At 36.5% G+C, this 72,089-nt stretch overlaps 2 protein-coding genes and 1 long non-coding RNA gene across 5 annotated transcripts; 2 read left to right on the forward strand and 1 right to left on the reverse strand.

Annotated features, from left to right (window-relative positions):
• Nucleotides 1-23,352: 23,352 nt before the first annotated feature.
• LOC114166503 lies at nt 23,353-26,281 on the reverse strand. Of its 2 annotated transcripts, XR_003599943.1 has the most exons (6): nt 25,208-26,281; nt 24,749-25,058; nt 24,062-24,112; nt 23,876-23,988; nt 23,719-23,800; nt 23,353-23,544 (listed from the first exon to the last, which is right to left on the reverse strand). It is a non-coding gene; the product is annotated as an uncharacterized LOC114166503 (long non-coding RNA). The 2 variants fall into 2 exon arrangements; XR_003599942.1 differs by having other exon boundaries at nt 24,749-26,273.
• Nucleotides 26,282-38,706: 12,425 nt separating this feature from the next.
• LOC114165363 lies at nt 38,707-40,935 on the forward strand. The gene has a single exon (XM_028050008.1). The coding sequence runs from the start codon at nt 38,707-38,709 to the stop codon at nt 40,933-40,935; it is 2,229 nt and encodes a 742-aa protein (XP_027905809.1).
• A 7,781-nt stretch (nt 40,936-48,716) lies between these two features.
• LOC114167655 (protein NRT1/ PTR FAMILY 5.14-like) lies at nt 48,717-56,379 on the forward strand. 2 transcript variants are annotated; one of them, XM_028052767.1, is made up of 4 exons: nt 48,717-48,860; nt 48,944-49,164; nt 49,244-50,519; nt 56,125-56,379. In XM_028052767.1, exons 1-4 carry the CDS (start codon nt 48,752-48,754, stop codon nt 56,262-56,264), a joined length of 1,746 nt encoding a protein of 581 aa, XP_027908568.1. In that variant the 5' UTR covers nt 48,717-48,751; the 3' UTR covers nt 56,265-56,379. The 2 variants fall into 2 exon arrangements, with proteins under 2 accessions (XP_027908568.1, XP_027908569.1); XM_028052768.1 differs by having other exon boundaries at nt 56,140-56,379.
• The last annotated feature ends 15,710 nt before the right edge of the window (nt 56,380-72,089 follow it).

The following is a 72,089-nucleotide window of genomic DNA, read 5'->3' on the forward strand; positions in this document are numbered from 1 at the left end:
TTTGAGTTTCTAATAAGACAACATTTTCTATTGGTTTACAGGTAGCAAGCAAACACAAGCTTGTTGTAAAATTAAATTAATTACATATAATAATAAAAACATATTGGAATAAAAGATATACATACTTAGTTTTATTAGATGTTTTTGTATTTTATGCTACTTTCTATTTTTAGCTTTTACTATAAATTATGTTATAATTTAAAATACTATTCAAATAAAACAAGTACATGATTGAGTGACAAATCAAGAGTACTGAAAAAAGGTGATACTCTATATTTTAAAAAAAAAAATAACAGTAAGGGTGTGTTCCTTTCATAGGATGGATATGGGGGAAAGTGTGAAGATGAATTTGTGTAGATTTGGGTGGATGAATTTTTGTGTTTTTTTGAGTGGATTTAGAGGTTAAAGTGAGTAGATTTGGAGATAAATTTTATGAAAGTTAGTGAAAGATTTGATTGATGTGATAAATAAAATAAATTGTAAAAATAGATAGAATTAGAAAGTTACCAAAATACCCTTGACGAAAAAAGAGAATAATTTTGTAATTTGATGTTATAAAAATAATTATAATTAATTAATACGATTAAAAAAATAATAAAATTATATAAAATTTTAAAATAAAAAAAATTAAATTTTTATGAATGTAAAATAATTATACAATTAAATTTTAAAAAAATTATAGAATTAAATTTTAAACTAAAGTTAAAAAAAAGTTAAAAAAATTAAAAAAAAAAAGTCAAGAAAAAGGTAAAAAAAAAAAAAAAAAAAGACACCAACGACACCGGTGTCATAACCGGTGTCGCGCTCCTTTGAAAACAAGGCACCGGTTACGTAACCGGTGCCATCACCCCATGCACAAAGCACCACACCGGTGCCACCCCCACAAAACACCTCACCACCAAACCGCACCGCCACAGAAAACCTCAATCACCACCCTCACCTGTGCCATCCACTCACCACCCAGGCCGCCCAAACACTGCCAACACCGGTGCCCACACCAGTGCATTCAGAAACTCCAACCTGAGGGCACCGGTGCCTCCCTCACCACTGTCTTCCATTATCACCACTCACTCCAACACCACTCACTCCACCTCCAACACCACTCACTCCACCACCCCGCATGCCAAAAGCAACTGAAAAATGAAGGGTAAAATGGGTAAAGCACCATCTTTATTCGCTAATCTTCTCTTCAAAGCGTGGATGAAAAAATTCACATATCCCTTAAATCGTCGCTCTCAAATCAACTTCAATTCGTTGAACGGAACACGAAAATTTTTACGATCCGCGCTCCCTAATTCATTTTAACAGTGATATCCCTAGAAACGAACAGGGCCTAAATGCTACTTTTTATTTTTCTTTTACCATAAATTGTGTCATAATTTAAAATATTATTAAAATTAAACAAGTAAACGATTGAGTGACAAGTCGAGAATACTAAAAAAAGTTGATACTCTATCTTTTTAAATAATAATAACAGTAAATACTACTTTTATTTTATCTTTTATTATAAATTGTATTATAATTTAAAATATTATTAAAATAAAACAAGTAAATGATTGAGTGACAAATCAAGAGTACTAAAAAAAAGTTGATAGTCTATCTTCTTAAACAATAATAACAGTAAATGCATAAATATATAATACTTTCATTGCATTGTAAAGAGAGAGAAAAACTTCTTCGGTGTATTTTGGTTGATGCCAAACCTGTGTATCAAAATCAATTGATTGAATACCTTTCTCATTGTTAATTATTTGATAATATCAATTTATTAGTTTATTAAATCACTCTTAACGTATCTTCTTCACTTTCTGATATACATACCTAGCAAAGCAACTTCTTTTAGAAAATAACGTGTTTGCAATCTTTAATTTTACTTTTCCATTTTCTTTGTTATTACTTTGCTTTTTTATCTTTCTATTTTTCTGTGTCTTTTCAATTGGGAATCAATAATTTGTTTTTTTATCTTCAATTCGATAAAGTATCAAAGTTTTCTAGATTTTTTGTGAAAATTTTCAAGTAGTATTGGCTTAGGCTATGGAGGGGGTCCTTAATTTAATCTCTGTTTCGTGCACTTGACTTGAAAAGTTGAATTGTGTATATGTAAAAACAAATAAAAATAATCAAGTAAAGACAAATCCCAAAATCATCCCAAAATCCACTATATTGAAAAGTTGAATCAATAATTGTAGCCCACTGGAGCTCCTTCATTATATGCTTGAATGTCTGCAAATAGAGAAATAAACCTCATCATCTTTTTTTTTTTCAATCATTTCATCATAAAATTTAAAATATGACATAATTCCCAACTTATGAGTAACTAAACAAAACTAGAAACTGCTGCAACACCCGAAAACTTTGTTATAGAGAAAACCAAAATCTTCAAGAACACAAACTAAGTCAGGTTCACATGAGTGCCTCTCACGGCAGGAACAATTACAAGCAGAATCAGAACCATCAAACCTAAAATGGAAATGGTGTTTTGAACACCGTACACTCAATAGGAACTACATAGTTTAATTGAAATCAATGAGCTAACATTTGCCGATAAGCCTGTGCTTGTTTGGAGAGATCGTCATAAATGATTAAAGTGTGACGTTCACGGTACATAAAATATTCAGCCAGAGCTGCTCCTGTATAAGGCGCGAGGTATTGTAATGTAGCTGGAGAATCCGCTGTTTCAGCTACTACAATAGTGTATTCCATTGCTCCTCTTTCTTGTAAGGTAGTCACCACTTGAGCCACAGAAGATGCTTTTTGACCAACAACTACATAAACACATATTACATTTTGTCCCTGTTGATTGAGAATTGTATCTGTGGCTACTGCTGTTTTACCTGTTTGTCTATCTCCAATAATTAATTCTCGTTGGCCCCGTCCTATGGGGATCATCGAATCAATAGCAATAAGTCCTGTTTGGAGAGGCTCATATACCGAACGTCTTGAAATAATACCGGGAGCGGGAGATTCTATTAATCGAGATTCCGAAGCTGAAATTTCTCCTCGACCGTCAATTGGTTTAGCCAGGGCATTTATAACACGACTCAAATAAGCTTCACTTACAGGTATCTGAGGAATTCTTCCTGTTGCTTTTACTGAACTTCCCTCTTGTATCAGCAAACCATCACCCATTAATACAACACCAACATTTTTTGATTCCAAATTCAAAGCAATGCCTATAGTACCTTCTTCAAATTCCACCAATATCAAAACCAAAACACGTTCCAAAATTTAAATTATACTTTAACTCCATCCAAAATCAAAACAAATCAATGAGCCAGTCAATTATTCAAGTCAAAATTAAAAAATATTTTAACACATAAATCAGGTTAATCAATAAGCTCATACTTCATAGAGTCGTGCCTTGACACGAACTCGTTGACCTCCTTTGACAATTTCTCGTGTCTCGCATTCACCTTGTCGGCAACTGCTCTACCGTTGTCATCGCTTATCCATTGATGCTAAAAACCGAATTCTTTGGCACGCCATCGGAGTCTCTCCGCTTCTACGACAAACTTGGCAGCAGGGAAACTAGAACCAAAGACTTGTTGCCTTGTGTGACACTGATAGCGATTGCCAAAGTTCGAACACGACTGGCCTCAATAGTGGTTGCCAGAGGTACTGAACAATGCACCGCAAATTTGGAAAAATGCAACACCTGAAAGCAAAACTCTTCTTAGATACAAACGTCTAACGAAAGAGTGAAAAGAAAATTTCAAGAGCCAAAGAGAACAAAAGAAAAACTATTATCAATTGGAATATGCGGTTGGGAGAATGAGATTCGAAAAGAGTGATTGTAAGTTGGGATTCACATAGCAGGAAAAAAAAATGAAATGGAGAGAAATCGGGAGGAGTAATTCATTCAGAGAAAATGAATTTTTTTTAAGAGATGAAGATTTCAAAAGAATTTTTAGGGCACTGGAGAAAAACAAGAGAAAAGAGGGTAAATGGTAGGCTCTCTACAAATGAAAAAGAGGATTTCTGAAAATATAAGAGGGAAATGAACTTTATGGAAGTTAATTAGAAAAATTTCAGTTAGTTACCAAAGGTTTAGAAAATCTATGTTAGTGTATTTGTTAGGAGAGGTTACTATAACCCTCGTTAATAAACCCCCATAAAAATTATAATTTTTTGTAGTGCAAATCTCTTAAAAAAAACACAAAGTTTTTACCTTTAAATTTATTCAAATTCATCCACTCACTCTCTTTTAAATCTATCATCTTAAGTAAACAAAGCCTAAACATTGTAGATATTACATAAATTTAAATGACAACTGATGTTATATAATTTAAAAAATAAAAATAAACACATGAGCTACTACTTCAGTTAGAACTGATAGTATGTAGATCGACTTTCTTTTCAAGAGCGGATTTGCAGGATCCCTATCATATTCCATCTTCGTATATATGTAACGATTTGAAAGTGTTATAACTACTTTTACCAAATTAACCCTACAGTTTCACTAACATGTGACCAAACTTGTCTCTCATTTTTTGAAGGTGATGCACTGGTGTGGATGGAATGAAGCAGTGGTGGTGTTATGTAATGGCATGCATTGGTATGGGAAAAGTGTAGTGTTGGTGTGAGTGTGTGAGTGAAGGAGATGGGCAAGAGTGTGAGTGCATGTGAAGGGTTGGGAGTGTGAGTGCATGTGAGGGGTTGTGCACTAGTGCAGTGCATTATGTGTGTGTATGGCACCGGTTACGTAACTGGTGCCTTTGCAAAGAGGAGGGTGACACCGGTTACGTAACCGGTGTCGTGTGTGTGTGTGTGTGTGTTTTTTTTTTACTTTTTTGTATTGTTTAACATTTAATTATATAACCTTTTTTTAATTTTAATTGTACAATTTTTTTACATTTATAAAAATTTAAAATTTTTTTATTTTATAATTTCATATAATTTTAATATTTTTTTTAATTCATATTAATTATTTATATTTATTTTTATAACATCAAATTACAAAATCATTCTCTTTTTTCATCAAGGGTATTTTGGTAACTTTCTAATTCTATCTATTTTTACAATTTATTTTATCTATTACATCAATCGAATCTTTCACTAACTTTCATAAAATTTATCTCCAAATCAATTCACTTTACCCTCTAAATCCACTCAAAAAAACACACAAATTCATCTACTTAAATCCACACAAATCTATCTTCACAATCTCTCCCAAATCTATACCTCCAAATGAACACACCCTCAGGGAGGATAGTTTGGGTCAAACTTTTAATGGGAAAACATGTTTTGAAAATAATCAAAGACATCGTAAAATTACTCTTAACTTTTCAGATCATCAAAAACCGAATATGAAAGTAGAATTGGTTTTCAAACCTCCGACTCCGGTTGTAGGTAGTAATGACAAATATTAAAAGCATTCTTCCTATTTTCTCCCATTCATATTGAACCTGTCCTTTCTCCATTCAGTTCAAAATTTAATTTCAGTTAAATCATAATGTATGAGAAACTGTAAATTTAATTCTAAAACAATAACGATCTGAATTACATTTTTAATGTTTTTAAATATTATATTTTAGTGATAGAATGGTTTTAAAGTTAACATTTTATCTTTAAAATTATATTTCGATAATAAAATAATTTCATAAACTTTATCAGTATGACATATTGATATGTTCCTATAAATGTAATACCTGATATACTATTTGGTTCCTTCCAAGACTAAATTGACGCTCTCTTAAATATTAAAGTATCATTCCAAGGACGCTGGTCGGTGATGTAACAGCTGGCCATGAATGTAAATTACATACTCTCTGTAAGCATTATGAGCTTCTCTTCCCTCATTATTTTATTATTACTGAAATAGTATCCACTCTCTCGTGATCAGTTTGAACGTTGTAAGCAGTGAAAAATAAAAAATAAAAAATAAAAGATTTTGTTTAATTAATATAATAAAATAAAATATAAATAAAATGTTCGCAAATAATTTAGTTAATGTGATAAAATAAATTTAATAATATAGTAAATTTTTATTGAAGAATAATCTAATGTCATTTTTGAAAAAACATATAAATTAAATACAAATAAATTTTAATTAAGATTAAATATGTTTTTAGTCCCTGAATTTTGATCCGAAATCGAAATTCGTCTTTGTCCGAAAATTTGATACATTTTGGTCTTCATAATTTAAAAATAAATAGATATAGTCTTTTAATCTAATTATGTTAAATTTATTTAATGCATATACAAGATGTTCAAAGTGGTATACAGTCTCACGAAGTTAAGTGGTGAAAGAAAAATAGTTTATGTAACGTCCCATTTAATTTAATACGTAAAATTAAAGGAAACATCACGTGATAAAAGCATAACAACGCAGTCATGGGGTCCTTAATATCACCCCTACAAAACTAGGCACACCACGATGCCGATCAAGGTAGGATAGCTGTATACGAATACATCGTAGAATGAAGCGTAGAAATACGGAAAGAAATACATGGGCCGTGGCCCTAAATAAACACGAGGACGACTCCAGCCCAGATGGCTAATCCACTGGATCACCGCTCCCTTGCTGACCACGAGGACCTCGCCCATCTGCTCCCATCAACCAAGTCGATGATCATCGCAAGAAAGAACAGCCACATACAACACAGACATACAACAAAACGGGTAAGCTAGAGCCAAACAACATATTCCACGTGCAATCCAATATATATATTCATCATCTCATCCACATAGCAACCAAACATGTTAAGACTCTTCATTCAATACACTACGACTCGACTCGACTCATCCGGATACGTATAACTTGGTCGGATTCAGCGGATGCTTGCACTTGTGTGGGTACCCCTGCTCGAACCTGAGCTGCTCGATCCTGAGCCATGTATTACCAGTGTTGCAATGAATCAAATCTCTCCCACCACAAGGTTAGCCCTTAGTGAGTTTCAGGCCTCCTGCTACTCCCACCACAAGAGTCAGTCCGCTCTAAGTTAGACTAACTGGCTCCTCGGAGTGTCAGGATGCAACCTTACCTTGAATCCTTACCTAGTTATACAGATGGGGCACCACCATGAACACCCACTAGCAGGGGCCATGGAATTACGTCCCGACCACTGAAGCGCGACCCCGGAGGTCTCACCTAGAGACCCCAAGGAATTACACGCTGACACGGACCAACGTTCGTAAATCAACAATAAGAGAATATTAAATTATATTTTTCCAATTCCATGTCAACCCTTGAAGTTTAATCCTCATATCAATCACGTCTCAAATCCATACCTCTGATCATCACCACCCCGATGAGTCTGGGGCCTAGTCTCATATTCATACCATGTTCCTTTAGTTCCAAACCGCATACTCATTTCACATGCTAAGTCCCCACCACACTCATCATTCATCATTTATGAATCATGTCACACATATATAGCAACCCATTAGGCATATATTCATACATCAGTACATGCATCTTATCATAGCAGTCATACCCAAACCAATCCAAGCACAAGAGGACAAAAACGCAATCCAACCCACTTTGTCTCGCCCAAACCCCTCGCTCAGGCTGAAGGGTCTCGCTCAGGCGAGACAGGCTCGCTCAGGCGAGCCCCCCTTCGCCTAGGCGAGGATTCGAAGAAAACAAGGGCCTGGGCAACGCGGGATCTCGCTTAAGCGAGATCCCTCTCGCTTGGGCGAGTTGCCTGCTCGCTCAAAAATTGAGCGAGCCGCCCGGGCGACTTTTCGCGCAAAAAAAACTTAGGCGAGCTCCCTATTTCATCTCGCCTAGGCGAGATGGACTCGCTTGGGCGAGATTAACAGGTCTCGCCACTGTTCTTCGCTGTACCGCCATGTTTTCCGGCCAAACCACACATGCAAAGCACTCTCACACATCCAAACGACAGATCCAACCGTACAAACAACAAATAACTCATAAACAGTTCAAAAGGGACTCGAAACTAGAACCCTAACTTCCCGTACCTGGAAAAGAGCCAACGGAACTTCGACGCGGGACCTTGGAGCACAGTAGTTCGAGTAATGGACCTAAGAAGTGGCGGAACAGCGGTGGACACGATTATTTTCGGATTCAAACGGTGAAAAACGAATGTAAAGCTTTAGGAGGTAAGTACAATGGGTTTAGAGTTACTTACGTGGAGTGCGTGACAGACGAACGGAAACCCTAGCGGAGGGGTGGCGGCTGCAGCTCTAGACAAGGGCAAAGTGCCTCTGAAAGTGTAGGGTACCCTAGGTTTAGGACAGACCTAGAGCTTATATACACTGGGCCAACCCTCAGGCCCACTTAGGGGCAGCCCATTAACCTTTAGGGCTGGAAAAGAAAAAAAAGGTTCTTACATTCTCCCCAACAAGAAAATTTTCGACCTCGAAAATAAAGACTTACCAGGCAAACAAATGTGGATGTGATTTTCTCATGTCCTCCTCTAACTCCCAAGTCGAGTCACCCGTCCTCTGATCCCAGATGACTTTGACAAGACTGACGGTCTTTCCACGACGTTCCTCAACCTTGCTATCCTCAAGAGTGATGGGTGGCACTTCCACTGTGAGGTCTTCCCTGATCTGTATATCCTCAGCTTCTAACACGTGAGCCGGATCGAACACATACTTCCTCAATTGTGACACATGAAACACTGGATGAAGGTTCGCCAACTGCGGGGGTAAAGCTATCTCGTAAGCCACTGGTCCAATCCTCCTCGTGATCTGATATGGGCCAAGGAATTTGGGTGAAAGCTTCCTTGAGCGGAGAGCCCTTCCCACGCCCGTGGTTCGGGTCACCCTCAAGAACACATGGTCTCCTGCTGCAAACTCCAACGGCCTCCTCCTGCGATCCGCATAAGCCTTCTGCCTACTCTGCGAAGCCAACATCCTATCTCTCACCATCCTCACCTTCTCGGTGGTCTGTGCTAACAACTCCGGTCCAACCAACACTGCCTCTCCATCCTGATACCAACAAAGAGGAGTCCTACACCTCCTGCCATAAAGAGCCTCGTATGGCGCCATGCCAATGCTCGCATGAAAGCTGTTGTTGTAGGTGAACTCTATCAAAGGCAATACTTCGTCCCAAGCTCCCAGATGGTCCAATATGCAAGTCCTCAACAAATCCTCTAGTGACTGGATCGTCCTCTCAGACTGGCCATCGGTCTGAGGGTGATAAGCTGAACTCATGGTGAGTTTGCTACCCATAGCACTCTGCAGCATTTGCCAAAACCGGGATGTGAACCGCAGGTCTCTGTCGGAAACTATACTCGAGGGCACTCCATGAAGTCTTACTATCTCCTTAATGTACAGCTGGGCTAGCTTGGCCATAGACATTCTCAAGTCCATCGCCAAAAAGTGTGCACTCTTGGTCAACCGATCCACTATCACCCAGATAGTGTCATGTCCCCTAAAAGTCCGTGGAAGATGAGTCACAAAGTCCATGGAGATGCTGTCCCATTTCCACACTGGTACATCTAACGACTGTAGAACGCCACCGGGTCGCTGATGCTCCACCTTCGCCTTCTGACACGTTAAACAAGCTGATACAAACTGAGCCACATCTTTCTTCATCCCCTGCCACCAGAAAGTTTCCTTGAGGTCCTGGTACATCTTAGTCATGCCAGGATGCAAGCTAAGACGACTCTTGTGTCCTTCCTCAAGGATCAACTTCCTCAACTCAGCATCATCAGGAATACATACTCTGCCTCGAAACCTCAGTATGCCATCATCACTCACAGCAAAGTCTCTAGCCTCATCTGTTCCAAGCTGTTCTCTAACTCTGTTCAGACTAGCATCCAACAACTGTCTCTCTCTGATCGAGCCCAAGAAGTCACTAGATATAGTAAGGGTACTACACCTAATGGACTCGGACTCCAACTCCACCCGTAGCCTCATATCTCTGAACTTCTCTAGTAGCTCTGCCTCTTTTATCATGAGATGTGCTGCGTGTACCATCTTCCTACTTAGAGCATCTGCTACTACATTCGCCTTCCCTGGGTGATATAGGAGTTCAAAGTCGTAGTCCTTCAGGAATTCCATCCACCTCCTTTGCCTCATATTCAGCTCCTTCTGATCAAACAAGTACTTTAAACTTTTGTGGTCGCTGAACACCCGAAACTGAGCACCATACAGATAGTGTCTCCAGATCTTCAAGGCAAAAACTATTGCTGCCAACTCAAGGTCATGAGTGGGGTAATTACGCTCATGCACCTTAAGCTGTCGTGAAGCATACGCCACTGCCTTCTTTTCTTGCATCAAAACACAACCAAGTCCAAGGCGGGAGGCGTCACAGTAGACCTCAAACGGCTTTCCGACATCCGGAATCACAAGTATCGGTGCACTGGTCAGTCTCTTCTTCAGTTCCTGGAAACTCTCCTCACACTTATCCGTCCAGATGAAGGGTTGATCCTTCCGGGTAAGCAAAGTCAAAGGTGCCACAATCTTGGAGAATCCCTCTATGAACCTCCTGTAGTATCCTGCTAACCCCACAAAGCTCCTGATCTCTGTGGCTGATTTAGGGCTCTCCCATTTTACCACTGCCTCGACCTTCGTCGGATCCACTGCAATCCCCTGTGCTGATATCACATGCCCCAAAAACTGAACTTCGTCCAACCAGAACTCACACTTGGACAACTTGGCATATAACTGCTTCTCTCTTAAAACACCAAGTACCAACCTCAGGTGTTCTGCATGTTCCTCCTGAGTCCGGGAGTAGATAAGGATGTCGTCTATGAAGACCACGACAAACCTATCTAAGAAGGGTCTGAAGATCCTGTTCATGTAATCCATGAACACCGCTGGGGCGTTGGTCACGCCAAACGGCATAACCACATACTCATAGTGGCCATACCTCGACCTGAAGGCTGTCTTCTGTACATCGTCAGCCTTTACCAAAATCTGGTGATAACCCGATCGTAGATCTATCTTCGAGAACACCGATGACCCATGCAACTGATCCATCAAGTCGTCAATCCTCGGGAGCGGGTACTTGTTCTTGATAGTCATCTTATTCAGCTGCCTGTAGTCCACACACAGACGCGAACTCCCGTCTTTCTTCTTCACCAACAACACTGGTGCTCCCCAAGGTGAAGTGCTGGGTCGGATGAACTGTTTCTCCATCAGGTCTTCTATCTGTTTCTTGAGCTCTACCAACTCTGCCGGAGCCATGCGATATGGGGCCATCGAGACCGGGCCTGTTCCTGGGACTAGATCGATAGAGAACTCCACCTCTCTACTGGGTGGCAACCCTGGTATCTCCTCCGGAAATACATCCACAAAATCCTGTACAACAGGTATCACAGACGTCGTCTCTCCCCTCTCCACTTCCATATGCGTGAAGATCATGTAGCACTGCGCACCGTCCTGTAGTTCTCTCATAACTCCCTGGGAGGAAACCAACTCATGTTCCTCTGAGTCGGGAAACAATAACTTCTTCTCTCGACAATCTATCAGAATGCGATTGGCAGAGAGCCAATCCATCCCTAAGATCACCTCCAACTCCTGTAGAGGTAGGCAGATTAGGTTCACCTTGTACCTGCGTCCCTCTACCTCCACTGGAAGCCTAGCACACAAGGACGACGTCCTGATCAAACCCGACGCCGGAGAAGACACCGCGAGCTCACACTACAGCTCGCGCACCGGCAGACCCAAACGTTCCACATAAGCAAAAGACACAAAAGAGTGTGTCGCTCCAGAATCATATAGCACACAACAAGCAGAACCAGCTATCATGCAACTACCCATAACCAAGTTACCTGAGCCTGATGCCTCCGCTCCTGACATGGCGTGCACTCTACCCGTCGCCTGAGGCCTGTTGCCTCTGTCTCTCCCCTGATGCTGCTGGGGTGCCTGAACTGGAGGGCGTGTCGCTGCCCTGGCAAGGTTGGGACAATCTCTCCCAAAGTGGCCTTCCTTGCCACAGTTGTTGCACCGACGGTAACCCTCCCTCCGTGGACACGCATACCTCGGGTGGGGTCCTCCACATGAGTAACACCGAACTCGACCCTGCTGCAGAGGAAAGCTCCTAGACTCTTGAGGCTGATGGTGTGGTCTATCATACGGTGTCCTCCGCTCCTCATGTCTGGGCCTGGACCCAGATGGTCCACCAATCCTCTGGGGTGGCTGTGACGGCTGTGGGCGCTGACCTTCCACCTCACGCTTCATCTTCTCCATTACCCTGGCCTTCTCTACCAGAGCAGCAAAGTCCTTGATGGACAAGGGTGCCACCATCAAGCGGATGTCTCCTCTGAGGCCATTCTCAAACTTACGGCATCTCCACTCCTCGTCAAGTGGCAGGGTGTAGAAACGGCTGAGATGTTTAAACCTCTCAGCATACTCTGTGACAGTCTTCCCTCCCTGGGTCAACTGGAGGAACTCCACCTCCTTGGCGTATCGGATGCTGTCTGGGAAGTACTCGGAGAGGAATCTCTCCCTGAAAGTTTCCCATGTCACTGGCTCATCCTTCTCCTCTAGGATGGATCTGGTGCTGCTCCACCAATGCTCTGCCTCTCCCGTGAGCATATAGACCGAGAATGCCAATCTGTCCCCTGCAGGGCACATCTTGGCGTCGTAGATGCGCTCTAAGTCCTTCAGCCATTGGTCTGCGGCGTCAGGACTAGCCTTCCCATCAAACTTCGCCGGGTGGTGCTTCAGAAAATCCTCCAAGCTCCATTCCCTGACCACAGGTCGTGGCTCAGGACCAAACACAGGGGTCGTCGTCCTGCTCTCCTCCATCTGGCGGAGGGCCTCCATATGCTGCCGATGAGCATCCTCAGCAGCTACCCTTGCAGCCTCCATCTGCTGCATCACTGCCTGCTGCTGCTCAAGCGACGCTGCCTGTCGCTGCATAGATGCCTCGTGCTGCTGCATCATCGCAGCACTCTGCTGCGTCATAGCTGCTACCATCGCCTCTATAGCTCTGGCGATATCTGATGTGTCCCCCTGGGATGACTGAGAAGTTCGGCGAGGAGGTGCCATAATCCACTGGCACATAGAAAATCACTTGGTTAGACTCGATAAAGGCAAGAATTTAACTAAGAATACTCAGAAGACACAGAGAAAGCTAAGCGGACATCCAAGTCCACAGACCTAAGGAATGACCGCTCTGATACCATAAATGTAACGTCCCATTTAATTTAATACGTAAAATTAAAGGAAACGTCACGTGATAAAAGCATAACAACGCAGTCCTGGGGTCCTTAATATCACCCCTACAAAACTAGGCACACCACGATGCCGATCAAGGTAGGATAGCTGTATACGAATACATCGTAGAATGAAGCGTAGAAATACGGAAAGAAATACATGGGCCGTGGCCCTAAATAAACACGAGGACGACTCCAGCCCAGATGGCTAATCCACTGGATCACCGCTCCCTTGCTGACCACGAGGACCTCGCCCATCTGCTCCCATCAACCAAGTCGATGATCATCGCAAGAAAGAACAGCCACACACAACACAGACATACAACAAAACGGGTAAGCTAGAGCCAAACAACATATTCCATGTGCAATCCAATATATATATTCATCATCTCATCCACATAGCAACCAAACATGTTAAGACTCTTCATTCAATACACTACGACTCGACTCGACTCATCCGGATACGTATAACTTGGTCGGATTCAGCGGATGCTTGCACTTGTGTGGGTACCCCTGCTCGAACCTGAGCTGCTCGATCCTGAGCCATGTATTACCAGTGTTGCAATGAATCAAATCTCTCCCACCACAAGGTTAGCCCTTAGTGAGTTTCAGGCCTCCTGCTACTCCCACCACAAGAGTCAGTCCGCTCTAAGTGAGACTAACTGGCTCCTCGGAGTGTCAGGATGCAACCTTACCTTGAATCCTTACCTAGTTATACAGATGGGGCACCACCATGAACACCCACTAGCAGGGGCCATGGAATTACGTCCCGACCACTGAAGCGCGACCCCGGAGGTCTCACCTAGAGACCCCAAGGAATTACACGCTGACACGGACCAACGTTCGTAAATCAACAATAAGAGAATATTAAATTATATTTTTCCAATTCCATGTCAACCCTTGAAGTTTAATCCTCATATCAATCACGTCTCAAATCCATACCTCTGATCATCACCACCCCGATGAGTCTGGGGCCTAGTCTCATATTCATACCATGTTCCTTTAGTTCCAAACCGCATACTCATTTCACATGCTAAGTCCCCACCACACTCATCATTCATCATTTATGAATCATGTCACACATATATAGCAACCCATTAGGCATATATTCATACATCAGTACATGCATCTTATCATAGCAGTCATACCCAAACCAATCCAAGCACAAGAGGACAAAAACGCAATCCAACCCACTCTGTCTCGCCCAAACCCCTCGCTCAGGCTGAAGGGTCTCGCTCAGGCGAGACAGGCTCGCTCAGGCGAGCCCCCCCTTCGCCTAGGCGAGGATTCGAAGAAAACAAGGGCCTGGGCAACGCGGGATCTCGCTTAAGCGAGATCCCTCTCGCTTGGGCGAGTTGCCTGCTCGCTCAAAAATTGAGCGAGCCGCCCGGGCGACTTTTCGCGCAAAAAAAACTTAGGCGAACTCCCTATTTCATCTCGCCTAGGCGAGATGGACTCGCTTGGGCGAGATTAACAGGTCTCGCCACTGTTCTTCGCTGTACCGCCATGTTTTCCGGCCAAACCACACATGCAAAGCACTCTCACACATCCAAACGACAGATCCAACCGTACAAACAACAAATAACTCATAAACAGTTCAAAAGGGACTCGAAACTAGAACCCTAACTTCCCGTACCTGGAAAAGAGCCAACGGAACTTCGACGCGGGACCTTGGAGCACAGTAGTTCGAGTAATGGACCTAAGAAGTGGCGGAACAGCGGTGGACACGATTATTTTCGGATTCAAACGGTGAAAAACGAATGTAAAGCTTTAGGAGGTAAGTACAATGGGTTTAGAGTTACTTACGTGGAGTGTGTGACAGACAAACGGAAACCCTAGCGGAGGGGTGGCGGCTGCAGCTCTAGACAAGGGCAAAGGGCCTCTGAAAGTGTAGGGTACCCTAGGTTTAGGGCAGACCTAGAGCTTATATACACTGGGCCAACCCTCAGGCCCACTTAGGGGCAGCCCATTAACCTTTAGGGCTGGAAAAGAAAAAAAAGGTTCTTACAGTTTATGATTGGTTTAAATGTAGAACTGTATTATGGTTTGAACTCTTAATTGTTTTAAAATTTTTATTATTTTTTTCCTGTATACTTCCACATATTTGTGTACTTTTATAACTTTTTATATAATTTAAATTGTCATTATTTAAAAAAATATTATATTAAATTATGAAATTATAGATATAGTTGATACTAATAAATAATAAAATATTTTATTTAAGAACAATTTATAATAGTGGCAATTATAAATGAAATAATATAATGTGAATTATGGTGTTTCTAAGTGTTTATGTTTTCATTGGATTTATTTTCTAGTAAGTTAATGTCATTTTTAATTTGCATGATTTTCCTCCTTAAAATGCTACTTTATATAATATATAAAGTGACGATTGTTGTTCCATTTCGCTTTAAAATCATATTATACTTTGCGGCAGCAATATCTATGACGTTTTCAGAAAATGTCACACGAGTAAATAACAATGTTTGAAAATGTCGTAATATACAAAATTAAACACCACAACTTACACCATTCTTTGTAATGGACAATTTTGACTTAAACTAACAAAATTTAAGGGCGATAGAAGAAAAACATTTATTCTTTAACATCGCTATATTGTCCATGTTAAAAGTCATCTACAATAACAGAAAAAGCACACTATGTTTAAAATTAAATACGTTGTCGATAAATCCTGCCAAATCATGTTGCGATCAACCTCAAACATCATCCCATGATGGTGTAAGAATGCAAGTCTTGTCACGTGCCAAGTAGTTTTTGAACACTTCTGCATTTGGACTAAAGCTACATTAGTGTTGACACCAACGATCACTAATATTTTATGACCACTAACTCGTCTGATTAAGATATTCCTCAATTTCACTACAAGAAAATTCTTGAATAATGATCAATTTTACTGACAAAAAATAATTAGTCACTATAGTGACCAATTTATAAACTAAAAATTATTGGTAAGTAAAATAGTTTAAAAAAAGGATAATTGGTCTCTAAATTGGTAACTAAAATAGTTCTATTATGAATTGGTCTCTAAATTGGGCACTAACATTAGCAACCAAGGTTTTGACTACCAAAAGAATTGTTCTCTAATTTGGAAGTTGGCCTATAAATTGGTCTTTAAATGTGTTTTTGGTCACTAAAATTGGTCATTATTTAAGATTTTTCGTGTAGTGTCTGGTTGCTCCTCAACTAGGTCTCTTAGAAAGCACATAATCTATTGATGTATTTTGATCGTTAGTCATATCTATGTTAACAGAAAAAAATACAAAACATTAATACAAATATAGAAAATAACATAACATTTAACAAACACATAAATTTATACAACAATATGAAATTCATACACAAGTTATACAATGGTTGGCAAGTTACATATACATGGTCAACTGGAGGGTCTTTATCAATATTCATCATCATTTTAAATGGACAGGTGTCAACAATATGAAAATTACTCAAATTATCTTTATTAACCTAAAATTGTTATCCATGAAGAACAACAAACTAATGTTCAAAGGTACGATCTTTTACATCAAAACCTTAGATGGTTGATGTGCCATGATAAATGGTTCATCTCGATAACCCACCTTTCAAAAATCAACTAGAAACATTCTTGATTCGTCCATTTTGACACGACTTTTATTGTCAACCCACTTACACTTGAATAATGGAGTACAAAGCTTAGTATAATCAACTTCTCAAATCTCTTATATTACACCATAGTACCTCATAGATACAAATATATTTTTATCTTTTGATATGGAAAATTGTAGTAACTCGTCTTCAAGACTAACTCCACTATTTTGTATTGTACTTTTATCAACCAAAGAATTTGTATGGAATGCACAATTGTTAATTTTGTAACATGTACAACATAGGACATCAAGCTTCAATCCATTTTCCAATAACATCAAAGTCTCATAAGCTTTTGAATCTTTCTACAACTTAGATTTAAACCAAGGCATGAATGTTCTATTAAGCTCTATCAACAACCATTTTGTCATAGTCTTGGGTTATTTTCCTTTCTAGATGACATTAATTTTTCACGTACCCTTTCAAAAAATTCATATAATGTTCAATAAGATTCATCCATCTTAAGTATATATTGTAAAAAAAAAAAACTTTATTTCTCTTACCAAATGAATAAGTAATGTACCATGATGTCAAAAAAGGATGGAGGGATAAACATCTCCAACTGACTCAACACGATAACAATATGTTCTTGAAGTTCATCTAACTTTACTGGATCAATAGATTTACAAATTGAATGGAAGGATGAACACAAACGAGTTATAGTTTATTTAATATTTTTGGGTAAAATTCCATGGATAGCCACCGATAACAATTGTTGCATTAAGATGTGACAATCGTGAGACTTCAGGCCAACAAGCTTCAAGTCCTGCATTGACTCTAAACTTTTAATATTTGAAGAGTATCCTTGTGGCACCTTGATACTCTTTAGACATTAGCAAAAACTTATCCTCTTTTGTTTGGACATAATGTAACATGGGGGTGGAGAAAAAGCACGCTTACTAACCTCCCTCGGTGCCACATCTTCTTGGATCTTTATTTCAAGTAAATCCAAATAAGCATTCACCCCATCTTTTGTCTTCCCTAAATGTAAAGAAGTGTGACAATCAAGATATCACACACGTGCTTGTCTACATGTATTACATCTATACAATATCTAATTTCTAACTTTGATTAATATGGAAGATCAAAGAAGATTCCTTTTTTTCTTCCAAGGCTTGACTTCTTAAATGCCTTCCCAAATATATGATGTACTTTATTAACTTTTACATAAATTTGAATGTTAATCAATGGAATTAGTGAGTCGTCATTCTCTTGATGTCCATTAAATGCTTTTTTTGAAGCTTTAGTAAGGATGATTACATTGTAAAAATCTCCGATGACGAAGATATATTTTCTTCCTTCCATGTTTCGATTGATGAGTTGTAGTGTTTTCTTCACATATAGAACATGAGTTATGGCCTTTAACGTTGTACCCTAACAAATTGTTGTAAGTTGGAAAGTCATTGATGGTGTAAAACAACATCACAAGCATTATGAAAGTTTCATAAGTAAAAGCATGAAATATTTTAAACCCATCAACCCACAAGAACTTCAAATCTTCAACTAGTGCCATTAACCAATGTCATTTCTAGGTTGTCTTGGACTAGATATCATCATAGACAACATCATGTACTTTCTCTACATGCACAATCTAGGAGATAAATTGTAAATAAATAATAACATCCATCAATTATTGTTAATACTTAAATTAAGAAATGGATTCTTTTAATTCGTACCTAACCAAGCTGAATATTTCTACATTCTTGATCGAACTAAGGGAATTCTTGAACAATATTTTTTCTCTACACCGAATTAGCTAGATGACGAAGCAATCCTACACATCTCTTTACTTGTCATCTAAGGTTTTTAGTGTCTTTTGGGTTCACAAACAAGTGCTTAAGTCTGGGTACCATTTGAAGATACCAAACAACCTTCAAAATGGCAAATCCTTTCTATCTCTTAACTCTCTTCATTGTTCTCTTTTTTCTTATATCATGATAACCCAGACATCGAACATTTTTTCAATCCTTCAAATTTGTTCCTGTATAGTATGCAATGAATAGGACATGCATGTATCCTTTTATACTTCATACCCATTAGACAAAGAATTTTCTTGGTCTCATAATTATGAAGTAGTGTATTTCCATATGGGAGTATTTCATTCAATAAAATGAGCAATTTTGTGAAACACTTATCAGTCCACCCAATGGTTGCCTTTAAATTCATCATCCTTAACAACGTTGACAACCTGATGAGTGCATATTTATGCCCCCATTCAATGTTTAATTTTGGGTATTTAATTGAATTTTAGTGGTTAATGGATTGATTTAAATAGGATTTTGTGATAATTGGACTTATTGAGATTGGAAGATAAAAATATCTTAAAAAGTGATTTTTAGTTGGATAAATTATTTCTGGATATTCTAATGTTTGTTCATGCAATTGAAATTAAGATTAAGCTGGTTTAAGGTATGAAAATAAATTGATTAAAGTTACAAAATACCTTCAAATAAGGAAAAAACCAACAAGTTCCGAAAAAATCACTCTTGCACCCCTTACATTATTTATAGACTCTCATTTTTCAGGTGGGCTAATAAAAAACCTATTATGCACCCCCTAAAACATCTATTTTCCCCCTCATCCTACTCACTAAATCAGCTTAATCAGATTATACCATGTGGCACCCTAACTCTTAAAATTTTAACAACCAGAAAGAGACACATGTCATAATCCTCACTTTCCAAATTTGTCCAACCAGATGTTGCCACGTGTCATTATCCTCACACTCACAAGTTGACCAATGAGAACTCACCACATCATCATCTTCTTCAACCTTCCATCTCAAACTGAAACCCTAGAAAATTTCTGCCTCTTGCACCTTGATGCCAGTAGCCACTCCGCCGCCACCATCGTCATTTAACAGACTTCACCAATGTAGATTCAATTAGCCGCATTGATATGACCCCAACAAGGCTTATAGCAATAGGCCAACGCCTAGGCCCATTCCTTTCATTTTCTTTTATTTTTAATTAAATAAATGTGTTATAATTGGGTTTGTTTTGCTAATTACAGCCTATCTTTCCAAACTGCCAATTATTGAAAGTGTTGGCATTGGGCCTGCGACCCAATTCTTCTTTATGCCAAATGCAATATCTTCCAACATCATCGTTCTCACATGGAAGGCACATTGTTTTTCAGCCTTCATTTTGGGCTGAAGTTTCACGTATTGGAAGGCCCAATTCTTCACAACACCTTTCCAACATTATGGATTCAACGTTTACGGCCAAGAGTGACTCAAGTCAACACGCGTCCAATTTTCAGCTGAGTCACGCGAGTTTTCTCTTTATTGGGCCAAGACTCCTGCGTCTTCCAACAACCCAATATCAATAAGCAAGCTTCTCATTTCACAATCAGCCAATCCATTGCGTGGGAGATGAGCTTCTGCAAGGGTTCTTTGCCTTTGTCACACGTGCCAATCCTCAGTTATCCTTAGCTAGGGTTTTCGATTCACGCTTGGTTCATGCCCTCCGTTGTAGCCGTTAGGGTTCTGTTTAGGCAGCCAGTTTTCATGACGTTAAGATGTTGTTAGAACGACCTTTCTCCTTTCTTTCTTTTGTTCAATCTCACGGTGGCCTTCTTCTTACTATAAAAGGCCAACCATGCTTTGTATTGAATCAACTTTGATGAATGTTAAAATCGGTTGAGATCACTCCCCTATTCGTCAGATCACCCTTCACCTTAGATGAGGATTTCTCCTCCTAGGGTTACCAAAATCAGTGAGGAACTAGTGAGATCCGAGCTTAAAACACCATTTTCGAAGTATCCCTTGCATTCCGTGAGTTTCAATCGGTAGAACACCGATTGGAGAGGTTTTCTGATGAGTCCCCCGACGGAGTAGCCTCATCAAGTGGTATTCAAAGCCACTCGGTTCTTGGAGGTCTTCAAAGATAAGTGTTCTTCATCTTATCTTTGTTCTTCTTTAATTTTTGTCTTGAATCTGTCTTATTAATGCTATGCTTGAGTCTGATTTTTTTTTCTTTGCTGAATCTATGCTATTGTGTTTTTTTTCGCTGATATTGATTCCAAAATATTTGTTCTACATTTTCCTGGATCAATAACTGATTATCAAATGTCACAGGCTTCTAATCTGTCGCTCAATGCATGTTAATTATATTTTAATTTTAATTTGATTACCTAGCTTTCCGTTTTAACATCTCAGTTTTGTCTTACACTTTGTGTTATTTTTTTTCTCTATTGCTGATTCCAGTAGAGTTTTGTGTGCTATTTTCTGTTGTAGTCAAGTTGTTCGGTGTTGCGCATATTCCATGTTCTATTTTCATTCGTGTAAGTAAATTCATGTGGTATGTTTTGTTCTGAATTTGCTATTAGATCATTAGCAAATTGTCTGCAATGCCAATTGATATTGTTCTTGTTCACTTCTACGTAAATTGCTTATGTTTCCATGTTCTGGTTGAATTTGTTACTGTTTCTGAGATTAAAATTGCTCGCCAATGATTGTGATGACCAAACTATGATGTTTCCACTACTTTGATAATACATCTGGCTCTATTCAGATTGTTTGTCTGGTAATTTCATTGGTTTTGGACCATACTTAGGCTGAATTTTTGCTTTCTTGTTTACTTTAGTCCAAAGGTTATTGTTTCCAGTCGTGTTTGGTGCTTCTATTAAGTCTTTGCTGCCTTGATTGCATCTGTTCTTGTGCTGAAATTCCATTTGTTGGCCAAGGATTGCTATTGAACTAAGTAATTAACGAGTATTCTCCCAAGCTAAGTATGACATTGGATCTACTCTGCTACCAAACTGGGGAATGTCATGCATAGCCCTATGATGCAAGTAATGCTCACTATATTTAGAATGCAAACTATTTTGATCCCAAAAATTATCATGCAAAGTATAATAGTGATACACAGTCATCTTGGAAACAATTTTGAAAAACAAGTTTCTCAAAAAAAAAAAAATGAGAGAAATTTCTAAAGAACTTAGAAACTTGAACAAAGTGTGGAAGATGAAATCAATCACAAGTGGACCTCCAGGTTAGGCGAGGTAAGTCTTTAAGACTTCTTAAGTACCAAGGCCAATCTTTGCCAAGATACACTTGCAAAAGGTTTCAAAGAGCACACAATTCTCTAAGTGCTAAGTAAATAGAATCACTTGAGGCACAAAGCACAAAACACACAAACAAGACTCAAAAAGGAAAAGCTAGCACACTAAATGTGGACCCCTAAATGACAAAAATATGAGAGACTTTGGTCTCACAACTTAAGCCTCTAAAACAAATTGCAAGAAAACATGAATATAAGCTATGCGACCTAATGTAAGGTGAGAAAGCACTTAGAACTTTCAACACACTTACAACTAAAGCGAATCACTATGTAGTATGCAAAGGTTCTACTTAGGAGATGGGATTGAACACCTTGTGGTTCCCCAAGACACCTAAGTAGGCCAAGAATTACAAGTAATAAGCAACCAAATTTGGAACACAAAATTGGCACTTTTAGGAGCAACCCGAGAGCACTATATATTAGTCAACTTTGGGTAAAAAAATTAGGCACTAAGGAAGCTCCAAATATACCAAAAGAAGTGACCACATTGTAGAGAAAGATGGAAACTATAAGATGCAACAATTGCAAGCCACAATGGCCAATCAAAAGTTATCAAAATGATGGTTCAATGAGCTCCTTTGATCACTAGTAAAGAAAGCCTTAGTTGATGGCTTATGTGCACACACCCATTTGAACGCCCTTGGGCACTTTGTGGATAAGAAAATTGCTGCACCAAGTAGCCAAACAACAACAAGAAACTGCACAAAACAGCAAACAAAAACAAAGAAAACTTTGCCAAATACAAATGGTTAGCACTCAACACTCTCAACAAAAATTTGTAGCTCAAACCGGACTACGTGTGGGAGGGAAGGTAATTGCCAATTGAAAGCATTAAGCTAAAGCATGGAATCACATCCACCACCTAAGATGCTACCACTATCTATCACTACAAAAAATATTGACATTTGTGACGGTTAAAATTACAAATTTTAGCGGTTAAAAACCGTCACAAATGAAATTTTTTACGGTTAAAATAACCGTCAAAATTACACATGTCAAAAACTGTTTGTGACAAAAATATTCTAACCGCTGGTATTGCTGTCAAAAAAGAAAAAAAAATAATAGCGGTTAGAAACCGCTACAAAATGTAGTCTAATTTAATTATATTTTATCATATTTTGACGTTAAAAACCGCCACAAAATATCATATTTTGACAGTTAAAAACCGCCACAAATTACATTATGTTTTGACGGTTAAAGACCGGCACAAATATATCATTTTTTGACAATTAAAAACTGCAAAAAATATATCACATATTCACATTAAAAACTGCTAAAAAAATATTTGAAATATTTTTTAAACCATTAAAATAGAGTGAATCAAAGTATTTAATCCAACCATTCACACATAGACACTATTCCATGGTCTACATAACATATTTATCATAAACACTTCCATCATCCCTTACTTACAGAGAAAAGTACAATAGTTTGTGATTGAAATCCTAGGACATGGTTTGCAGCCGCAAAATATACACAAAATATACATCCAATGCTCTTCCTTGTTGTAATAAGGTAAATGTCAGCATAATTAATTGTGCTTTAGTAGAAAGGAATAAAACTGGTTTTAAAATAAATAAAATTTGACCTGCGCTGCATAAATTTGTCCATTTATGTCTAACAAGTCTGCTCGTTCCATTCTAGGTCTTCTGCCATTGCAATCGTCACATCATCTGATTTGATCATTACACAACATTCATATGCAAATCTTCTCTGTTTATGCTACTAACTCTCCTTTCCTAATCTTTCAAAGTAACCTTGATATGGAAAGAATAAAGTAAAAATCCCAAAGCATAAATCCCGATATACATCATATCAAGAAACTCAATTGATATACTAGAAGAAAAAAATCCCGAAACGAACATGGTCTTCTTTCATGCCATGAAATAGCACAATTTCTCATCACTGGCTAGTAGAGAGAAATGATATACTAAGTTGTTTCCTGATATACATGTTGGAAAAACTCCTCTCTCAATCTTCCTCTTCACATTCTTGTATACATTTCCAGTTTGGCTACATAGACAAGAAACAACACCTATTAGTAAAATTCTATAAATATAGTGCTAGAAAATGGTTTAGACATCTTACCTGTTCAGCCTTGAGACCTAAATATTTATGACTTTCAAAGGATTTGCGTGTTGCCACGTCATTGAATGGACTAGTCATTAAGTACTAGTGTATTTGTACTGAAGAAGCTGAATCTACAATACATAAACTGATGAGAATGTAGCAGAAGAATGCATGAAAACCTGAAGCAAGACAAGTGGAACTTACTCTCATTTGTAGCTTGAGCCGCTAGTCTCTGGGCAAACAGAATCCTCTTAGCTTGAAGTTGAAAGAGTGATTTTCCATAATTGTTAGAAATATGATTTAAATATAACATTAAAGAAAGATATAATATAGTAGATAGTAAAATATCTTACCAATTTACCAAATATTTTCCATATTTAAATATTAATTTTATTCTCGATTATTATTCATTATAAATAATAATACTAATGTGTGAATACAATAATCATTTATAACAGAAGAATACAGTAAAAAGAAGTTTGGAAACCATACACAACTCTTTGACTTGTTACCTAATAACTACATTAATACAAATTTATAAATTGAGTTTTAAGATAAAACTCAAGTTGTGATTGAATCTAACTAATAACCAATAAGAAAAACATTATCAACTTTGCTTTAGAAAAACTTTATCAACCATGCATATCAGCTTAACTACATTAGAACATTGAGAATGAAAACTTAGTGTTAATATTTTTTCTACTCAGCACTCAACTTCTTTCATTTTTATTTTCATTCAATATGAAACTTTAAGTTATACTTAAATTCTTAGTTATTTTGATAATTATTTTTAGTTTAAAAAATTAGTTATTTTGGAATATAAATAATGGTGTTAAGAGGTAGTTTTTACATAAAGAATAAGCTTCATTTATTTTTGTTTAGTTGAAATACCTTGAGTGTTTCATCTTGAATAACGAGAACTAGTCCACATTTCCAACTACTTGTAGCTTCAAGAAGAAGTGAATCAAAGAGTTCAACAAAGGAAGGCCGAGAACAGAGAAAACAAAGAGAACTGCAAATAAGTTTGTGATGTTGGTGTCCAGCACAAAGCAAGTTATCACGTCCAACAAGCTCAACGATTGACTTCATATACTTCTTTGAGAATTTCTCCTTATTGTTTAGAATCACTTTTGTTGACTCCGTGCCTGATATGAAAGCGTGCATTTTTTGGAATAACTTTGTCTTGAAGCAATTTCCATACCTGACACTCACACACCACCCACCTCTTCTAAATTATCTAATGATATCTGTGATTATATATCATTGTAAAAACCTAACTATATACACATAATTGTAACAAAACATAAGAAAACTGAGAAAAAAAAAGACATAGAATGGGATATTTGTTACCAGAGTCGACGAGCTTGGACAAATACATAAACTCCTTTGGTGGTGTTGATGGCAACCATGAACTGAAGTGTCTCTAGAAAGCTATAATTACCATTGTTTCCAGAGAAACACTTACCATTTTCAAAATTAAAATATAATATTTTAAGCGATCATCATGCCTTTCATACTGATAGCTTTCAACGTAACAACTTTTAAGACGATATACAACAAAAATATAAGTTATTTCTCACCACCACCACATGTGATTGTGGTCCTAAATCCTAAGTATACTCCAACAGCAATGGTGAATGCAACCACTAGGTATAGGAAGTAATGAGTCCTCCACACAATATAGGCAATGAAAGTAACGAGGGAACCAAGGACAAGGACAAAATAAACAATAGCTAGCGATCCAAAACACAAAAATTTAAAATTCAGCGAACAACATTGCCAAAAGTAAAAGAAAGTTTCACAAAGAATTTGGCAATTTTAAAAGTGTTTCACGTCAGTTGTTGAAGTTGTAACTTGGCCAATCTAACCAACATATGCACTTTTAATTTCCAAGAGATTTAATTATACCTGGAGATAGCAAGAACCAAAACTAGCTAGCCGCATATTCTTCCCGAATCAATAGCAAGGACAACTGAAAAATGAAAAGTTCTACCATTGACAAACATGACATATCACAAAAAGACCTTGTAAAATCACCACAAACCCACGACACATTATCAGTTTCCGCATGTCATTTCGCATTTTAGTCTTTCATTGGCCACAAAAGCATGAACGTAAATACATTGTAAAGAAGGCATAAACATGTAATTGAACAATCAAATTAAAATGATTTTAACTTAATTTGTCAAAACCCAACCAAATATATCAGGAACTCAAATTATAAGTATCAATGTCACAAATCCCTCACCCCAACATTGAGAAAATAACAAAATCAAAGTCCTTCTTGACTTTCTATCATTTAAACCGTGAAACCATAAATTTATGAAATCCATGGCACACAGATACACACTAAATATGTACTTAAAGATTAATGACAAACAAGATATCTTATGGGACTAAAATTAAAATCTTATAAGAACTTTTCTACTAGGAAATGCATAATTAATAATTATAATACCTCTTGTGTGCCTCATCACAGCTAGGTTCCCCACCGTGGCACGTCAACAATGTCGTGACGAACCACTCTCTTTCTCATTGGCCCCAATGATGAGTATTGCAACCTCCTTGGCACTACAATACACATTATCGCCAGAATCAGAGGTGGAAGTAGTAAAAACGAAGATGTACTTCGTCTTTCTTCAACATTTCGTCGAACAGTTCATGTACAATATTGTGGTTGTCATTGTAAAGGTTAATCTGGCCTTCAACAGTGGCCACTCGTACTCCTTTAGTCTAGAACATCCAATGCTTCATCAATCTTCCGCACTTTGATCTTGCACTCCATAAACATATAGAGCACGACGACAACGAGGTTAGTGCTAAATTATTCCTTCTCTCTCAATTTTTCCTCAATGATGGATGCAGGTTTAGGGCATATTACTCCCGGCAAAAGAGAAATCTCACATGAGGAAATTACTTGGAGAAGCTTTCGAGAATCTCATGTTCTACGCAAACACACATATGAGCATGAGAAGAGATGAGTATGAGTAGGAAATACAGAAGAGAACACGAGCACACAAATGGAGAGATTGAACCAACTGAAATAAATTTACTAATTAAGTTAATAGAATTAAATTTAAAATAACAAAAAGTTGTGGCAGTTAAAAATAACTCACAAAAATGAAAATATTTCTAACAGTTTATTTAACCGCTAGAAAGAAATGGCCAGTAAAAAATACTTTTTTTGTAGTGTATCAATAAGAAAGCATTGCATCACCAAATCAAACCACAAAAACCGAGAGCATTGTAATTGAAAGGAAACAACAAATAAAGCAAGAAAAGCCAATTAGAAATGCTAAACCAAAGTGGAATTCATGAAACAAGACTGAATTGAATAGTCAAAAAGGACAATCAAGAAATTAAGGCTTGAAAGAAAGGAAAGCACATCAAAAGGAATCCTAGAATGGAACTAGAATGGATTAAAAACTGAAAACAGAAACTACAGTGCTCATAAGATGCTTATGGTATTCATTGCATTTGGGCCAATTTGAGGGATCTAATCCACTCCAATTGAAATCAAATGATGGCAATATGGAATACACACATAAACAAGCAAATGTATAGAGCAAGAGCACTGAAATTCTGAAGCAAAACACACCAAAAACGCACTAAACAGTGATTTTCCCGAAAACACAGCACCAAAAAACACTGACAGATGGCTCAACTTTGAACATTTATCATATTTTTTGTACTGTACATACTTGAATGATTCTTTTTGCTAATTTTTCATCCACATGTTGAGAAAATTGGGAAAAAAATCAGAATATGATTCGGTGCTATGAATCGTTCCAGTTAAATCAAACAAGAAAAGTGTGTCAGGACACAAGTAGAAACCGCAGTAGATTTACACTGAAAAACGCAGAAAGTTGCTTCTACTTCAAAAATTTGTATAGAATTCAATTCTCAACATAATTGAATGATTCTTGTTAGAGAATTTCCGTCTATGACTTAGCTTTTCGAAGCAAAAATCAGATTACCATTTAGGGCACTGTGTCACTCGGGACACTTCTCAAACAGAAGGTGTGTAGTGGAAAAAAATTGAAAACTGAAGCAAAAAAATATTGAAAGTGGAAGATGTTCAATGGACAAATCAATTCGATTTGGAGCTTGATTATGATCTAAAATCAAGCATAGATCAAGATGAACATCTAGGACACTCTAAAAGCATAATCCAATCGGTGAAATGGAAGAAAAACAGTGAGACCTTTGCCTTACATATCCACAAGCATCACGTGAAGTTCATAGCTCAAAGGTGTGATGTAGGACTTGGTTCTCATCAAGCAAGTACAAAATTTAACAATAAGAACGAAAATGAAGATGAAACAAAATGCTTAAACATGACTTAAGAAAAAACACAAGATGATGAACTAAAAATTAAAAGATGCCCCGATTAAAATGATAAAAAACAATAAGGAATCAAAGAACAAGTGCTGGAACAAAAAAAAGATGAACAATACGAAAATGAAAAGAAAAGCACAAGATATGGAAGGAAACTTTACTCAAATCAACACAAATGGTGAACAATGACTTGAGTGGCTCTAGATACCATTATGGTGGAACTCCTTGGATGAAGGTGAAGAAGAGAGCTCCATTGAAGAGTGTGGGTTGGCGGAAGCAAGGTGAAGGATGAAGGTTGTTCTTGGAATTGAAGTGAAAGGTGAGTAATGAACTCTATCTTAGAGAAGATAGAGGAAGGTGGCTAGAGGAGATGATTCAATCCTCTAGCTCAAGTGACTCTCAAAAGGCAATAGGAGTGGAGTACTCTCAACACTAGGCATCTATTGCTTAAAATTCAAGAGTGATTACCATAGCCTAAAATTTAGGCTTTTATATGAAGGTAAATACACATAAGCACTCTTAGCCCTTGGATGAGAAAGACATTCAATCTTGGTCGTGGAAGATGGCTTGGAGAAGGAGCAATGCTCATGGCCATTGGATGATGCTTTGGAAAAGGAGGAAACATTCCTAGCCTTTGGATCTGTGAGGTGTAGGAAGGAATGTTGACTTCCACTTAGTCCACCTTGGACCTTTGGTAGCTCATGACCAAATCTCCTATTGGGCTTAGTCAAGCCCAATTTTAGCAATTCAACTACACATTGTTTGAGTTATTATTCTAAAAAACAAGGCCTAAACAATGAGCCAATCTTATTGCTATTCTACTGCTCTTTGATACACCTCTGCAAATCGTCACATCTTCTTTTGCCCATGTGGAGAGTGTGAGAAACCCATGTGGATTTGGGTCATCTTGGATGAAGCCCAATTGAATCTTTTTGAGCATGCCCCTTGTTATTGGGCCTCTTGATGGGCTTGAAGGTGTACCTTGTCTTGATACTAGGCTTATTGGGTTCACATCACACATTTTCATCGTGACGCCAACTAGTTCGCATCACGGGAGATAGTGTACCAAACACCGTTACATTCCATCTCAAGCAAAACATTAACAACACAAATAACAAATAACTCATTCAAGGAGACTCTACACCCAAATAGATTTACACAAGCTCACTACCATAACACAATAAGCTAACTCCCTAAAGCCCTAAAAATCATTTTGATATCATATGCTCTGATACCAAATGTAACACTCTAGGCGGATATTACTTGATAAAGCAACTTTTATTTAAAATGTGGAATTCAATAGTGCATATGGTTCCCAAGCGCTGGAAAATTTTAAAACTATATCGTGAGAAATAGAAATACACCTCAAAGGCCTTATTACCTTCCATAATTCAAAAGCCAAATAAAGGAAAATTACAAATTTTTTGAAAACAAGTCATAAAGTAATCACCATAACTAGCCCAGTTCCGCCACTAAGCATCAATGTCCTCACCTAGATTCACATTTGCTCCCGTGTGACAAGTCATACGATCATCGCCAAACACAAACAGAAAGGGTGAGCTAAAATAAATAATCATACATAAATAATGATAATTACACCCACCCCAAAGTAATTTAGCCATTTTCTTATTCATAGATTCCTTTGTATCATGTCATCCCTATCTCATAACCTATATGAGAAGAATGTGCACCCAACTTTGGTCTTAGGGATTATCATGCTTCCACGAACTGCTCACTCATGGTCCAACTCTATGAACATCTGTGCTCGTAGTCAAACTCTACGAACCTCCTTGCTCGTAGTCCAACATTCATGAACACCTTCTGTGAACCTCCCCGCTCATAATAGCCTCAAGTGTGAGCATGGAACATACGAACCTCCCCACACAAGAGTACAACTAATACAGACCTCCTCACCCGCATTGATCACCTATTTCCAACTCCATTGCCAACCTCCCTACTGGTTATTTAATCCAAGCATATCCCATACCAAACCATTACAACCACTATATGCAAAACCCTTCATAAAGAGCCTCTGCCCCTACATTATCGCCTAGCATAGCCAAGCGAAACTTTGCTCCAGACCGCTTGGCGGTACTCCCACGTCGCCAAGCACCAAGCGCTCCTGGGACCTGTCTATTTATAGCTCTCGCTTGGCGGTACTATCCTCGTCGCCAAGCGCTACACTAGTAAAGCATATTTTACAAGTTTAAGCACCCATAAGCATCATCTGTATTATCATCTGCTTCCGTGTAACGAGTTACACGATCATCGCCAAACACAACCAGAAAGGGTGAGTTCAATAATATAAGAAATCACATAAATTAAATAATATAAAACACCCAATCCTATTATCATAGATAGACCGTGGTTACATTCACAACACACCCCAAGGCTTTTCAACCTCTAACATACAACAAGGTTAGCCATGGACTCAGGATTTCATGATGCTCAAACGAACCTGCCCGCTCGTGGTCCTGCCTCTACGAACCTTCCCGCTCGTAGTCCTACTCTACGGACCTACTCGCCCGTAGTCCAACACATGTGATCCTCAAGCTACGTACCTCCCCGCACGCAGCATCTCTCAACTGTGAGCACGGAACATACGAACCTACCTCGCTCGTATCCCCACAGGAGAGTAATCGAGTATGAACCTCCCCGCTCATACCATCACATGTTATCCACCATCCATGAACCTAACCGCTCATGGCACAGCATCTCCTGATCCACGTTTCATCAAAGAGTACAATCATTACACATAAACTGCACTAAACTCGCTTGGGCTAAAAGCCTTAGCTTAAGCGACTAGGCCTGTCTCGCTTAAGCTAAGCTTCCTCGCTTGACCGAGCGTGCTACCAGGGTTCACGTGTGAAGGCTCGCTTAGGCGAGCTCATCTCACTTGGGCGAGATCCTCCTTCGCTCAACACAACAACACTCGCCTAGGCGGCGAGACATCAGAACACACATGCATCAACCCCGATTTCTCGCCTAGGCGAGTACCTCTCGCCTAAGCGAGGTACTCTGTCGCTCAAAACTTGGGCTCCTCGCCTGAGCGAGACCCTCGAGCATAACCTCACGTTTTCACGAATCCTCGCCTAGGCAAGCAGCTCTCGCTTGAGCGAGATGTGCAAACATAACCCAAAATTTCGTTTCTGCTATTCTCGCCTAGGCGAGCCTGTTTAGCTCGAGCAAGAATAACAAATACTCTCCCTATCGTACACGCAGAAACCTTTACCCAAAAACCCAAAACCCCATTCAAAACACCCAATCCTATTATCACAGATAGACCGTGGTTACATTCACAACACACCCCAAGGCTTTTCAACCTCTAACATACAACAAGGTTAGCCATGGACTCAGGATTTCATGATGCTCAAACGAACCTGCCCGCTCGTGGTCCTGCCTCTACGAACCTTCCCGTTCGTAGTCCTACTCTACGGACCTACTCGCCCGTAGTCCAACACATGTGATCCTCAAGCTACGTACCTTCCCGCACGCAGCATCTCTCAACTGTGAGCACGAAACATACGAACCTACCTCGCTCGTATCCCCACAGGAGAGTAATCGAGTATGAACCTCCCCGCTCATACCATCACATGTTATCCACCATCCATGAACCTACCCGCTCATGGCACAGCATCTCCTGATCCACGTTTCATCAAAGAGTACAATCATTACACATAAACTGCACTAAACTCGCTTGGGCTAAAAGCCTTAGCTTAAGCGACCAGGCCTGTCTCGCTTAAGCTAAGCTTCCTCGCTTGACCGAGCGTGCTACCAGGGTTCACGTGTGAAGGCTCGCTTAGGCGAGCTCATCTCACTTGGGCGAGATCCCCCTTCGCTCAACACAACAACACTCGCCTAGGCGGCGAGACATCAGAACACACATGCATCAACCCCGATTTCTCGCTTAGGCGAGTACCTCTCGCTTGAGCGAGGTACTCTGTCACTCAAAACTTGGGCTCCTCGCCTGAGCGAGACCCTCGAGCATAACCTCACGTTTTCACGAATCCTCGCCTAGGCGAGCAGCTCTCGCTTGAGCGAGATGTGCAAACATACCCAAAATTTCGTTTCTGCTATTCTCGCCTAGGCGAGCCTGTTTAGCTCGAGCGAGAATAACAAATACTCTCCCTATCATACACGCAGAAACCTTTACCCAAAAACCCAGAACCCCATTCAAATATGTCTAGCAATACACAACAGGTTCAACATTTTGTGCATCATTTGAACATCAAATTAGTCACTCCAATTGCGAAAACAGACCCTTAACACCAACAGTACAACAATTACCCCAAAATTCCCATACAATGGATAACAAATGGACCCCAACCACATAGCAACAATTTCACCACTGATTCATACCAGGAGAAGCACGAAAATTCATGATCAAACACAGTTTATACATGCATCTCAAAGTATACGAAATTCACTATCATAAAAACAAGCAAGAGAACTCCCCTAACCTGAAATTCCTTGCTCAATTGGGTCTTTTAACCTTAACTTTGCACTACCACCAATAATTCCCTTTTGCTCTCCAAAACTCAGATTTCTTGGTTCTCTCTGACTCCCCTTGGCACCCCAAACTCGTGCTCCTCTTTCACTCTAGGTTTCAGACTTCACCAAAACCCTTCTAATTACTCAAATTTCCCTTTTTATATGGTTCTTAATTATGGTTAAAAAAACGAAAAAGGCTTTTAATTAAGTATAATTGTCTTTCATATCTCATTATGGCTGTTGTCTTTCCCCTCCCTTGGCTGCCCAAGAGTTCTAGGGTTTTTCCCACCCTTTCACATTCAGACCACAAGCATTTTAACAAAAATAAAGGGCTAATTTGTTCTCAACAAGGGTTGAACCCACAACCCCTCAATCACAAGGCAATTGCACAACTAATTCAACTAAAACACATTTGTGATAATCCCCAATATTTTAGGATTTCATTGTCACATTTCACTCTCAAATATATCAATAAAATAATTGTACACATTTAAAATAACACACAACATGGACACACATAGGACTCGAACCCAAGTCCTTTCACACATTCAAAGTACTCTTAACCATTTGAGCTAGTACTCTCAACCATTTAAAATATATATATAGTGTTTTCAAAATAATAATAAATTAATAAATAAGTTAACATATTGAACATAAAATATATTAAAAAAGAAATATTTCAAATAATAAATAAAAATCATACAAAATTTTTAAGGCCAAAATAGTGGCGAAGAGGAACCTAGAAGCAAGAGTGAAAGCCCTTATGCAACAATAGGTCACCACATAGCGCTCTAAATGTGTCACAGTGACAATGGAAGGAAACCTAGATTCCAATGGCAGCACCACAGGTCACATTTTAGAGTTATATAATGGCAGAGATAAATAAAAACTTCAATAAAAAGAGGGAAAAGATAAACCAACCTCAATGACGGACCTTGCAACTATGGTGATGAAGATTTTGCGACGAGTTCTACAGCAACGAAGTAAATTATGGAGGAATATGTGAGTTGTGTAGCTGCAAAGAAGAAGAACATCAAGTTTTTTAGTTGTGCAATGCAATAAAATTTTTCGCGAAGAAGTAAAATTCACAAATTACCCTATATAAATTGGTATAGCCTTCAGTTTTATGTAAAATCGGAATCTATACTATGACTGTTTGAATATAGTCTCCAATTTATACAAAGAATCGAAACTTATACTTAGATAGTCAAAATATAGGCTTCAATTAAGAAAAAACCAGAACCTATACTTTGCTAATAATTTCAAAAGTCCTATCAGAATGAAGAACTTTCAAAGCATAACCAACACCACTAGTAAGTGGTCTTTCAAATGTTGTACTCTGTATATTCTCAAAAAATATTCTACAACAAAACAGAAGCTTCAGCGTTATTTTTCCTTACTTTTTCTCTTTTCTTTTGTTATTTTCATTCAAGATGGATAGTATTACAACAAGAACAACATGGGAAGGATCATAAATATAACATCGTTTGAAAACAGAAACCAACTGATGGAGCTTGGTGGAGACATAAAGCTCCAAGTGCAGTGGAAATGATGAAGGAAGCATGGAAGAATGGAAGGCAAGTTTGTAGGCTCTTGCTTGCAATGGATAGGTGAAAGGGTGAGCGATTTAGAGGTAGCTCTAGATTAGGAAGGGGGCTAGAGGTAAAAAGAGTAAGTTCTCTAAAGATGACTCTCAAGTGGCAATAGTGAGGAGTATTCTCAACTCAAAGTGTCTATTGCACAAAAGTTCAAGAGTGAGTACAATGCTGAAAAATTAAGGCTTTTATACTCAAGCCATTACACATGAGGAATCTTGACCCTTGGATGAGAAGGAGAAAGCATCTTGGCCTTTGATGGTAGCTTGGAGAAGAAGGCTTGATCTTGGCCATTGGATGATGCCTTGGAAAAGGAGGAAGCATTCCTAACCCTTGGATGCTTTGGATCCATGAGGTGTAGGAAGAAGTGTTGACTTCCACTTAGTCCACCTTGGCTCTTTTGATAGCTCATGGCCAAATCTCCTATTGGGCTTAGTCAAGCCCAATTTTATCAATTCAACTACACATTGTTTGACTTATTATTCTAGAAAACAAGGCCTAAACAATAAGCCAATCTTATTGCTATTCTATTGCTCTTCCATACACCTCTTCAAATCTTCACATCTTCTTTGGCCCATGTGAAGAGTGTGAGAAGCCCATGTGGATTTGGGCCATCTTGGATGAAGCCCAATTGGATCATTTTAAGTATGCCCCTTTTTTATTGGGCCTCTTGATGGGCTTGGGCTTGATATGCATGTAGGCCATGGATTGGGCCTTGAGCATGATTTGGGCCTAGGCGTTGCTCAAGCTATAAGCCTTGTTGGGATCACATCACCAACACTATGCAATATTCACCATATTCAAACCTTACAAGTCTACCACACTCATTCTGATGAATATCACCCTAAGAGGCTTTTCATAGCATTAGCCAATGCCTAGGCTATTCTTTTATTTTCTTTTATTTTTCTTTTAATTAAATAAAAGTTGTCTAATTGGGTTGGTTTACTAATTGCAGCCAAACTATTCAAATTGAAGCATTTGATGAAGTGTGGAATGGGAACGTGTTAGACCAACTACGTAGCAGCATTTTATTTGGGCCGCCAATTCCTTCATACACGTGTCCAACATCTCCTGAATGGGCCTCGTGTGCAGCCCAATTCTTTCTAATTCTTGTTTTCTACACACCACGCGTGGAGAGCTGTTGCTAGGGTTCCTTCGTACACCTCCAATGTTTCAGCACCAGCACGTGTACTTCAGGCCATCAAATAAGTCCAGCCCAAGTGTTGATTGAAGGGACGCGAGCCACACAAGTGATCTGCTAGGGTTCTCACGCACAACAACCCTTTGTCGCCAACACACCCAACGTGCAGCCCTAGCCTTCCTCTTTTACGAAGGCCAACCCTCTGCTAGGGTTTCATTCAAACCCTCTTGATTGTGCGCAAGCTCTCTTCCTTCACGCGAGCTTTCTTCATTCACATGTTTCTTCCCTTAGCTCGTTTCATTCACGTGTTTCTTCCATCAGCTTCACGTTTGTTAGCCTCAAGCATTTTCTCACCTTTATCATTAGGATTTATGTTAGACGACATTCTCTTTTCTTCTTTTCTGTTTTACCGTTGCCTTCATCTATAAAAGGCAGGCTGCTAGTTGTAATCGATAGCTTTGATGAATGAGAGTGTTATTTCCCCTTTCGTCTCAGCTCAACCCTAACCCTAGAATAGGTTTTTAACCTCGTCGAGTTACCATTTCAGTGAGAGTTCCCCACTGGAACTCCGTCTTCCACTGCCGATTTGGTGGATTTTCACCGAACGTTTGACGACTGACGACCTTGCAAGGAGTTTCCACCGAAGATTCGCTGAGGTTCGCCTATCACATTCACTCTAAATTGACATTAATATCAATCTACTTTAAAACAAAGCTACAAATAAAGGAAAGCCCTAAAAAAACATTAATACATATATACATCCGAATAGAGACCAACTTACACATATCAAGCTCGGTCACCAATTTCTCCATCATCAAGCTCGATCACCAATTTCTCCATCATCATGCATCCTCATGTATTAGATGGTTGAAAATAGAAGATTAATTAGATTGGAAAAGGTGGGGATTCGAGAAAACTATCCAAAAAAACCCAAATTGTAAAACCGTAAATCATCACTTACGACCAAAAAAACCAATTCACGAAGGGTTTATGAATCCTTCCCCATTGTGCTTCTTTCTAGTTTGTGAAGGGGGTTCTGTTTCGTGGATGTCAACCTAGTTATAGTCGGACATAGGATGCTTTGCTTTGCTTAACTGCCAACGAACTTAACCTCGTTAGGACACTTTGCCTTCGACAAACCTCAGTTGTGTTCTTGCCGACAGTGTACGATATAGTGAGCTTCGAAGTTGAAGGTCGAGGTGAGCGTTTCACTAATGGTCACATTTCCAGCGGAGGAAGTTGCAGTGAAGGTCAAGTTTGCAGCGAAGGCTAACTTAGAAAAATAGTTTTTGCAATTCAAGGTCATGTTTGCTTATTTCAAGTGTTAAACTATAACTTAAAAAGAAAATTAATAAAAATATATATAATTTTTACATACAAAAATCTTTCGTAAGTAACTACTTTTTAAATAATTTTTATATTGTTTTTTATAAAATTTACTTTCTACGTCAAATTTTGTAGGTAAAATTTCGTATGAAAAAATTCTGTTAAAGCTTATTATGTTTACCGACAAAATTTTTGTATATAACTTTTTTTTTGTTATCTATGAATTTTAATTTTATCTACGCCAAATTTTGGTAGATAAAATTAATTTATTTACGAAAAATATTTCGTAGATAAATTTTCGTAAATAATTAAGAATTTTCTTGTAGTGTATATAAATGGGTATAACCTTCATTTTTTTGTAAAACCGGAATCTATACTATAACTATTTGAATATAGTCTCCGGTTTATTCAAAGAATCGAAGCTTATACTTAGATAGACAAAATATAGGCTTCGATTAAGAAAAAACCAGAACCTTTGCTTTGCTAATAATTTCAAAAGTTCCATTGCATTTTTAAAGGCTAATATTTTCGTGCAGTCAAAGCCTGCACTACGTACTTAAAATTAAAATACAAATTTGAATTAGTGTCTAAAATCTATGAGAACAATATTATCATGCAATTTTGCGTGTAAGCATTCTATCAAGAAACTTGGACAAGGCCTACTTCCACTAACACAAAAAAGGCCTTTAACGTCACCCCAATAGCGTCTGCCTAAAAAAAGCCCAACGTTAAAAATGAGCGGTGGCATTTTTGTAAATAACGAGACATTTTTAACGTCTGACATGGAGCGGGCAGACGTTACTTAACGTCTGTTAAAAAATACCCCGACGTCACTCAAAAAAGGACGTCGACCCCCAGCTCGACAGACGTCCCTTGACGTCGGACCAGCGCGTGCCAGACGTCCCTTTACGTCGGCCCCTCCCACCCCCGACGTCACTTAACGTCGGACATAACACCCCTGACGTTAAGTTTCAGTTTATCTTTGCGTGAAACGGAGAAACCCTCGCGCTGTTCATCGTTTCCGCGAGAGTTCCCGCCAGCGACGCCATTTCCGACCCCTTCCAGGTGAGTTTCGAAAGGTTTTCGCCATCAAACTTGTTGGGGTTTGATTATGGGTTGATTTTACGCGTTTTGAACTGATTATTTTCCGTTTTCATCCCCATTTGCAGCGTTTTGAGATTCGTCCCACTTGCTCTTCGTTCCCATTTGGCCAGCAGTGTGCGGAGACCCTAGACTTCCTCTCAAAGTTTGTCTTTCAATTAGAAGAGGTTAGTTTTTCGTTGTATGTATATATTTGTTCATTGTATGTATAGAATTACTTATATTAATTTATAAATGTCATTATAGTTTTAGTCTTAGACTATTTTTTTGTTAATTTTTTTGGCCTATTTTTTTATTTTATTTAAAATTTTATAATAATATTTGTAAAATTAGTAAATAAAATTATATTTATTATTAGATATATGCATGTTTAAATAATTCTCATTGCATTTTATTTTTGAATATTATTGTTGTAGTGTTATTTTATATATGTAGATTTATTATACTTACAGTGAGCGAAACTTAGTTCCCGTTTGAGATTTAATACAAATGATTAAATTTTTAATCGTTTGTATTAAATCTTGAATTGTCCGATTGGACAGTTTGAAAAAATTATTTTTCATAATTTGCTACAATGTGTACATTGAGGTTTACGCATAAATTTCATAAAATTTCGATTGAGGCTAATTTGTGTTGTTCTCTGGATGTATACTTGATTGTGATCATGATTAATCACTTTCATTTCGTGTGCTTCAGAGACCAATGCGAAATGCTGTCGAAATTTTGTGAAATTTATGATGTTTGACTTATTTGTACATGTGTTAGCAAATTATGAAAAATAATTTTTTCGAATGGGTAGGGCTTCACCTTGTGAGAGTTAAAAGTTTGAGATTGATTGAGTTTTTTACGAACATAGTATGGATCGAAGCTGGATGAATGAGCGTCGCATAAGTGAAGAGTATGAAAAGGGGGTTTCTGAGTTTTTGCAATATGTTAAAGAACACGCAATCTCAAGTAACGGGACATATTTTTGTCCTTGTGTTCGTTGTCTTAATCAAATACGTCATGACTTAGGAACAATGCGTGATCATCTATTCATCTTTGGTATAATGAGAAGTTATACACTTTGGACTTGGCATGGAGAAGTATTAGACAAGCCTACAACGTCACGAGGAACAGATTATGTAGACGACTGGATGAATGATCATTTAGAAGATATGGTACGTGATGTTGGGGAGGAGAATTTTGGAAAAGTTCATTTATATGATTCTCTTAAGTCCGATTCAGAGGAACAATTGTACCCAGGATGCACTAAATTTACGCGACTGTCAGCAACTTTGAAATTATTCAGTTTAAAAGCAAGGCATGGATGGACGGATACAAGTTTCACAGAATTGTTGGAGTTGTTAAAGGAGATGCTTCCAGAAAATAACACGTTACCTATCCGTAATTACGAAGCGAAGAAAGTTTTATGTCCAATGGGTTTGGAATATCAAAAGATACATGCATGCCCAAATGATTGTGTTTTATACAGAGACGAGTTTGCTTCAATGAAGGCGTGTCCAACATGTGGTTTATCGCGGTTTAAAAAGAAAATTGATGGAAATAGTGGCGATGAAGACAAAGATGGTCCACCTGCTAAGGTGATGTGGTACCTTCCTATAATTCCTAGATTCAAACGACTATTTTCCATTAAAGAAGATGCAAAAAACCTGAAATGGCACGTTGGTGGAAGAAAGTGTGATAATCTTCTTCGACACCCAGCTGATTCTCCACAATGGAAGAAGATTGATGAAACATTTCCAGAATTTGGTGCTGAGCCAAGAAACTTAAGACTTGGACTTGCTACAGATGGTATGAATCCTTATGGGAACTTAAGTAGCAAACATAGTTCATGGCCAGTTTTGCTGATGATTTACAATTTATCTCCTTTGTTGTGCATGAATAGGAAATATATGATGTTGTCTATGATGATATCGGGTCCTAGACAACCTGGAAATGACATTGATGTGTACCTAAAGCCGTTGATCGATGATTTGAAACTATTATGGGAAGAAGGTGTCGATGTGTATGATTCATATTCTCAAGAATTGTTTTGTTTGCGTGCAATGTTGTTTTGCACCATAAATGATTTTCCAGCATATGGAAACTTGAGCGGTTACAGTGTTAAAGGTCATTTTGCATGTCCCATTTGTGAAAAAAACACAAGTTATATTCAATTGAAGCACGGTCAGAAAATTGTGTATACAAGACATCAAAAGTTTCTTCCTCGAAATCATCCTTATCGTAGAATGAAAAAAGCATTTAATGGAAGTCCTGAGGATGAAGTTGTAGCGAGACCCCGTAATGGTGAAGAAATATACAACCAAGTGGAAAACATTGACATTGTGTTTGGGAAACATCCAAAGAAAAAGACCACGGAGAAAAGTATTTGGAAGAAACGATCAATCTTCTTTAATCTTCCATATTGGTGTAAACTTGATGTACGACATTGTATAGACGTGATGCACGTTGAAAAAAATGTATGTGATAGCATCATCGGGACTTTACTAAATGTAAAAGGAAATACTAAAGATGGAGTTAAAGCACGACAAGATTTGGCTGAAATAGGCATCCGTTCTGAGTTACATGCACAATCAATTGGAAGACGAACCTACCTGCCTCCAGCTTGTCACACTCTTTCTAGAAAAGAGAAGCAAATTTTTTGTGAGTGTTTAAGAAGTGTGAAGGTTCCGCAAGGTTACTCTTCAAATATTAGTAGCCTTGTTTCTATGCAAGATTTAAAGTTAGTCGGTTTAAAGTCTCACGATTGTCATGTGTTGATGCAACAACTTTTACCAGTAGGTTTTCGAGCCATCTTACCTACTTCTGTCAGAGGTATTCTAACACGTTTGTGTATGTTCTTCAATGCCATATGCAAGAAAGTTATTGACCCTCGAGTGTTAGACGATTTGGAAAATGAGGCCATTAGACTATTGTGTCAATTGGAAATGTATTTTCCACCTTCATTTTTCGATATCATGGTTCATTTGATAGTTCATCTTGTGAGGGAAATTCGATTATGTGGGCCAGTTTTCTTGAGATGGATGTACCCAGTGGAAAGATACATGAAGATCTTAAAGGGATATGTCAAGAATCAGTATTGACCAGAAGCTTCTATTATAGAGCGGTACATTGCAGAAGAAGCCATTGAATTCTGCTCAATTTATATGCCAAGTTATGAACCAATTGGAGTTCCTAAGACTAGACATGAAGGTAAATGTGAAGGTAAGGGTGTGCGTGGAGTGAAGATTCAAAGTGTTAGTAGAAAATTAGTTGATCAAGCCCATTTGTACATCTTAAACAACACTGTAGAGGTCATTCCTTACATAACGCAACACATTGATGAAACGAAATCAGCACATCCACGAATGAGTGAAAAATGGGCACTTAATGAACATAACAAAACATTCTTATCATGGTTTAAGAAAAAGGTTTACGCGACTCCAAATGTTTCTGAAACTCTATTGAGGCTAGCTCGTGGACCGAACAATGATGTCATTACATATGGCGGGTACTACATAAACAATCATTGTTTCTATTCAAAGATGGAAGATGACAAAAGTAAAGTTCAAAATAGTGGAGTTACACTTCAAGATGAATCTGTACATTTTGCCAGTTCTAAGGACAAGAATCCAATTACAGCATCCATGAGTTACTTTGGAATAATACACGAAATATGGGAAGTTGATTATGTGACTTTTAGAGTGCCAGTTTTCAAGTGTAAATGGGTTGATAGTAATTCGGGTGTTAGCACAGATGACTTTGGCTTTACTTTGGTGGATCTTAACAAGATGAGTGATACAAATGAACCATTTATTATGGCTAGTCAAGCAAGACAATTTTTTTATGTCATTGATCCAGCCAATCAGAAATTGTCAGTTGTATTAGAAGGAAGAAACATGCACGTAAATGATGATGAAGATTGTCTAGACATACTTGAGACAACGTCTTTCTCATCAAGAACCATTCAAGACAAAGTTGATGATGTAACTAATGACATCCATGCTATTCGAAGTGATCACAATGAAGGCATATGGGAGAACACAATTTCTTGATAGGTGTTTATTTAATAATATTGTCACATTTATAATTTTTTATTTTTCTTCCTGTTTTAATATAATAGAGGTTAATTGAGTATATTTTCATTGTTAACATTTCCTAATGATATGTTTCAGGTATGACAAGCTCCGGATCAGACCAGGAGGGACCTGATAGATCTGTGACTCGGTTGCCGGATGTTACAAACCGACGAGAGAGGATACCGGTCCACATTGATCCTCGATCGGGTGAACCCAGTGGCCCTTGGGAAAAAAAGTACCGTAGCTACATAGGAATGTTGGTCAAAACGAAAGTTTCTATTGCAATTGCATGTTGGGATGACGTCGCGGAGGTCGAGAAGAACCTCCTATGGCAGGATCTTGTGGTATGTTTACTTAAACCAACTATAGTATTTTTTTATGTTACTGTTAACATAACATATTTTATGTTTTAAACAGCACAAATTTGAGATTACTCCGAACACTGAGCGAATTAGAAAGAAAGTCTTATCTCACATAGCCACCAGATGGAGGGACTTCAAGGCAAGGCTCACACGTTTATATGTGTTTGGAGATAGACAACATGACACTCCTTGTGAGAAGTACAAAATCTCGGAGGAGGAGTGGATGCAATTTCGTGCATGTAGAGAGTCTGGAGACTGGCAGGTTTGTTTGTTAAATTTGTTTATAGTGACACTAGTCATACATTTCTGTATTCAAACTATTAAATAATGTTATGTGTGACAGGAAAAAAGGACAGCAGCCCAACAAAGACAAAGGCTTAATGATACACCACATGTACTCTCTCGAGGTGGTTATGCATTATTGGAGAAAAAATTGAAAAAGTCTCATGCACAGTCTCTGGGACTTGAGTCCCCTGACCTAGTGGATGCAATTCCTAGGTACGAGATGTGGAAGGCTGCTCGGACTAAGTCCGATGGGCAAATGACATCACAATCAGCTCAAATCATATCTCAAAAAATAGTAAGTACAAACCTTATTTGACTATCATAGTTCATATGTTTCTCCTTTTGATTAAACTTTCTTTTATGGTGTAGGATGAATTAATTGAGCAAGAGACTCAGGGTTCGTTTGTTGGCCATGGTTGGGACGATATACTCACAACGACAATTGGAAGGCCAGAGCACCCAGGACGTGTGCGTGGTGTTGGAGGTGCCATTGGTCTTCGAGATTACTTTGGTCCTCCACAAAGAAGTAATGAATCGTTGAGTCAAGAGGCCTTGAGGAAGATGGAGCAACAAATGGAGGAAAGATTCAACTAACGCATGGGAATTATGGAGCAACGTTTTATGGAACAACTTCAACAGCAACAACAAATACCAAGAACACTTGAACAAAAGCTTCAAACATGCAGCAATAGAACATGGAATTACCCACTCAAGCTCCAACAGGACAACGTGTGAGTACAAAAGGCTCATGCTCTGGTGTAGATCATACTGACTACACAAGTCAGTATGAGCTATTGGTTGATGAAGACCCCCCGCGCGTAGTGGCCATAGGACGACAACTTCAGGGTGGGGAGACTATCCATGGTGTTCCTCTATTGCCCCATCATGCGCGTGTGATGATTGATGAAGTTCGAGATCCCCATGCCCAAGTGCCTGTGCCAACTTCAGAAATCCAATTTGTTGGGGAAGCTTTAGGCACATTTATTGCTTGGCCTAAAGCATTGATCATGCCATACTTTAGCCCACCAAAGGTATTATGACATCATGTTTTTAGTAGTTCAATCTTACAATTTATAAAACTTTTAACGTCAAACCTTTCTAAATCTTTATTTCAGTCCACTCGTCCTGAAAAACAGTCGATCCGACGTCCACGTGTTATACGTGAAGATGATGAAATGGCAGAAGCAGAAGATGATCCTCTAGGAAAGCTGCTTCTGAAATTACACAAGTTGAAAAGAGGACCGGTAGAGCTAGAGTGGGAGTTAAGAGTATTTGGCCTCCATTGTCATGTCCCATTGTACATAAACCTGAATGATGCACTAGAGATCATTACAGGAGACAAGATGTTAAATATTTCAGTCATACAACTATGGTGCATGTAAGATTTTTTTTATTGTATTTCATATTTAAAACAAGGAATTGGTACCTTTTAATATTATACCCAACTGTCTTCTTGTAGGTACATGGACAAAGTCATTGTGGACCAAGGTCGATCTTCCGTCTATGGATTCATTGAACCTCAAACAATTCAACCTTCGGGAAACTCACTTGACCAAATCAAACTTTATTTGCAAACATGGATGGTTGAGTCAAATAGAGAGATCTACTTTGCACCATACATTGATTCGTAAGTGTTTTTGCTAATAATATTTTGTGAAGTATTATTAATTATTTTGGCTAAGTACTTGTGATTGATGGTAGGTATCATTGGCAACTTTGTCTCATCATTCCAAGACAATGCCTAGTTGTATGGTTTTGTTCATGCCATAGGAAGATTCCACCAGCTTTTAAAAACATGTTACAAGAGTAAGTATTTTTTTTTCAATCCTAACTTATGTATCTACTTAGTTATAAAAACTTACAAATGTTTTATGTTTCCAAAATTTCATTAGAATTGTGGGTAAGCCTAGAGGCCACAACTTAAAGTCATATATCCAAAGGTTAGAACTCATTCATTTTAAAGTTATTAATTTCTGTATGTCAACTTATGACTTTGATGTGTTTATTTTATTTGTAATGTTCAGTGTAACAAGCAAGAAGATTCATGGGAATGTGGATATTATGTCATGTCTTGGATAAGAACAATCATTCGAGCTGCAGTTAAAGATGAATGGATAGAGGTAATTATATATATCTTTCACATATTATAAATCATATCAAACTTTAAAGAATGATATTCATACATAATGAAATTGTATTACTTTTTCAGCGATTCAAGAATCCATCACCTCTGCCAGATGACATTATCCACACACTAAGATAGGAATGGGCGACATATCTATTGGAGAGATGGAGTTGATACCACATGAATTAGAACTCCTTTCAAAAACTTTATTGTACAAGAATTTCATGTTGAAATTTTTAGTTTGTTGTTATTTATATTAGTTTATAATATATGTTGAAACTTAAGTTCTATTATATATAACTGTAACTCCAGAATTGTGCTGAAAGTATTATGAAATTGTTCTGATAATTTTCTGATTTTCAGGTGTATGGATGTTGTAAAGACAGTCAATTTTTTTTTAAAAAAATGGAGCAGTTTGACGTCTGGTGTGCCCTGACAGACATTATTTAACGTCTGATCGTACTAGGGCCGACGTTATTTAACGTCTGACGGGCTCTGACAGACGTTAAACTGCTCAGGTTTTTCCCTCATTTTAGCGCGAAAATTGACGTCTGTGTTACTAGCCCCGACGTTGGATAACGTCGGACTCCTAAAAGACCAACGTCAAGTGACGTCTGCTATTTTTCCGACGTTATTTTGACGTCATGCGATACGACGTCGGTGTTTGGGTAGACGTCAAAGGTCGAAAATGTCGGACGTTAAAAGGCTTTTTTGTGTTAGTGTTCTTAGGTATACTTGTGTCTTATTACGCGATGGAACACTATTAACTATTTTATTACACGCGACAATTGATTCACCTACAACAATCTTTCCCTTAGCAATTGTCCTACTATTTAAGAATCCCACTTGGATTGTGACTTGACTCACCTGGACCACTAGGTCGAAAGTTATAACTATTAGTCAGGGTGCAACTCTTTTTATTTAAGAGTGTATTAGCCCAAACGTCACAATTCGATTGTGACCCGACCCACTTGGCCTCTGTCACGGACAATTGATGTCACACTGCAACAATAAATACAAGCTTGAAGTGTCTTTGACTCGAAATCAAAAAACGTGAGAGAGTTATCTATGTGTTCTCTATTAGTAAAGTGATTCTCGGGCAAAATGTTTTTCCAACAGTTGCTAATAAAATAATTTGTTTGATCAAAAATATTATTCTAAAATACACTGCTTATTCAAAGCTATTTTCTTTTACTTTGGTTTCTCATTTCTCCTTCGTGACTAATGTAAATATGAAATATTTTGTTAACTAATTAGTTCGCAGTTGGATTTCGTTTCCCCTCTTTCTTTGTTTCTTTGATGACTACTATAACAGTGAAAATTTTGGTCACTGAATAGCAGCTTCATTAATGCTCTATGTATCCTTCGTTGACGGGTCTCCCTATTACGAATTTTCCCCAACAATTTAACCTTGTACGTCTGTCGGGTAAGGCTGTTCGAATTTATTATTTCATTTAAGAAATAAGTACAAAGTAGAGGGGCAGTTATGATCAACCCAATAGTACTTTTTCTCAACATCTACCAAGAAGTAACTACGAACACGACAAACCTCGTCATGAAAAACAAAAAATTATTTAGACTTTCTTTGAATCCTTAAAATAGAAATTTCTTATTAAAAAAACTTAAAATAAATGCAAAACAAAAGACTTTAAATCATGTATAAAAAAGTTATTAAGAAACAATTAAATTAGAGATAAAAACTATTAGCCATTATATTTATTAAGGTAGAGACCGGTTTATAAACCAAAAATTACTAGTATCTAAAATATATATATTATTGATAAAAAATTATAATTGATTTATGAATTAGAATACAAATTAGTCTCTGATATCACTTATCAAGGTTTTACATCTTACTATATATTATTCATTCTAAATTATAGACTAATTAGCATCAATGATGGATAGTAAGTAGTTAAACATTTTAATAGTTAATGTTAAATACCAATTAATACTCTAATTCATAAATCAATTATAAATTTTTATTAATAATAGAAAATATTTTAGATACCAATAATTGTTAATTTATAAAATGGTCTCTAATTAATAAAAGGTTAAAATACCTTTTTGGTCTCAATTTTCGTCAAGTTTTTTCAAATAAGTCCTAATTTTGGTTTTGTGTTCAAATAGGTCCCAATTTTCGTCAATTTTGTTCAATTGGGCCCTTTTTTGCTAATACTATTTAAATCATTAACAAACAGTGACTACCACATGTCACTTCGTGGTTTTTTTGAATTTTTTTTATTTTTTTAAATTTTTTTTAAATGTCCATGTGTCAACCTATTAGCGTGTCAAGTGTCAAAGTCAATGTTCTAAATTCAATTTGGTCCCTATATTTATTATTTTTTTTTCAATTAGGTCCCAATTTTTGTTAACATTAACCAATTTGGTCCCTCTCCAAATTAAAACCAAATTTAATTTTTATATTAACATTCACATTTTTTATTAAATATTTTTATATAATATATTAAAAATTAAATTTGGTCACATCTTCGATAGGGACCAAATTGGTTAATGTTAACAAAAATTGGGACCTAATTTAACAAAAATAACAAATATAGGGACCAAATTGAATATAGAATATTGACTTTGACACGTGGCACACTACTGGGTTGACACGTGAACATTTAAAAAAAATTCAAAAAAATAATAAAATAAAAAATTCAAAAAAACCATGAAGTGACACGTGGCACGCTCCTGGGTTGACATGTGTACATTTAAAAAAATATTAAAAAAGTTTAAAAAAAATAAAAATAAAAATAAATAAAAATAAAAAAATTCAAAAAAACCACGAAGTGACACGTGGCAGTCATTGTTCATGGTCGTTAATGATTTAAACGATGTTAGCAAAAAGGGATCCAATTTAACAAAATTGACGAAAATTGGGACATATTTGAACACAAAACCAAAATTAGGACTTATTTGAAAAAACTTGACAAAAATTGGGACCAAAAAGGTATTTTAATCTTAATAAAATGACTAATTATTTTTTATCTCTAAATTTACCTATATTTTAATGAGTTTTTTGTGGTGTTATTTTTCGGTCATGACTATTGTTGGGCATCACTAAAAGAAGTGAAGTCTTTACTAAAAGAGTAATAGAATAGGCTTCGATTACTTTACAAATATTGTCTCAATAATTTAAAAAATGTCAATGCTATTTTTAAAATGATTTTTTGAGTGTCAGACTATAGGTTTCAATTTTACAAAGAATCGAAACCTATACATTTGCTTAGTGTTTATTTCTAAAATTTTACATACACACACCTAGGGATCCATTGCATAAACTTGCCAAAAAAAACATGATTTTAACATTAATTAAGCAAAAACAAATAATATTGAGCTTCCCTAATAACCAAAGTTTTTTTTGACAAAAACGCAATGCATCCTTACTACACATTCATCAAGCAAAAATTCAAAATTTTATTTTGACACTTCAATAAAAAAAAAAACATGTTTTGATCATCACACTACACGAAAATCATTAAATAACAACCAAATTTAAAATCCAAAATATTGACTAAGTTAGATATCATGGTATAAAATAAAAATTATTGGTATCTAAAAATATATCTAGAATAAAAAATTATAATTGATTTGTAAATCATAATCTAAATTAGTCTTTGACATTAGTTACATAAATTTTAATTATATACTATTATTAATTCTAAGTTGGACTCTAATTTTAAATTAGAGATTAATTTAGACACTAATTTATTAATAATTAAAAGGCAAGTAGGCATAATTTTGTTTGAAGAAAAAGGCCAGCAAAACGAAAGAAAAGAGTGTATAAGTTTTTAAATTAGATCATTTTATAATTTTTTAAGTAAAATAAGTCTTTTAAATTAAATATTTAATAAAACATTTTATTTTTTATTTAAAATCTCTATTTAATCTTATTTATTTATTTTCTTTTCCAGGTGTAAAAAGTTTTAAAGACTATCTATGTGTTTTTTTTTTCTCTGAAAACTTGAGCTAAAAGCTTATTTATTCTGTTATTAGCTTTGTCGTGTAACTTGTTTCGTGGTCTGATCACTGATTGTTCAATTCCCGTCAAACTTTGATATCCATGGCGCAGCTAGAAAACGGTTCAGAAATAAACTTCTCATTTGCTGGAATGAAGAATTTAGTTAACCGACTCCCTTCACCGTTCAACCTTAAGACCATACCCGTCATTGGTAATCATTAAAGTATGCAACTAATTGTGTTATTTATAGGAAGTAAAATTTAAATGAACTCTTTCACCTTGAACTGTTTTCAGCTTTGATTGCATGCTACACCGTTATGGAGTTGTTGGTGGTGTCTACTTTGGTGGATTACTTGTCGGATTCAGGGAAGGTGAAGGATCTACGAATAACTGCTGCTTTAAACAATCTACAAGATAGTCTATCGTCTCTCCTTTTCATTTTTGTTTCTCTGATCTCAGAAGCATATACGGGTCCTTTCAATATGATCACCGTTTGCTCTGCAGCTTCCATCCAGGTAACATACATATATATAAATTTTTATGCCAACCTTGAAGTCAACTTGACAAAACAAAAAACTCTCATTCTGATGGCAGGGTTTGATGCTACTATGGATATCAGCTTCTTCAGCATTCCGTGCAGTCTATGCAGCCATGTTGTTCCTTGCACTAGGGAAAAGTGGTCAAAAGCTTTTAGAAAATTTTCTAGAACATCAGGAGGAAGCGACACTTATTGAAGCAACAAAAAAATGCGAAATAGAATATGGAAGCACAATAAAGAAAAATGAGGAACTATTGTTTTTTGTTGGATTCCTGGCAATAGTATTTACAAGTTTTTTCATTGAATCTTACGAGGAACTATTCAGATATTTAGCAGTTTCCATGGGAGGGGGTTATCTTCTATTCCTCTTTGGAAGTACGAAGTATAGGCACGAAAAAGTAGCTGTTGAAAGCAATCTAGGGAGGATCTTCAGAATCTGCAAAGCAACTTGTGGGAGAAAAAAGTCAGATTTTCCAGCCTCTATAATTCAACAACAAGATTCAAGACATCTTGAAGTAAGTCCCGACACGCAAGAAGGGGATGGGAGAGTTTGCACGGTAAAGGACGTGAGGGATGTGAAGAGCCTTGTTCCTATGTTCCGCCTCTGCTTTGCCTTCTTTGCTTACAGTTTACTCGTGGCTACTGGGAACACATATTTTGTTGCACAAGCTAGCACCATGCTAACAACCAAAGGTTTTGATATCTCTAAACTCTTTTTGATCAAAACCGGCGTGGGAAAAGTGTCGCAATTCATCTGCTTTTTGATCATGGCATGCTTGCGTTGTATGAGAACTACAGATTTTACGTCGAAAAGATTTGCAGTCGGGACTTCGATTATAAGGATTGTTTTTGGCATGTTCTGTGCCGTAATTTGCTGCTTGGTAGCACGGAAAGTGGAGTTTCAGAGATTGTCTTTGCCTGTGATGATAGATGAGAATAACGGAGAACGGATACGTCCAGTAAGAATCACAGCCTTAGTTCCGCAGTTTATACTTTTGGGAATGACGGAGGCACTTGTTGAGGGCGGTTTAGAGAGTTTATTTCTTGCCCACGTCGCAAAATCAATGCAGAGTTTTGTGGATTCCTATAGTGAATTGGTGCATAGTATTGGCAAACTCTTCCTTATTCCACTCGTCTTAACTTTCGGTGGCAGCTGGTTCAAGGAGAGTATAGACACTACCCATTTAGACAGGTTCTATCTGATGTTGGGAATATTGAACGCAGCCTTCCTCCTTGTTTTTATATACTCCTCCTTCAAATACTCATACAAGGGGATATGTTATGAGGATGACGATGATCATCAACCTGATACAGAGGCTTTCAATGAACAAGGTAAATATATATAGTCTTTTCATTCTTTTCGATCTTTTTTATTTCATATTTGGTTTAAAGTTTGGGTGCATTTAAGTAGAAAGTTCAAATGTCTAGGCTATGAACTATCTTTCTCTTTATAATCAGGGTTACACATTAACAATAACTTAAATCTCTATACATATGTTTAAGACATGAAATATTGGCAAAATATTTTTATCTTTTCTTTTTAAACATTAACAATTTTTTCTTTTATATGTATGATTATAGGAAATCTTTTTAATCTATCTACTACCATAAATCGATCTCAAGGTGACTTTAAGAGACATAAGGCTTTGAACTCCACTTTCCCTAAATTCAATTATGATCGGCGAATATCGTATGGGATCACAAATCTCTTAGCTTAGTATCTCGTAGCTCTCTAAAACTCCGATATTACATAGTACTCCAATCTTGAGTTGATTTAGGCATAAAGGAACTATGTTAGACATTTACTACAATAAAAATTATTCATTAGCAACTAATTTTAGTAATTAAAGTGGTTAGTGATTGTAGAGACTAATATAGATATCAATTTATAAAATAAAAATTTATTGGTTACTAAAATAGTCATTATTATAAATAAAAAATTATAAATAGTCTCTAAATTGGTTTCGGTAAAACCTAACTCTTCCTCTCATTGAAAGATAAGGGTGCCTTTTTCAAACTAGGGGTGTTAAGAGCACTCCATGCCTTGGGCCATGCATCCCATCCAACTATCATGAAGCAACCCAAATAGTGACAAGATGGCAAAATAAAATTATAAAGTAGTTGTACCATAGTTTATTGTAAAAAACTATAGAAAAATTTTAAAAAGAAAAAGTTAAATTTGGGTTCGGGAGTCAATTATATGTGAGAAAGGCATCAAAACCCCGCAACTCTTTCCTTAAGAATTATCAAGTAGATTTAAGACTAGACATGAAAAAAAAATTTAATTATTACACAAATCCAAGAATTGACATAATTAATAATCTTTTAAAATTTATTATAAGAATTTCAATTATCAACTTGATTAACTTTAGACTGAGGAAAGAATTTTTGAAGAAATTTTTGGACATCTCATTCAGTCATGCTATTTTCAAGGAAAGAGTGCAATACCTTTGCACTTCCTACCGAAGAAAAAGGAAACAAACTCAAGCAAATAGCATTGTCAAGTACCTAGTTTATTTTCACCATGTTTAAAATTTCTAGGAACGTGGCCAAGTAATTATATGGGTTTTCATATGATAACCCATGAAATTGTATGTTCTGCACCAAATGTATAAGGGCAGGCTTCATCTCAATGTTTGTTGTAGCTATGTTGGCCTGGCTATGTTGATGAAATTGAGTGGGCTTGTGAAAGTGGCATAATCTCCCAAAGTATGTTGTTCTTCAACCATATCCACCTTTTCTTCCTGATTTATTGGTTGCTTATGTGCGTGATCAAATAAATTAGTTGTACTTTCTGCGGTTGTAGAGGAAGCTTCAAGTGCTTTGTGGATTAGCCTTCTTCTGATATTGTTATTTCTTCGAGTTGTTCTTTTAGTCTACAAATCGTAGAGTAATTGATCAGCCAAAACACTGGTCTCATGTACAGTAAAGGAAACTAGAAGGAACACATTAAACAGTGTAGAACAATAAAGATAGATTTTTTCCTAATTTTCTATTTCTTGAAATAAATAATAAAAAAATCTAAATCAGTAAACAAACACAATTAACTAAACCAACTTTAATCCGCCGCAACGGCTCCAAAAACTTGTTACGTGATTGGAAAGTGTACCAAATTGCATAAGTAATAGAGTGGACAAGTCTAGATATAGTTCCATTGGAGACTAATGTAATTTAAATTTAATGGATTGTTTACAAATAATTTAACAAAGAACAAAACATTTTGGGTTTAGATTAAAAATTAAACTTAGAAATAAATGTAAAGAATAAATAGAAATTGGCACAATGAAAATAAATAGCTTGATTTAGAAAAATATGTGATAAAAGCTTCATTGGGATTGGATTTCATGAATCTATTCCAATTAAAAACAACAAACAATATATTTCTAATCCCTGACTCTAGCATTCACGCCACTATGTAACAAGCCCTAATGTCTTAGCAATAAGTCTAAACTTTAATAAGAACTAATGTCTTAGACCTTTTCTTATTAGGAGTTTGCATTAAGCCCTCAATTCAGATGTTAATAATGACCAATGATATACTTTATGTCTAGATACACAATCATTTAGTTGTTTATTCTAGGGTTCTAAAATCGTGTCCAATGATTAGATACCAACAAATATGGAATCAATAATTATCATGCAATTAAATCAAGAACAAAACATAAGAGTATGAAAATAAATATATTGAATGAAGAATTCATGGATAATTAAGAATACATTACACCCAACCCCATGAATGAGGGAGTCAGATACTCCTAAACATACTAAACATTGCACTGATGATGAAATTAATTGCATCCAGTCTTCGGAATGCCCTTATACTGTCAAAAGTAGTTAGATCAAGTTTCTTTCTCTCTAAGTGTGTGTTTTTGACCTATGTTAGGCCCTCAATTTATATACTTTCATAATTGGATTTGGACTTAATTTAGTACTTGAATAAATTGAACAATTTAGTACTTAATCCATATATATATATATATATATATATATATATATATATATATATATATTAATTAGTGGATATTCCATATCTTTGAATTATTTTTCAATTATTCTGACCTGTAATTTGAGTAACCAACTTTGATAATCTATTGATAATTTTTTCAAATCTATGAGATTTTCACTTATTTACAAAATATAATCCACACATTTATCTTTTTCACTTTTATTGAATAAAACTTAAAATATCAAATAAAATCAAAAAATAAAATAACAACTAAACATAAAAATAAAATTAAATAAAAACATGATAATGTCAATTATTAGTCTTCCTTCTAGTAATACTTTTAGTAAACCACCAAAGAAGAGCCTATCCATCCTTATGATGAGTGACTCATCAGTCTTGGTCACTAGATAAAAGTGTTGGTAAAAGAAAAGATGCTTTTTCATCCCATGGTGTGTTTGTAAACTCATTAATGCACTTCTTTAATGAGTTTGGAGAGCGTTCAACAACAAAACAATAATACACACTCAAACAATTTTAGTCTTAACACATACTAGGGGGAATTTTGACGAGAAAACTTTAACATTCTGAAGCTTGTTCCCAGAACATATATAGCTGATCTTAGTTGTTTTAAGAACAACCCCCAATCGAGATGAGTCACACTTTGACATTTTGTTGGCAAACCAATCTTAGTTATTCTATGATCAACCTTTAACTAAGTTGAGTGATAATTTATAATAGAAAAATCTTAGTTGTTCTAAGGTCAAGCTTTAATGGAGTTGAGTAGTAAGTTTTTGTAAATTGATCTTAGTTGTTTTAAGATTAACCTCAGTTGAGTTGAGTGATAATTTATAATAAAATGATATTAGTTGTTCTTGGTCTCTATTTATGTTAAATTATGTTAAATGATATTAGTTTTTATGAGATTAGTCCGTAGCCATACTAGTTTTGATTTTGTTTTAGTTAAACAATGAACACCGTTGAGGCTTACTAAATTAATTGAGCTTGACCTGGCATTAGACCCAAAAATAACAAATAAAATTTCAAGAACATGAATGAGCGTGCATAATACCATTTAAATTAATTTATATGAATTAAGATGAAAACTAAAGTGAACCATTGTTAGTTAGAGCGGTGTTATAAGTTGGAGGTCATGTGCGTCATTCTTATATATTTATGATGTTTAATGTGTATGGATGTGATAGGCCAATGTTGAGTGTTTTAGTTTTAAGTGGTTTGGAGCATGAAGTCAGAACAATTAATAGGCCGATTAATGTGAAAAAAATGGCCGAATTCAGATTTTTATTTTATGTTATTCTTATTTTGTTTTAATTGATTTGATGGATACATATTTTAGATTTTTTATTATCAAAATCTAAAAAAATATCCAATATATATCTAATCTATATCCAATTAAATGGATTGAACCTAAGATCAAAAATATAGAGTTAAATTTGAGTCAATCAATTTAAATGAACGTAAAATAATATAAATTTAGATAATTAAGAATTAAATTTGACAATTTGTATTTTTATTTACCCCTATTCAAAACCATTAATTCATTGTAGAAAAATTAGACTTTACAAATTCTTTAGCAAAAGGTAGTAATTCTGAAATACCTTTTTACGTTACAGTGATATATTAGAAATTCATTTCACGACAAGAATAAAAAGGCCTGGTTTTTTGAAAGTATTGTATAAACTAATTTGGCTTATCCAGTAGGAACATGGCATACCGACCTTTCTTGTCTTACTAACAACTAACCGTGGTAGATATTGTTCAAAAGTTTTGCTAGGACAAAAATAATATAATTATTTAATTATTTGATAAGATTATTAGTCTACTATTTTAAAAAATGACTCTTCTATCAAATAATTGGATTGTTAGATTTGATCATTAATATAATATTTTAAAAGATGTGAAGGTGAAGAAGTATAATTGGTGTTGTTTTCATCTTCATGTTTAGCTTTCCTTTTATCACTTTTACAAAATGAATTTATTATTTTATTCTTCGTCGATATACTTTTTTTAATATATTAAAAAATAATTTATCATAATTTAATAAAATATTAAGAGACATAATTATTAGAAAGAAAAAAATATTATAATTAAGTCACAATTAAAAATTAGTTATAAAAAAACATATAATACATCATTTTTTTCTATAATCATAGAAAATGAGTATACAAAAGGCTGATGAGATAAAAAATAATTTTAAAAACTATTAAACTAATATTTTATCATCAAATGAGACGAGAGAGAATTATATATTTTTTTTTCCGAGAAATAAAGTAAACAAATGAGAAATGAGAGCAAAAATAATGAATATGTGTCTAATTTCAATCTTTTCTTCAAAAACAAAAAATAAATAAACATGAAAGCGAGAGATGAATACAATTTTGTGAAAAAAATTAAAAAGACAATGTGAGAAGAAAATAAAAATATCTTAATAAATGTTTAGTTTAATTATTTTTTTGTTTGTTGTTACTATTTTTAAAAAATGTCAAGTTGGTCATTCAATTTTTTTAGTCTCGATTTAGTTCCAATGTTTGAATCACAATTTGATATTTTTAGACAAGAATAAAGACTAAAAGAATAATTATACCTAACTATTTTATTTTTTATTATATTTAATTTTATGTTTTATTATTTATTAACATGTTGTATTTTATAAAAATAAATAAATAACAAAATTTAATTTGGATCAATTTTCAAATTATACTATTTATAATTTTAAAAATTTCAAATATATATAATTTTAAAAAAATCAAAAAATTGGGGCGGCCATGACCCCTCCCTACTCCTGCTATGCTCCGCCGCTGCCTACTAATATAATTTGGCTATAAATGTTAGTTATTGGTAAATATTGAGTGCTAAAAAAATGTAGATTTTTGTTGCTGGATTAATTTACATCAATTTCCTTATCATTTTGAAAAATAATAGTTATCATATTTCTTTTCTTTTTTTTTTTTTGGCAAACGATCAATGAAAAAGGTAATGTTGAAGCAGATGTTGAAAAACACAGTGAAGACGAAGTTGAAGCAAATGTTGAAGAAAACGATCAAGACCAAGTTGGAGCAAATGTTGAAGAAAATAAAGTTCAAGTTGAAGCAATTGTTGAAGAACTAGTTTAAGATAACGAAAAGGAACAAATTTTTGAAGAAATTTTGAAGAACAAGATGAAGAAAACCATCATGTGGTACTATTTTGTATTCTGAATCTCTGTTTGATTTTCGATATCTTCATTGATGATGCATCCTGGCTACTTGTTATTATTAGTCATGAGCTCCTTTTTAACTCATATAATTAACTTCTTTGAACATGTACATTGCATTAGCTTGGTTATTTTCTGATATGAGGTCAGATACCAAAATGGTGGAGCTCTTGGTGCGGAATGGATGAAAGCTCCATGAAGTAGACGTGATCCATGGAAGGGAGTGGAAGCAAGTGTTTAAGGCTCTTGCTAAGCATTGGTTTGGACTAAGGTGTTTGAAGGTTTAGCTTAAGAGAAAGCTAAGGGAAGGTGGCTAGAGGACATGATTCAATCCTCTAGCAAAGGAGACTCTCAAATGCAATAGGGTGGAGTACTCTCAACACTATGCTTTTATTGCAAAATTCAAGAGTGTCTATAAATGAGTGAAATTTTGGCTTTTATATGAAGCCATTTACACATGAGAAAGGAGAGCCATTGGATGGAGTGGACCTTGATCTTGGCCCTTAGATCAAGCTTGGAGAAGGAGGCTTGATCTTGGCCATTGGATGATGCCTTGGAAAAAGAGGAAGCATTCCTAACCCTTGGATGCTTTGGATCCATGAGGTGTAGGAAGAAGTGTTGACTTCCACTTAGTCCACCTTGGCTCTTTTGATAGCTCATGGCCAAATCTCCTATTGGGCTTAGTCAAGTCCAATTTTATCAATTGAACTACTCATTGTTTGACTTATTATTCTAGAAAGCAAAGCCTAAACAATAGGCCAATATTATTGCTATTCTATTGCTCTTTGAGACACCTCTTCAAATCTTCACATCTTCTTTGGCCCATGTGAAGAGTATGAGAAGCCCATGTGGGTTTGGGCCATCTTGAATGAAGCCCAATTTGATCTTTTTTTAGCATGCCCCTTGTTATTGGGCCTCTTGATGGGCTTGGGCTTGAAGGTGCATGTGGGCCATGTATTGGGCCTTGAGCATGATTTGGGCCTAGGCGTTAACCCAAGCTATAAGCCTTGTTGGGATCACATCATTTTCTCTATAATGATAATGGATGTGTTTTTACCTAACTAACTTGCTACTCATTTGGTGTTATTTTTTAACAATAAGATTTATGAAAAGAAATTGAGATTTTAGCTTTATACTTTAGTTATTTTGTCTATCAGGAGGATGGACGCGTGCTCGTGTCCAATTATATTACAACTTCGGTATATTTTTTATAATTAAAATCATTTGCCTCATTCTTTGTGTTTTCTCTTGTTATACTACAATTATTTTTGGACACATCAATTCATATAAAATATAACAAAATATAATGAAATTAATGATGTGCACACTAACACTGATTCTATTTCTTATTTCTTTAAATTGCCTTTTGGGTAATTATTGTAATTATCTGTCTCACCACTAACTGCCCCAATTGTCTCCACGTATGCTTTCTTTATTTGACTTTTTTTTCGTGGTTCAACTTAGAGTAGCTTTCCCTACTTAGGCATGTCTTCTCTCATCTTCTACTAAAAATTTATTAAATATAATCTAATTTAAAGGAAAAAAATTAATCATTGTACCATAATGGTCGGATTGATCGCTATGAACCAATGGCTAAACTAGCTGCTATGTTGTAATAGTCGGATTGGACCGCTAACTTAGTAAAATTGCTAACTCTAAAGGCCGCTAACTAATAAATACTCATCGAACTTGAAAGAATACTACACGGTGAAACAAAATCTACATAATGTTCGCTAACTGCACGACCTTCTCGTAACCAGTGATGTCGCCCACCCTAACTTGGAATAAAACAGTTAAAACATTAGGACAAAGTATTGAACTTGAAGCCTAGGCCTAACTAAGCCCATACGGGCCGAATAAAGGACTAGACCATTAAAGAAATAATCAAGGCCCAACCCATAACCTAAACCGAGAAAAAAATGATTAATCTTCTATAAATAAGAGTGAACCTCAACAATTAAATGTACGCATTTCATTAATGCAAGAATTAAGATTTGACTTCGAGAGTTATTACTGACTTAATTGTTGGAGCCCTTTCTACATGTAATTCTCAAATGCTCCACCAAGCGTCAAGGGATGAAGACATGACAAATAGGGTCGAAGAGCATCCATTTGAGAGGTTGAAAGATTATGGTAAGATGAGATTTGAGTCCCTTAATAATCTGTTATTGTCTCTACAAGAACAATCATTATTTTAGCTAAATTAAAACTATATTATAAACTAAAAATTACGACCATTCAAAATAATACTTATCATTAATAAAGACTATTTTTTTTACCGGAATTTAGAGCGTTGACCTTTGGATAGGTAACAAGTGTTGGGAAAAATACATCATCAATTAAGAACATTATTGTCTTTACTCCTAAAAGAATCACCCTATTAATAGAGAAATAAGATTAACATAGAGAACACAATAATATAATGTGGAAATTCCAAATATGGAGAAAAACCACGACCACACTATGTACAAATTTGTACAACACCCAAAAAACACTCTCAACCCTTTGGCCCCAAGTACACCCACACTTTCCAGAGCAAGAATTTAGCTACACCTCACAACCCTCTATTGCAAGAGAATAAGAAAAGTCAAACACTAACTCAAAGTGTCTTTGACTTGGAGCAAGAAACATCATGGACTTAGAACCCATTATATAGTCACTAACACCCACTCCCTATGTTATCCAAGGCAATGTAGGACTTTTCAAGACATATTATTTTCATCAGTCCAACAACAAGATCCAAGTCGTGACTTGAATGTTGTTGATGGTAGGAAGTGAATTTACTATTGCTCCTCCAAATGGGGGAGATCCACTTGCAAAAAACTCTCTAGAGCTTAGGATCTATAAGTATAGTAATGAGTATATCCTGGTCAAATACTATGTGTATTTATAAGGTTTCTAGACCTTGTGAATTAAGCTATAAAAATAGAAAATATCTAGTTAATATAAGATAATATCAACAATATATAACAACTTACCGTTTATATATTAAATTAGCAAGATAATAAAAAAAATCAATATTTTACCTGGTTAACCATATTTTTTGTTCTATTGATATATGGTATTAAAAGATATTATAACATAATCAAACTACCGAGATTTAGTCACAAATTCTTTTAATATATGATCATTGCACCAACAAATATCTCTTAGAATATTATTTAAACACTTACATTAATAATATTAAATAGGCCTTGTTGGGTCATGCTACTTAGTACATTTGTTGGGTCAGGTACGTACATAAGCCCCCCAAGCTCGAAAGTTTGATTAGCGTAAATGGAATGTTTATTGTGAATGTAATTGGCCCTTTGATCGAATTGTAATTGACTTTATGTTTGCAATTGGATGGGCCGTTTTGTTGAACTATTGTGGTCGACTTTGATTTTGTAGGTGGATTGGTCGTTTGGCTGGGTTTTGTGAATGCATATTTATGGTCCCATTTAACCTTTAATCTTGGGCTTTTAATTGAATTGTATGCTTAAAAGATTAATTTAATTAGGATTTGTAATAATTAGAATTATTGAGCTTGTGAGTGAAAAATGTATTAAAAATAACTTTTTATTTGCATAAATGTTTTTGGATATTACAACCAACACCTGCAAAAACGTAGATATACAATGTCAATCACTGCGTGCAACCTATAGAGCAGTTGGATGAACCACGAGTAATCGTGCGAGCCTTCAACTTGCTAGAAACGTTCTTGGACCTCATTGACGTGCACCAACCTTAGCTGCACGAAACAGTGGAACGAGCATCCATGCACACCTACAACAACGCGACAAATTGGACATCTACCACACATATTGCGTCTCACAACAACTTCGTTTTAGGTATACTCATTCCTGCGAATGGTGACTTGGCAGAAATTTGGACGTGATTGCAATGACTGAATGGGAAAATTGGCAAAATTGAATTGTTGATAAGTGATTAGATATTTTTAATTAATTAATTTAATTATATCGGAAAATATCAATAGATAATATTTGTCAAATATTTTTAAAGTGGTCAAATCTTTTATATTATTTAAGAGATATTACATTACCATAAAAAATATTTCAACAAAAGAAATGCATAATCCATGTTCTTTTAAAGAGACCTAGGGGAAGAGAAAGAAGAGTATTAGTAACTCTAATTTTGTTGAACTATCATCCACAACATCTCTCACCTTCTTTCGACTCCCCTTTTTTACTTTTTCTTACATTCAGGATATATATCACCTCATCAATGGAAGTTTAAGCTTATAGAGTTGATTCTAGTGTAATTTCATATTGGATTCTAAGGTTAGAATAAAATAATTTCTTTGTTTTTCTTTATTGTTATGGTTTTCGTATATTTATGTCTTTTGTTTCTGAATCAAGTAAAAAGAATTTTACAATCTAGCTAATTAGCGAGGTGTTTTAATCTATATACATATTGATCATATGAGTCAAATGGTTTTTAAATTTAATGGAGACTATACATTAATTTAATTTATAAACTTTAATGCGATTAAATGAATTTTTACCAATATATGACGCTTTACTTTGATTAAAGGTAATAACTTTAAATAAAATTAGTCAAGCCTTTACTTTGATTAATTAACTTTTTACTTGGTGCGGAGGCAAAGGAATAGACATGATTAGGCATAGTAAAATTTAATTGAGAATATAGTTTGGTTGAATTTAGTATGAATATAATCTAAAAGTTCTCATTTTTAATTGAGGTTGTACTTTCGCTAAAGGTGAGAATGTAACATCCTGATCGAATATTACGAATTTTAATAAAATAAAATAGAAATAAATACAAATTCGCATTTATTATAAATTATCTTCCCAAACCACGGAAAATTTAAAATCGTTCATTTCATCGTCATTGCTATAAAATCCATAAATTTCAACAACCATTACAAAACTCAATGTCTAATAAAATATAGTTTACAAAATCATAAAGAAAATCCATGCGATAAGAAAATTCTGAAAAAAGCTTTTCCCACGCTAGCCTCGGTCCGGCTCTATGCCTCACCAGAACCACCTACAACATCATCTGCTCTCATGTAACGCATTGCACGATCATTGCCAAACATAAGCAGATAAGGTGATCTAACATAATAACACACACACACACACACACATATATATATATATATATATATATATATATATATATATATATATATATATATATAATTCAAGTATATGCACACACACATCAAGGAACTCCATCCTTTGATTTCATACCACATGGTCACTACCATGTTATCCATGTTCTACGTCTTTAGATGAATACCTCAAGATCCCCTTTGCTGCCACACCTACAAGCCACAACTTGTAGAACACGTGCAAGAAACCTGTTACGGACCACACTTTGTAACACAAGGTGGAATTCCCAATACAAAGCATAGTTCGTAATGTCCCAAGACTACCAAAATCTTCGGCCATCCCGAGCCACAACTCAAGGAATGCCACGTGTATACCCTCTATCTCGAGCCACAACTCAAGGGATAATGTTTCAAGCCACAACTCAAGGAACACTTCAGCAAGTCAATCTTCGAGATATCACTAAAGCCTTGTAGACCACGCACATCCAAAGCAAGCAAAACACAAGCCCTGCCTTTGCATTATCGCCTGGCGCTACTCTTGAGCCTCCAGGCAAAATGTACTTCCAGACCGCCTAGCGGGGGACACGTGCCGTCAGGTGCCAAGCGCCTCTGATGCCACTGTTCCTGTAGGTATCGCCTGACGGACAACCCTTAATGCCAAGCGCCACGCATTCCAGACTTCGCATGTTTTCGTAGCTATCGCCTGATGGTTGATATCTCACCGTTAGGCTATACACCAGTACAACGAGATTACTGGTTTGCAGCTTACATCATATTTCCCACTTTCTAACCTGTTTCCCTCTCAACTTAGCTTTCTAAGTTGAGTAATCCAATCATGCACTATAACCCATAATTCACCTTCATTACACCCCTACCTAACTATGAATCCCACATTGATCCATAATAATACCGGTCTAGTTAGATACAGTCCAAGTTGTTTCTAATAATTAAATCAGACCTACTATGCATCAATTGGTCAAGTATTGGTATCATCTTATGTACTATGACCCCTACGCCATATCCCTTAACCATACTGTAAACTTACACGCATTTAAGAAGTAACTAATACCACATTAGGTTATTGATGAAGGATTGACCCCAACCAAGGATGAAGGCACATGCTTAAGAAGACTAAGCATGTTTAGAAAGGAAGTTCACTAATCCTTCATCCCTTTTCATTTGTGTTTATTATTTTTGATTCCCAAAGTTGACTTAGTTGAATCAGCTTTAGTTGACTTGTTAACCTTTGACTAGGTTTGACTTATTGACTATAGTTGACTTGACTTAAGCCAACATGCTAATCTATGTTTATTTGCTTTGTAGGTTAATTAGGAGTAAGAAAGCAATGCTAGGTGGCGCATGGTGATTGGGGAACATAAATGATGTGGAAGAGAGAGTAAAGCAAAGGCATAAAGCATAAAGTAAAAGGCATGAAGCAAGTGTACCTATGTACCTTTGGTCTCCTTTGTTTTTAGCACTCTTTGGCCACTTTTTGGAGACATATGAGACACATTCTTTGTCTCCTTTTGTGCTAGAACGAAATTAGCCTTGCACACACCATAGCTAGCTCTTTTGTCTCTCATTTTTTGTAACCTTATTTGACCTAGTTTCTAGAAGCTAGGGTTAGGATTTTGTAGAGACATCCTTAGGTATCTTTTATTTGCTTAGAGGCCCCTAAACTCTTCTATATAAGGGGTGCTCCTAGACATGTAAAAGGGTTGAAGATTTTGAAGTAAAAACACTCTTGTGTCTCAACCATTTGTGAGAGTTTCCTCCCTAGGGAGTGAATACTTTTAAGCCTTATCTTGCATAGCAAGTGGCGGCACACATCCACTCATCTTCAAGGTTGCCATGGCTTCTAGCCTAGCCTTGTAGTGGCGTGCTTCTCACATTTTTACCATTCCTTTTCTCTCCATTTTATGTTTTCTTCTTCCTTTAATTGTTTTTGGTTTTCTATGGTTTATGTGCTTTCCATTTCCTTTTTGTTTTGAATCAATCCATCATCTTTTTCTCTTGAGCTTTGTGAAAGGAACCTTCACATCTAGATAGCTTGCTATCTTAATGTCCAGTGGAGATTTCACTTAGCTTTCTTAAACAACTCACACCATATTCAATAATGTTAAAAAGGAACAAGATAATCCTTCATCATTTGGTATCAGAGCCAGGTTGTCCTTGAATATGGTGTTTTCATGTTCTAACCTTGTCTTGTGTAGCTATCTTTTAATGGTTCACATAAAAACAATGCTGGCAGAAACTGTTCACGATTTTAAAAGATTAAACTGCACCTGCTCAATGGTCCAAAAATTACGTTCTTGATGTCCAAAGAAAGCTCTGTTAGTCTAGTTTTTAACAAAAAAAGAACCAATGCATTTGGAGTTCTGTGGAGAGAGTTATGATTGAAATAGTGAGGAAAGGTCAGAGCTGCCGAGATCACCGCGAATCAACGTTTTTCAGGTTATGTTGGACAGTTTTGGCTACTGTTTTTGTTACTCTTCTTACTCCTAAATGTTGTTGGATAACATGTCTTTGTGTGCTTAATCATTGACCTTCATTTCCAAAAGTTTAAATGCATGATAGCTACATGTTTGAGTCTTTAAATGTGCCTAACTTTTGCTTGAGTCATATGTCATATGTTAGATTGAAGTTTTCTTATTCTTGTTTTCCCAAGTATTTGAATCTTGCTTTCACTTTATGTCTTGCTTGATGTATGCTCCATGAAATTGATTTTGGCCTAAAACTTGAGGAACTAAGTGTCCAAGCCACCTAAAACTCTTTCTCACCATTTTATGAAACTAGTTGTGAAAGAAGAAAAATTTGCACCAATTTTTGCCTAAAAACCGAGAGCAACCTTGCTCCTTGGTGAACTAAAAGTGTGTTTTTCACTAGGTGTTATGCTACTAGTTTTCATACTTGAGAATTGGGTGATATTGGCTAATTAGTTCCATGCTTTAACTTGGTTATGATCTTTCTTGGTGTATGCATGATTTAAGACTTGAAGATGCTTGTTAAGTGCTTTCCATAGAGTCTTTAAAATGTGCTTTTCTTGTTTTAGTCTTGTTAAAAGTTTTGTCTCAAACTTTTCTTCTTTAGAGTTTAGCTTTCCTTGTTTTTGTGCTTTTCTTGCTTGTCACTAGGTGTTCTTTGTTTTGTCTTAGTAGTTTTCTTTTCTTGAAACTCTTGGGATGTTGTGGCCGAATCACTTGCCTTGCATTTGAAAGGTTTTGAACAAGTTTTTAAAAGTGTTTGCTTCACTCCTTTGGAGGAGCTTTGAGTGTAGCCTTGCCTTATTACTTTGGGAGAGTGATCTAAACACTTGGGTTACATTTTGGGTTGGAATTGGTCTCGGTTTTCATGTTGTCTAACTCCTAATTCATTTATTTTGTCTTGGCTTTAAGTGTTTTATTGTAGGAATCATGGCAAGTTCATCAAATGCACCTACTCCAAACAAAAATAATACATTGATGAGATTGTTTCGGGATTTGAAGTTGTCTAGGAAGGAGTCCTTTGAACAATGGAGAAAAGACAAGGAGCAAAGTGACCTAAGAATCCAAGAGCACATTCAAAGGCTTGAAGCTAAAGAGCAAGAAAGAGAAGCTAGGAAAAGAGGGCATTCTAGGTGCAACTCATCACAAGAGAAGCAAACTCCAAAGATTCCTAAGTTCTATGGTGGAAGTGATCCCAAAATCTTCCTTGATTGGGAAGCTAAAGTTGAGCAAATTTTCAATGAAAATCATGTAAAGGATCAAGCACAAGTTGATCTAGTAGTTTTAGGATTTTTGGAGTATGCCAATACTTGGTGGCATAAAGTTTGTAAGAATTATGACCAAGGGCCACCCGCGGCTTCTTGGATGGACATTAAAACTCTTATGCGCGCTAGATTTGTTCCTCCCTCCTATAGGAAGGAAATTCTTTTGAAGCTCCAAAGGCTTCACCAAGGTTCTATGAGTGTGAGTGAGTACTTTAAAGAATTAGAGTCTCAAATGCGTAGGGTTGAAATAAAAGAAACTAACAAAGAGAAAATAAAAAGATTTGTGAGTGGTCTTAGGAGAGACATACAAGACCAAGTAGAGTTGTATGAGTACTCCACTCTTGAAAATGTTTTCACACTTGCCCTTGGGATTGAAATTCAATTGAAAAGATAAAGAAGGGCAAGGAAGAGTTACTCACCCAACCACTACTTTAGTCACTCATGGAAGGGAAAGGATAAAAAGAAACATGATAAGTTCCCTTCTAACTCTCATCAAGAACCACCAAGTAAAAGTAAGTCACCAAGTGATCACATTCACCATTCCACTTCTCAAAGATCAAGTTCCATTAAATGTTTTAAATGTTTGGGTTATAATCACATTGCTTTAAATTGCCCAACCAAAAGGACCATGATCTTAAAGAAGAGTAATGATGTTGAAAGTGAACACTCATCTCCCTATTCTCTTTCAAAAGAATCTTCTTCCTCTAGTAAAACTAAAATTTTTGAGAAAGACCCTATGTTATTAAGGCCCATGATATGTCAAGATCAAAGTGAGCTTGAGCCAACTCAAAGAGAAAACATTTTTCAATCTAGATGCAAAATTAACAAATGGGTTTGCTCTCTAATTATTGATGGAGGAAGTAGTACCAATGTAGCTAGCACAAGGTTGGTGGAAAAGCTTAGCTTAGAGACCATTCCTCATGCTAAGCCCTACAAGCTTGCTTGGATAAGTAAAGAGGGAGAAATAGATGTCAATAAACAAGTCCTAATTAACTTCTCTATAGGAAGCTACAAAGATGAGGTGCTATGTGATGTTGTTCCCATGGAAGTCACACATATCTTACTAGGTAGGCCATGGCAATTTGATAAACAAACTTTACATGATGGCTATACCAACCAATACATTTTCTTCAAAAATGGGAAAAAGACAACTTTACTACCTCTATCACCTCAAGAAGTTAATAAGGATAGAAATATAATAAGAAAAGATAAAGAAGAAAAAGAAAAGGGGCAAGCTTTCACCAATGTTTTACTTGCCTACAAAAAAATTCTTCCAAAGCAAGATGTGCATCACTCTTCCTTCTCTTCCCAAGCCAAAAAGGAAGGCCCAAAGCATAAGCAAGAGAGGAAGAGTAGTCTAGAAAATAAAGATGGCCTAACCAAAGCTAGGGGTAATACCCTTAGAAAGGATGGAACAAAAGCTCATAAAAGGGAGGTGCAAATCCTCCCCCAAATCAAGTCAAGTTCCATCCACAAAGGCTTCAAGAATTTGTGGTCAAATTCTCTCCAAGAAGGGGAGGATGATGAAGGATTGACCCCAACCAAGGATGAAGGAACATGCTTAAGAAGACTAAGCATGATTAGAAAGGAAGTTCACTAATCCTTCATCCCTTTTCATTTGTGTTTATTATTTTTGATTCCCAAAGTTGACTTAGTTGAATCAACTTTAGTTGACTTGTTGACCTTTGACTAGGTTTGACTTATTGACTATAGTTGACTTGACTTAAGCCAACATGCTAATCTATGTTTATTTGCTTTGTAGGTTAATTAGGAGTAAGAAAGCAATGCTAGGTGGCGCATGGTGATTGGGGAACATAAATGATGTGGAAGAGAGAGTAAAGCAAAGACATAAAGCATAAAGTAAAAGGCATGAAGCAAGTGTACCTATGTACCTTTGGTCTCCTTTGTTTTTAGTACTCTTTGGCCACTTTTTGGAGACATATGAGACACATTCTTTGTCTCCTTTTGTGCTAGAACGAAATTAGCCTTGCACACACCATAGCTAGCTCTTTTGTCTCTCATTTTTTGTAACCTTATTTGACCTAGTTTCTAGAAGCTAGGGTTAGGATTTTGTAGAGACATCCTTAGGTATCTTTTATTTGCTTAGAGGCCCCTAAACTCTTCTATATAAGGGGTGCTCCTAGACATGTAAAAGGGTTGAAGATTTTGAAGTAAAAACACTCTTGTGTCTCAACCATTTGTGAGAGTTTCCTCCCTAGGGAGTGAATACTTTTAAGCCTTATCTTGCATAGCAAGTGGCGGCACACATCCACTCATCTTCAAGGTTGCCATGGCTTCTAGCCTAGCCTTGTAGTGGCGTGCTTCTCACATTTTTACCATTCCTTTTCTCTCCATTTTATGTTTTCTTCTTCCTTTAATTGTTTTTGGTTTTCTATGGTTTATGTGCTTTCCATTTCCTTTTTGTTTTGAATCAATCCATCATCTTTTTCTCTTGAGCTTTGTGAAAGGAACCTTCACATCTAGATAGCTTGCTATCTTAATGTCCAGTGGAGATTTCACTTAGCTTTCTTAAACAACTCACACCATATTCAATAATGTTAAAAAGGAACAAGATAATCCTTCATCAGTTATGTACCCATTTATTCCTAATCCTGGTTCAACTAACCTCATAGGTACCTTTCTTGCATCACTTTTCCTCCAATCCCAATCCACCTAAGTGTTAATCAAATAATGTTCATTCATGCAATAATTACTTTTATCATGCCTTATCCAAATGTATCACCAATCCATTCTTCGTGCTCCAATTTGGACTACAATAGCACTGAACCCCTCAACTGCACCTCACAGCCACACAGTTCCATTTTTCACTATGTTGGCACCTAGCGGCAGACCCTATGCCGGCAAGTGGTGCATGCATTTCTGGGAAACCTAAAATGGCTCCATACTTGTGAACACTCCCAATTTTCCCATATTTCTCCTTTGCCTGCCTATTTCTCTCAATTCTCACACGATTTCACTTACAGTCACAGTAGTTCACAACCTACACACATTTATTAACAATTTCCAGTACAATTCAACCGCCAATTATTCTCGTGACATCAAAACCCCAAATTTTCAACCCTAAAAGAGTGTTCATGGCAATTTCATCAATTAACTTCAATTGGCAACATAATTTCCCAATTTTCTAATGTCCAATAATCAATTCAACGATAAGGCTCCTTTCTTTCCCGTTCATAATCAACCCATAACATACAAAAAATCAAAATCGAGCCAAAATTGGCTCGCGTCACCTAGCGGGTGTTCATCATCGCCAGACCCTTCACAGAAAACCTGAAAAATTTGGTTGGCGCACATGCGTCGCCTGGCGGCTAGCTCGCACCCTAGGCGGTTCTTTTTAGGAACCCAATTTTCAACACAGAGGGGAGGAGTCGCTTGACGGTAGTTCATCACCCGTTAAGTGGTTTCTGGAAATATTCCAGAAATATGAATTTGAACAGAATTAACACAACTTAGGCAGTATATTCATCATACATCATGCAACAATTAATAATACAATTGAATACACGGAGTCCAGCTCCCCTAACCTGGATTCCTTGCTTAAAATTGAGAATATGAGAGTTCCTCCATGATCACCAATGGCCTCCCTTTAGTTCTCTCCAAATTCAGTTCCTTTGCTTCACTCAATCCTCACGATTTTTCTCTGAAATCTCACTCCTCACAATGCTTAATAATGGCAAACTCAATTAGGCACTTTACTAAGGCTTAATTGTGGTTTATGGCAAAAAAACTAGATTGGAATTGAAATGACTTTAATTGCCATTCATAAACCATTATGAAATGGTTTTCCAGTCTTTCCATCTGCTCCTCTAGTAGTTAGGGTTTCTGGATCCTTTCACATTCATGCCAAAACTAATTTTAGCAAAAAGAAAGCTTAATTTGGATCTATCAAGGTTTGAACCCATAACCATGCCAATGTCAAATCAATGCACAACCATTCAACCAATTCATGTTTCGTGATAATTCCTATAATTCTAAGATTATATTATCACTCATCATGATCTAGCATATTATTAAAATAAGAATAAATTAAATAACACACAAATGGCATACATATGACTTGAACCCAAATCTTCTCAACATAACCAAGTACTCTCAACCATTTAAGTTAGTACTTTTCCACATCATACATGTCAATATTAAATGCCCTAAAGGATCCCACTACTAGGGTTTCTACTATAGTTTCTCGTGGTTGCTCCTAGTTCACAAAGTGGGTTGCGTGGTGGTCCAATTCGTTCCTTGCAAGGAGGTTTCACGATGTGCTTCTTCTCTCACGTGATAATCCAAGGAGTATTGGGGGCTGGTGCAAGATGGCATCCCAGAACCTGCAATAGACACACCTTTTACCGAAGTACAGAGGAAACATGTTGATGATCAAAAGTTAAAAGACTTGAAAGCAAAGAATTACTTATTTCAAGCGCTTGATCGTTCAGTTTTGGAGACAATCCTCAATAAGCATACAACAAAGGATATATGGGACTCCTTAAAATAGAAATACCATGGAACTTCAAGGGTCAAGTGAGCACAGTTACAAGCTCTCCGAAGAGAATTTGAAATTCTCCACATGAAGCAGGGAGAATCTGTTAATGAATACTTTGCCCGGATACTCACCATCACAAACAAGATGAAGGCTAATGGTGAAAACAAAGGTGATGTTGCAGTTGTTGAGAAAATTCTAAGGTTCATGACTCTTAAGTTTGATTACATTGTGTGTTCCATTGAGGAATCTAAGAATACCGAGACGCTAACGGTTGACGAACTACAAAGTAGTCTTCTTTTACATGAACTTCAGATGTCATCTCATGTGGAAGAAGAGCAAGCCCTACAAGTTTCCTATGCAGGTCATCATACAGCCCAAGGCCGAGGACATGTAGGGCGGGGAGGAAGTTTCGGACGTCGTGAAAGAGGACGCGGTCGTGGGCGAGGTTGACAAAGTTTTGACAAATCTATCGTAGAATGCTACACATGTCATCAACTTGGACATTTCAGCTGGGAGTGTGCAACCCAACGAAGGGAAGCAAACTGTGTCAAGAATGATGAAGAAATATTACTGATGGCTCAAACAGTAACAATAAAGCCAAATGAAGATATTGTGTGGTTCCTTGATTCTGGATGTAGTAATCACATGTGTGGGAGAAAAGAATACTTCTGCAATCTTGAAGAACATTACAAAGACACAATCAAACTCGGCAATAACTCCAGTATGGTTGTCACAGGAAAAGGCAATGTTAGACTCCATGTGCATGGCAACACCTATACAATTACCGATGTTTTCTTCGTGCCAGACTTAAGAAACAACCTTCTTAGTCTCGGGCAACTACAAGAAAAAGGCCTCAACATTCTCTTCCAACACGGCAAATGCAAAGTGTATCATCTAGAAAATGGTTTACTCATGGAAACCCATATGTCTTCTAATCGAATGTTTCTACTGCATGCCATTTCTTCTCCTACCAAAACCACTTGCTTCCACATAGCTGTAGAGGACAACATGAATCTTTGGCATCGTCGATATGGTCATTTAAATTTCCGGGGTCTGAACACACTTTATCAGCAGAATATGGTATATGTTCTACCACTAATCAAGGCATCTACCAAACCGTGCAACGACTATTTAATTGGGAAGCAGTCACGTGATTCTTTTCCAAAAACAACTACTTAGTGAGCTACACAGATTTTGCAATTAATTCATGCAGATATTTGTGGACCAATTACACCAACCTCCAATAGCAAAAAGAGGTATTTGCTCACCTTCATTGACGACTTTAGCAGGAAAACTTGGATCTACTTCTTGACCGAAAAATCAGAAGCTTTGTCTATCTTCAAGAATTTTAAAGTATATGTTGAAAAAGAAGTTGGCTCCTCCATAAAAGGGTTACGCACCGATCGTGGGGGAGAATTTACCTCTCAAGACTTCACTACATTATGCTCTAACAATGGTATTCGTAGACAACTCACAACTGCATACACTCCACAGCAAAATGCGATTGCAGAACGCAAGAACCAGACTATTATGAACATGGTTTGAAGCATGCTCTCAGAGAAGAAGATGGCCAAAACTTTTTGGGCTGAAGTTGTCGCTTGGTTTGTACATATCTTAAATCGAAGTCCCACATTAGCAGTGAAAAATCAAACTCCAGAAGAAGCCTGGAGTGGAGTCACACGTTCAATAAAGTATTTTGGCATCTTTGGTTGCCTTTCACATGTTCATGTGCCAGATGCTATGGGTACCAAGTTAGATGATAAAAGTTAAAGTTGTGTTTTGTTGGGAGTCAGTGAAGTCTCAAAAGCTTATAAATTGTATAATTGGATTTCAAAAAAAATTATCATCAGCAGAGACGTTGTCTTTGATGAAGATAAATGTTGGGATTGGGATAAACAATATGCTGCATCCATCTCATGCGAGTTAGAATGGGGCGATAAAGAAGATGCTGTTGAAAATGAAGAACATGAGGATGAGGTTGAAGCCACAACGCCAGATGCAACACAACAGGTACATCATGATCTTGATACAAATGCAAGTGAATATAATATTTCCTCCTCCTCTGATTCCTTGACAGCAGAAGATAATCCCGCTTTACAGTGATCTCAAAGACCTCCTCTATGGTTGGCAGACTACAAAACTGGTGCCGAATTTTTTGAAGATAGTCCAGAAGAAAATATGGCTCTATCTTTAGCTAGTGACAATGATCCTACCCAATTTGTTGTTGCCGTACAGATTTCAAAATAGAGGAAAGCAATGGATGAGGAAATGGAAGCAATAAACAAAAATGACACATGGGAATTGGTGGACTTACCAGATGGTGCCAAGAAGGTTGGTGTAAAGTGGATTTATAAAAAAAAAATTCAAAGAGAATGGTGAGGTGGATAAATATAAAGCGAGACTAGTAGTGAAGGGGTATGCA

Source organism: Vigna unguiculata, chromosome 10, assembly GCF_004118075.2.
Source record: "Vigna unguiculata cultivar IT97K-499-35 chromosome 10, ASM411807v1, whole genome shotgun sequence".
Lineage (NCBI taxonomy): Eukaryota > Viridiplantae > Streptophyta > Magnoliopsida > Fabales > Fabaceae > Vigna > Vigna unguiculata.

Coding starts and splice junctions, on each gene's coding strand:
- LOC114165363 (XM_028050008.1), top strand. CDS start 38,707: ATGGATCGAAGCTGGATGAATGAGCGTCGCATAAGTGAAGAGTATGAA.
- LOC114167655 (XM_028052767.1), top strand. CDS start 48,752: ATGGCGCAGCTAGAAAACGGTTCAGAAATAAACTTCTCATTTGCTGGA. Junction 48,861..48,943: donor TAAGACCATACCCGTCATTG/GTAATCATTAAA, acceptor AACTGTTTTCAG/CTTTGATTGCATGCTACACC. Junction 50,520..56,124: donor AGAGGCTTTCAATGAACAAG/GTAAATATATAT, acceptor TCAATGAAAAAG/GTAATGTTGAAGCAGATGTT.